The sequence below is a fragment of the Erigeron canadensis genome, chromosome 9, assembly GCF_010389155.1.
Source record: "Erigeron canadensis isolate Cc75 chromosome 9, C_canadensis_v1, whole genome shotgun sequence".
NCBI lineage: Eukaryota > Viridiplantae > Streptophyta > Magnoliopsida > Asterales > Asteraceae > Erigeron > Erigeron canadensis.
Genome location: NC_057769.1, coordinates 31,267,107 through 31,339,195, shown reverse-complemented (window position 1 = coordinate 31,339,195; position 72,089 = coordinate 31,267,107). Strand labels below are relative to the sequence as shown.

The following is a 72,089-nucleotide window of genomic DNA, read 5'->3' as shown; positions in this document are numbered from 1 at the left end:
TGTGTGTGTATAGATTAAGAAAAAATATGTAAAACGTTGTTTTTTTTGTTTGGATCTGATGCCAACGGTCAAAATTTTTTGGGACTCTCGTTGTTTTGGGCGATCAATATCTGCCGAGAGGGTTTTTTTAGCTTTGTTGCCCCTCGGAGCGGTGTGCCGGATGGAAGGAGGGCGGCGTCAGATCATTTATCCCCCACTCCGATCAGTCTAATAAAGAGAGAATTAATCCAACAACTTCTTTATAATTGGAATTTAATATTGGTTAAAATTCAAATGGATAACCGTTTATATGACGACAATAACGACGGAAGTTAGTTTGAGGGTAAAGTTTGTAACGGCAGTAGAGAACGTGAAAAGGACGTGTGGATGAATCATGTTAAAACACATCGGCCGTCGCATCTCTAAACCGTCTTTTTTGAGAGTGAACTAAATCAAAATATTTGATCAAGTTACTCATTACCAAATGCTCTGAAATCAAATAATCATAATTTTTTCCACAAGAGATTTCTAACTCTGACTTTTGTCTTACATAAATAGTTTGGATATTGCCAGAATTGACATTGAAATTGGCCGCACGCAAAAATGAACTTTGAATATGTCGTTACATCAGAATCATATAAAATTACTCGTCAATAACTTTAAAAAATATATAATTTCTTTTTATCCGTTTACATACAATAGTATTAGAAAAAGTATAGTCATAATTGTTAATAACCTATTAAACGTTATCATTTTCTAAACATGTGATTTCCGTAATACTAGATGTGGTAATTATTCTTCCATTTTGGACAAGGTTCTTCCCCATTTTTTCAATTTTTTTTTGGAACGATGCGTACTTATTTCAATTAACAAAAATTATTACATTTATACGTATAAAAAGCTAACATAATAATATTGAAAATAAATACTTAAAATCTATATAAACTGACACAATAATAAATACTCGTAAATTAAGAACAATCACAATTAATGGACTTTTTATCTGGAAAATACCTTAACTTGTCACTTTTTACTTTATTGGGGCATAAACAAAAATCCGTCCTATTGTGGGGAAAAAAAACCGGTTAAAACATTTTTGTTGGGTCTACAATCAAGTAGCCAGTTATTTTTTATTTTTATTTTCATTTTAATTTATTTTATAATTTATATTGATGACATAGATTTTCCATCTGTAAAAAAATAGCTTATCTGCATAAAATATCATCATCGATTATTATCTGTAGCATTTATTCTCTCTCTCTCTCTTTTTTTTAACAGTATCATTATAACAATATTCATCCATACCAATTTCATTATAACAAATTCTTCTCTAAACAACTAAACCTTTGATCTAAATTATTGATGGAATATACACATCATACATACAAATCAATCCTCCATATAGATATAGATCTCGATATAAATATAAATATCGATTTGGATATAAGAATGGCGGCGGCCGGTAGACCATCCTCCGCCGCTGGTCTCCGTCGTGTTTAAGATAATGAATATTGATCTGTAAGTAATCTTTTTCTTCTTCTTCTTCTTCGCATCTAATTCCATTAATTTAATTACACTATATTATTATTTAAAATAGTAATATATATATATATATATATAATATTGTATTTTATGTGCAGAATCTAGGGGTGAGGATGACTTACCGGCGATGTATACATTGCTTTCAAATTCACTTAGCGGCGACAAATCGTTGTGTAAACTTGCCGAATCCGCACTCGCTCAATCTGAAAACTTGCCGGTGAACTGTTGAGTTTTCCGACGAATGTCATAATCGATTTTTGTTGGCTAAGGGTTGTGCGGGTTGAGAAACTGAGAACTTTGATCCAATTTTTAAGTCATAACTCGAAGAAACAACAAAGTTATCGTAAGTTTAATTTTCCCGACGAGATTAAGAATTTTTCGACGAGTCTCAATCTGATTAATTTCTGGTCAGGGTTTGTTTGCGGTTTGATTCTGAGCGTTTTGGTGTTAATCTCGTTTTCTAATTCAAAATAACGAATAAGAAATATGGATTGTAAGTTTTCCGGCAATAATTTGTTAGGGAAATGATGATGATGATGATGATGTAAATGGATTGCATATAAGGTCGTGGTCTAATATTAGGCTGCAAGTTTCACGTATTGGTGATAATTATTTGTCTTCTCCTGATGCTGTTTCGGTCGAGCTGAAACCAATTCTAAATGAGACTCAATTTGATCAAGTCATTTTTGATGCTCAACTTCTTGATGAATCAGTTATCAGTTTATGGTAAATGTTTTTATATTGGATGGTTTATTTTGACGATGTGCTTATGTAGTTATGTTTTACTGATTGTTGTCATATGTAAGTGGGGTCCTATTGACACATGGCTGCCAGGTAGGTGTTTACCGGCTCCATGTTACTTTTTAGCCGGTTAAAACCCAACAAAGGTGTTTTAGCCGGTTTTGTTCCCCACTATAGAACGGATTTTTGTTTGTACCCCAATAAAGTAAAAAGTGACAAGTTGAGTTACTTTCCAGATAAAAAGCCCTAGTATAAATATAACTTTAAAGACTAAAGTTTGACACTGGTTTCTCATCCACCTGTCAAGTGTATATTAGTTTCGATGTAATATCACAAATGATTATATTTTTACATATTATGACATGTGTTTTTTTCCATTGAGTTTAAAGCTAAAAAGTTTGATCCAATGTAAGAAAGTAGTTAACTACGTATCGACGTATAGTCACAAAATTATAAAGATCCATGGTATCCACAAAATAGTTCACAAGCATGTAATCTCCATAGCGAAGTTATTGATTTTCGTAACGCCTCCTTCGTCAAAGAGATACTCAAATGGGACAATTTTGGGTTGTAGTTATACGCTTGCTTCCAAAGTAAGACGATTTTAACCTGGATGTTCCAAGATTCCTTGGATGCATCGATGTGAGCCACCTTATCAAACACAACTTGATCTGTCATGATATTATATATAGTGAATTGAGAGCAAAAATTTAATTTTTATTTTGCTAATGTATAGTTGATGTACAAAACTCATACATATTTCATATCATGATAATGACTGTATGCAAAGACGGAGCCATAAATTTTTGTATGAGTGGGCAATTTTAAAAGTTGTTTATCATACTTATAAGAGTTGTATCTGATAATGTAAAAAAATTTGGACGTAGCTCGATAATAGAAAATGGACCATCAAAAGAATATAGTAACACTCATATTTTAAAACTACCAATTTTTTAAAAATATAATATAAACCATACATGACGGACAATGTCTTATTAAATGAAAACATAAACCATAATGCATGAAACCCAAAAGATATATATTTTTATGAAATAACTTATATATTTTTTTTCTACATAACTGTTATGATTATTATAATTAATTTTTGTGATAAATATATAGAATAATTTGAAAGAAAATAATTTCTTCACAAACAGTTACAATATTAATGTATTACACATTTATATACCGAAACAAAGAAAGCTTTATTTATAAACCTTCTTTTTTTTTCTATTAAAAATTAAAACTACTCAAGTTTTTTATAATCTCAATAAAAAAGATGTATCTCAAAATTATTATTTCGATTACCAATGACTTCTAAAAAATATGCTTATGACAATGAAGACAATACTTGTATGTATGCGTATTTATTTTTCCTTACTTTTAGAAAAAAATTACAATATACCATTTAAATTTTAGAAATTTACATTGTACCAAAATTGAAGTGGGGGCAGTTGACCCCGCTGCCCTCATAGAAAATGCTTATCTAACTATATGTCAAAATATCTCCGTTGAGCTCATTCAAATGATTCACATTAAACTATGATAATCATATTTTTCAACCTTGATCATATATCATCAAGTATATAGTTATAGTTTATAACATAAGATTAATTTAAACTATAATCCAATACAACATAATTTGTTATTAATTATTTGTAAGAAAAAATCAATTATGAAAAATAAACTATTGTGCAAGACGGATCATAATTTTACTTGACACAAATCAAGAAACTATACATATAATTGCTAATACTTGAAAGAAAATCAAGTATTAAAAACTTAAAGGAAGATATAATTTTTGAAACAATCACTATTTGATAACTATTCAGGAAAATATAACCTTTTTTTATAATATTAATCCATACAAAGATTTATAAGAAAATCAAATATGAAATCCAAATAAACCTAAAAAAAAGAAGAAGAAGAAGATAAATAATACATGTTATATGAGATTGATAACCAAAAAAGGTAACAAAAGAATTAGACATATTAATTTTAATATGGTTAGATAAGTAGAATATGAACATTAATTAATGTATGTATTGTTGGAGCATTTTATTTATAGTTAAAGGACTAAAAGAGTATTTGAGTGAAAGTTGAGTCAAGTATCTAAGGGTGGATAAAAAAAAAGAGGAAATCCAATAAAATGGTCTAGATTACTTCATTTTTGATTTAAAGTTTATCTTTTAATATATATTAGAGATTTTAAGCAATGCTTGATATATCGATACATTAATGTAAGTTATGTTTTACGAGATAAAGTACCCGTGCATTGCGGCGGTGAGATAGCGTGAGTGATAGGTCATAGAGTATGATAGCTCATACTATGTGATATGTCATAGATTGTGATAGCCAAATGCCTTACCCGTCCGGGCTCTGTCATCGGATTTAAAAATTCATTGAAAGTATATCGAATGACATCTCCAATGAAAGAGCATGTAATTTTAAGAATACTTATATCATTTTTATAGTTTATCGATGTATGATTTTTGAGATAAAAGATTTTGAATGAATATATAAGAGGAATAAAATGATTTATGGATGAGAGAGAAGAATAAGTGATTGAGATTTGAGAGGAGATAAATAAAAGAGTGGTTGAAATTTCTTTTAAGGGTATGATGAATAAGTGATAGTGGTATTTTGGGGTTTTCACGATAGAGATATTTGATTCACGATCCAAATTATTTTCCGATGTCTTAATTCTTATTAAACCATGTCGATCAAGTTTAGAAACATTAATTTTTATTTGATTTCTCAAGTAAACGTAGTCATTCTAACTACCCGTAATGTACGTGTGGTAGCAACAACATCTACTTTAACTTAAAAGCCATTCATCAAATCAGGTTTAGGCATGGCAATGCCCATTTCCTCTCCAACATGCCACTATGATAGTGTGAAGCCATGTGTGATATTTTTTCCCCCTCAAACTGTAAAATTTGTGTGACGATTAAAATTTTTTTTTCCAAAAAAAATTAAAATTAGTGTAGTTTTTGATAGAGAAAATAACCTTGACCAAAAATCATTACCCAAGTTTTTTAGAGTTTACAAAAGATCTGCAAAGAAAGTTGCGGATCGCAAGCACTATTTGAGGATCACAAGAACTGCTTAAAAATTCCAATCACTCCTTCAAATCCTTAGGACTGCTTGTGAACCTCAATGAGTGCTTGCAATCCGAACTCATCATTGTGGTCTTGCGATTTTATGTGTATTTTTTGTAAACTCTAGAAATTTTGGATATTTTAGTATGTTTGAAATAGTTTTTAGTTATTTAGGTTATTTTCTCGTTTTGGTAAGATGAAAGACACTATTTTTTATAAATAATATGATGAATACTTTTTAAGCAGCATTGTTACCTTAAATTTCCTAACTAACTTTTTGGTAATTCTGTTGGCATATGATCATATTATTATAAGTCGCATGTCCGGGAATAATTTAAGCCTACGGGGTCACACGAAATGACAAGGTAACTCGATAATAACAATTGATATATTAAAGTAATATATTAATTGGTTTGATCACGAAATAATTAATTAAACATAGTTAAAGGATTAATTATATTTAATTAATTAAAAAGGAGGATTAAAATATGAAAATTGGAAAGTGGGCTTGGACCTTGGTCCATGTATGGGGGACGATTTCATCAAGGCTTTCCATAGCCTTGATGTTGCTTAGTTTCCAAGTTTTGTTTAACCTAAAATTACCCTATAAATACAAGGGCTAATTCCTAGGTTTTTCATCCATTCATTCGCATAGAAAATTCCTCTCTTTTCTTCTTTGTCTCTCGGTCGAAATCAAATACATTGGCTGAAGTTTGTTTCATTCGTGGAACACTCAAACAATTAATATAATAATTCATAGCATTAATTGTGATTATTACTTGTTTGACGGCAACAAGAAGTTTGGTTTTATTCCAACTAGTTGTTCGACAGAAGTGATACAAAGGTTTATACAAAGGGGTTTGTTGTTCGTGATCAAGGTACTAGCATACGGTATAGGGGTGTCTAGTGTGTGATCGTGGAGGGGTTTTGCTTTAAACCCTAACTAATAATAATAATCTTATTATTATTTCAATTGGATCTTTGCATATAAGGTACACGTCTCGATTCTCTCTTTGTTAATTAATGTGATTGCATATATGTTTCGATTTCTTCTGTTGCGCTTATTCGTGATCTTGTATGTTTATATGTTCATATATTCTAACAAATTCAAATTCTAAAATTTAGACAACTTACCAATTTACATAAAATAAGTAAATCTCCGTGACCATGTATAGCAAATGGTGCAGGTAGTGGTGTTGTTCCATTTTTAGCTAATAGTACACCACAACCAAAACACATACTGACCCCCAAAGGCAAATGTGCATGCAGCAGCCTGTGAATTTCCTGGAATTTTACCACGAAAACGACCATTTTATATGTTCATGCGTTCCCACCTGTAACGTGACATGTACGATTGTATCCTGTTTGGATGTTTCTTTCTTTCTTTCTTTCTTTCTTTGTTTTTATTCGCATATTTTTAAACAAACAATAATATGACAGTTGTTACTGTAATATGGTTGTACATAGTCAGATACGTGTATATGTTAGAGATACGAGCTTTGAAACATACGAGTATATATTAACGTACATCAAATGTTTCGATTAATAATGTATGAAGGAATTTTTTATTTGAATCGGGCGAATGTTATATATGTGTATATAGGTAAATATCGTGATTTAATCGGTGATATACTATTTTAATAAACAAACATGTTTGAAATGATGAAATATATGGTGTCTTGATGAAGTATATCAAACTTCATGTGTAAAAGGAATTCTTCTTAATAATGTATTCTGTTTATTCATCGCTCATATGGTCATATGTATGTTTACTTCGTTGTTAATTGTTCAAGGTCTACATGACTACATGTATCATTATCATAATTAATTTGTCAAACAAAAAGACTGAATAAAACAATTTACTATTATGTGAATTCTCTTTATAAAAAAAATAAATAGGTAGAAACTCTCTGGTCCGAGATACTATTTTGGTACCCATAACACATAACGCATAGAACTTATGCTCGGTAAGTCACCATCCTCACACATGAATCAAAAAAATTTAATTTCTCCACTTGTATTTGTCAAGTTTATTTGAACTTGAAATCTCTAGTCTTCATCTATGGGTACATGTGATTACATGATGACGTATTATTCAGGTTTCACCCCATTGGTTAATTACATTAATTTTTTTTTATCTTTACTGGTTTTTAAAAATTCTAGCTCCCTTCTTTTCAAAAATCGTGATATGAAGGTTAGTTTGAAAATGACATGATTACCCTTATTTAACATTCTCTATGGAAAGAGACACGAGTATTAGAAAGTACTCAATTTGCTTTGAATGAAATACTTTATACCATAAACCCGTATTTTAATAATTTAAACTTTAAATCCTTATCTTTTAAAATATACACTATCATCTTTACATCAGGTATGCATACACCACTCGATACTGTCACAATCATCAATAGTCGCCGACATCATCACCCATCCCCGACACCACCAGACAATTATCGCGACCACCATCACCACATTGCACGGTACCATGATAGTATATTTGTACGTATACAAAATTTTAAAAAATGATTGACGTGAACAAGTGATAGAGGCATAATAGAGCATGTCCTTTATTTTATTTTCTTTAATTTGTTATGTTACATGTTACATATCATACTTTTCGTACCGACTATGTATTCGACAACCTTTAGGAGTTTAGGGGCGAAATGACATGCTTCATATTTCATCGGATGCGTACAAACAAATCGTATATTAGTATCTGTTTTATAAATTAGCTAGAAAATTAAGTGTACACATATTATTTAACCTTTTATATTTTGTTATTTATTGTATCAAAACTTTTAATTGTCATAACATGTAACTCGATGTCTCAATTACGTAATTAAGCAGATATAGATTGCAAAGTATTTTAACAAAGGTATTTTAATCGTCTCTTGTTGGTGTATTTGAAAAGCCCGAAATAATAAAAGGTTTGCAAACGGGACCATTTGCGTGGAGAAGATTTTTCAAGATATACGTTCATATAGTTATTTATGGTATTGTAATAGATCAAAGCATAGTTCTTTAACATGGGATAGTTGGTGTAAATTTCAGTTTGTATAAGTTGGTTGTATAGTAGTGCCGACCACTTTTGGTGGTTTTGGCCGTTGTGAATAAAATTTAACTTTCAAAAAAAAAAAGAGAAAATGTCACAAATGGTCCATGTGGTTTGTCATATTAGCGTTTTGTCCCCTGTGTTTTTTTTCGTTGCAACTGGTCCTTGACTTTTTCATTTTCGTTGCAACTGGTCCCTGTCACTAACTTCTGTTAGTTATGGCCGTTTAAACCCATCATGTGCGAATCACGTGAGGGTATAATCGTCCAATAGAATTAACCACAGGGACTATATGTGATAAAAAAAACTTTTTTAATTAATACATATATGTATCTATATGTATCAGTGTATCCTCTTCAACAACCTTATTCTTCATACACATTCCTCCATTCCTAAACAAATTTTCTTAGATCTTCTTCAAGAATCTCATTTGATTTTTCAAGTCATTTGATATCCTCAATTTTAAATATAAAAAAAAGAAGAAAATACATAAATTGAAAAGAAAAAGCAACAACTTCCTGTTGAAACATCTCTTTTCGAATTCGATTCCGTTTTGCACCATATCAGATTGAAAATCAAAGAGGTTTTGTTCATGGTAAAATTCCGATCAGTTTCATGTATTCAGTTTTGCGATTTGATGAGATTTGGTGACAGTTAACATTCCGGTGAAGTGGTTGATTTTTCAGGCAAATCTCAATCGAATTAATTATTGACTAGGATTTGTTCGCGATTCATTGGTGAGAAGTTTGGTGCCAGTTTCGAGTTCTAACTCGAAGAAACGTGCGAGATATCGGAGTTTACATTTTTCCGGCGAGATTTCATATTTTCCGTCAACTTCGATAGTAATCGTTTTGGGCAAGGGTTTGTATCGGATCAGTTTCTGGGTGTTTTGATACTGGTTTTGAGTTTTAATTCAAAGAACTGAAGGTGTAATCGAATCTTTTAAGTTTTTCGGCGAACTACCATTTTTTCCGGCAAGCTTTTAGTCTGAAATCAATGTTTATGGTGATAGGCTACTTTGCCATTTTGGAGTTAAGATTATTTCTATATGGTAAAGAGGTGTTTGGGAGTGCTTTCCTTTTTAGCTTATTACTTATTTTTTTAAGCAGATTAGAAGCTGCTTATATTTGTAGAAATATACACTTTTTTTGTAAGCAAAGCAAAAAAGCAAATAAGCAATCCCAAACTCCCCGTTAGGCGAAAGCTTTCATAGTTTTAGGAATGCATGTTTTTCATAGTTATGGAAATCTTCGACAAGCATAACCAATGGGCAAATGGGAGATATTAATATATATGAACTTGGTCGTTTTAAAATTTGTGAAGTTACGAAGTTGTCAAAGATGATGCTTGTTCTCTATTAGCTGCATAGTTTGGTATTTGATAGTGTTTTATTATTTGCTTTATTATTAATTGATAAGATATGGTTAGAGATGATGATAATATGATGAGAAAGATGAGTTTAGATCTGAAAAAAAAAAGGTAAAGAAAGAATGAGTGTTTTAGAGATTAAATGACCAAAATGCCCTCATGTGCATTGCACATATTGGATTTAACGGTGAAATTTAACAAAAGTTAATGTCAGGGGCTTCTGACAACGAAAACGAAAAAGGCAGAGGCCAGTTGCAACGAAAGAAAAGCACAGGGGGAAAACGCTAATGTGACAAACCCCAGAGACCATTTGTGACATTTTCTAAAAAAAAAAAATTGCAAAGTTTTGAGCAACGGTGTTTAATGGTAGTGGACATCCAACAGAAATGTAAAAATTAATTAGAGGTTCAAATCCCATCATATATCTCGATAATCAAAATTTTATGCGGTTTAACTCTTTTTTTTTTAAAAAATTTTATTTTTATGTTGACCGTAAAATGATCGTGATAACTAGACGTACAGATTACAAAGAAAATAAACAATGAAGTTAATCATTACTTTTCTGAGTTTCTAGCTCCTTTATTTGGATCTTAAAATGTGGCTAGGATTTCCAACACGTATCCCTACAATTTCTAATATATTATGTGTCCTTTAAAACTAAAGATTAAAAACACAAATGTGTCATTAAAATCCCCAAACCAAATGGATTGTTGGTTGCTAAGGTGGATTTTCCACCGTAATTTACGTAGTCGAGTAAATGATGATTATAAACTAGCGAGCATGGGATAACGGGTTGTTGATGATTAAGCTCGTAAACTATCTCAACATAAGAATCTTACTTGACTTTTTAAGGATTCTTGCCGATATTGATGATAGTGTTCAACGAACCAGGTTGTCTCGTATATAATACGAGTAGTGTTTCTAGTCACACTCCTGGGTTTGGGTTAAAAACACGCTCATCTCGTTGAGATTGGGCATGAGATGTTTTAAAATAAACGTTTTCTAACTCATAATGACACCGTGGTTATTCTAAAACTCAGGACAATCTTTAAAGACATGTCAATACAACTCGTATTTGAGATTCTTCTAATTATTTGTTGCTTGAAATTGCCTTTGTGGCATTGTAAGCGCCTTTGTTGTCGAAAACATTTTGCCGCCTTCCGTTGTCAGTATATTTTTGTAGATTTTCCTGAATAATCAAACGTCTTTTCGTATTTTGTTCTATTTTCTCATTAGTTGATTTTTGATACACTTTTTATCCATTAACGAGTTGTATGCAAACAAATGTTATTCCAAAAACATCCCCGATTGTGAATTTCCTTAGGATTGGGATTTTAAAACTACCCACATGTCACACCAAAAATATTTTTGAACTATAGTTATGACATGACATCTTATGTCATATCTTTCATCATCAAAAATATCATAAAAAATCTTATTTTTCTATACATAAACATGATAACTTTTCCTTGTTCGTTTCAAAAATTTTAAACCCGTATCTAAAACCATCTAGTCACAAACGAACTCAAATAATGCGAATCTTTATCTTTTATTGAGAAACGGGGTTAAAATATGTCAAAAAACTTTCAACGGGCGGTGTTAACCTGTAAGATTTGACGCTTGCGTGTCCTTCGTAATTGTTTACTTTCCAATTTTACCCCTCATACCTTCCTTCATCCAATCATCCTTCCTCTCTCACTCTCTATATAAATATATATACACATTCTATACACCCACCCTCCCACACACACTTCCTCACTCCCCCACTCTCTCTCTAAACAATTATATATTTATTTTTCTATTTATATAAAAAAACCCGTCACACCTTAACCGTTTGTTTTCCGATGTCCGGCAGAGGACGTGGAGGAACGGCACCTGGTCGTGGGCGTGGACGTGGACGTGGACGCGCCGGTGAACTTCCGGTTTCGTCGTTCCAGAACCTCTCTATAGGTTCGTCGGCGCCGTCTCCGGCCGGTCCACCTGTAATGCAGCAACAGCGTCCGGTTCAACAAGCGGTGGCGGCTGCTCCGTCGCCGTCTCCGTCCGTACCGTCGGCACCTATGTCGTCGAAGAAGCTAGCCGCTCCGCCGAGGGCTGGTTTTGGTACTGTTGGTAGAAAGTGTGTGATTAAGGCGAATCACTTCCTCGTCGATCTAGGCGAGAAAGATCCGTACCAATATGATGTAAGGATCTTCATTACATATATATATATATATATTCAACTTTTTTTTGTTTTTGTTTTTAATTAATATTTTACTTTTTATGTATATATGATGTAAATATTGTGTATCTATAGTTGTATAGAATCCATGTATTTTTGTACACATGTCATCCTCATTGATGGATGTGTATGTTTATATTCATGGAGAAATAGTTGTATATATACATTTGTTATATCTCTATGTATATTTGAAATATATATTTATTGTTATTGTAGATATACACTTGTTCTTCATTTGTTCAATTTTTCATCTATTAATGTTTTTATTTTTTCCCAATTTTTTTGAAAATATTGTTTGTTTATTTTGCATAAGTTGTACATAATCGGAAAATCCGGATACATGTTTTTGTTGTACGGACATCAATTTCTACAGATTTCAATTTAGTTATTATTATTTTTTTTTTATTTTTATGAAAAGCAAAAGTCTGAAATACTTTTCATTATTATATACTACTTTTGCAAGGGTTATTATTATGTGAATTTTGTCAAGGGTTTTCGGCACAATTCTCTGTTTCTATAAGTCTATAACCATGGACTCTGAAAAGGGTTTTCTATTTTTTAATTATATATTTTTTAAAATGAAAATTATATAATAATAGAATAAAATTATTATTATTATTAGAAATAATCTTATATCATCTTTAGCAAGGGTTTGTGTTTGATAGTGTTTGATTTTTATTTGTTCAGAATGCTTTCTGTAATACTGAGTTCTTTGAAAAAGGGTTTCAAGCTGCCCTGTGTCATACCCTTTTTTAATTATCTAGTATTTTGTAAAAAAATAATTTTATATAATGTAAAGGAAATTGTGTTTTTGATTTTGTTTTCGAGATATATAAATGGACCCTCACACTATGTTTATGTGACTTTGGGCCCATTAAAAAGGGGTTTCAAGCTACCTTGTTTCATACTTTATCCTTTTGTCCTATTTATTATTCTTTATTTACAAAAATACCTTTGAAAACAAGTTTTGTTTGTGGTTTATTCATATCCTGGTTACTATAGTAAGGGTTTAAGCTGTGTAATCATTCGGTTTCTGTGACATGTTTTCAAAAGGGAAAGCACATAATGCTATTTGTTATGTTTAATGATCATGTTATACCTAATATATGACATTCTAATAAGAATGACAAGTGTGTGTATATGTAATTGATGTTGTACCTTGTAGGTGAGTCATATTTTTTAAGTAATGTGGCCAACTAACTAGAATTGGGGACCAGTAATTATATCATCAAAAAAAGGACTTCAAAAATAATGGTGCAATATAATGATAAGAAGATGCTAATTTGATTTTAAGTGAAATTTAAAATAAAAAGCTCTAGGTTTAGCAGAATATACAACTGATTTGGTGAAATGAAATTTTTTTTAAACGTTTTTTGTATCCTAACCATGATCAATTAATGCCTTTGAAATGACTTGGTCCATTTTTTACTGTGTTTTCGTTTATTGTTGGACACAAACGAATGCTTTTTGAGTTAACGTGCTGGTATATTTGTAGTGTTTATTCAATTTACTGCTATTAGTTGTGATGTTGATTATGGATTTTGTATCATTGTATGTGTTGTGTTTTATGTTTCAGGTGACAATTACCCCTGAGGTAACTTCAAAGACAAAATGTAGAGATATCATGAATATTCTTAGCAAGTTTTACAAGGCTTCACACATGGGAAACATGTTGCTTGCTTATGATGGGAAGAAAAGTGCATTTGCCGCTGGAGCTCTGCCGTTCGAGTCAAAAGAGTTCGTTGTAAAACTCGAAGAGCAGCAGTATGTTTAATTTCCAATATCTGTTGCTTAGTCCTTGCCATTTCAAAAACATTGTCTGATGTAACTGTTGTCAATTATAGGCGTGAAAAAGAGTTCAAGGTGACTATTAAGTTTGCTGCTCGAAAGGATCTTCATCACTTGAGACAGTACTTGGCTGGAAGACAAAGTGATATACCACAAGAGACTATTCAAGCTCTTGATGTGGTTCTGAGGGAGTCTGCTTCTAAAAAGTAAGTCATATATGTTACCTACATTCTCTTTTATGTATCATGATTATTAACAATGTCCCATTTCTTGTGCAGCCGTGAAATAATTGGCCGGTCACTGTTCACTCCTGATGGCAAAGGTGTTCTAGGTGATGGTGTTGAGTTTTGGAAAGGGTTTTACCAGAGTATGCGACCAACGCAAATGGGCATGTCACTCAACATTGGTGGGTCTCTGTACTATTTGCTTGTATATCTTTTTTCACTGACCAGCCATGTTTACTTTGTTATGATTATTATAGAAGCTTAATCATCTGCTTTTGCTTTTCTAAATATCCTGTTTTGCAGATATGGCTGCAAGGGCTTTTTATGAACCGAGGTTGGTCTCAGATTTTGTTGGAGAATTTCTTGGCAAAGATATATCAAGGCCACTTTCAGACCAAGAACGTCTTAAGGTATCTACTAGATTTTACTAGCATGACCGCGTAAATGTGTATTTATAAATTTCTGTTCTGTAGCTGATATGTTACTGGAGGAATCCATGCAAATTGTGATTAGCTGATGTTGTTTACTGATGTTTTTGAACATTTTGTATAGGATGGTTACCTTTTCAGTTTTCATTTTTTTAATTTTCTTTTTCGGAATCGAGTTTTTGGAGTGAAATCAATTATGAAGTAGAATCCTTTGTGCTTACCTTTCTTTGCAAGGTCATAGTTTCTTATCTTGCAATTACTTCAGGTCAAGAGAGCTCTTAGAGGTGTTAGGGTTGAAGTTCGCCGGAAGGATTACATGAGGCGCTATAAGGTTAACGGATTGACTGCTCAACCGCTTAACCAGCTAACGTGAGTTTTGAATAGTTTAATTATATGGATTGGGTATTTTGAGATCCATTTAGCAAAGTTTAATTATAATAAGGTCAATATTGAAGTAAGGCAGTTTAGATATCATAATGGTCGTTAATTCTCAGAGTAAATTTAATGCTGTAATTAGCAAAACAAAAACAAATGCAACTTCAACTTTAATTGAAGCTATGGATGGTGATTATGTTGTTAGGACTCAATTTTGTGGATCATCGTTGTTTGACTTAAGCCTAGTGCATTACATCTTGTTCTATGTGTTCCTTTTTAGAAAAACAATTGTTTTAATCTTATTTTTTTGTTAGCTTTGTTGATGAAACGGGAGCAACTACAACTGTTGTTCAATACTTCCGTACCAAGTACAATATCCAGATTCGTTTTCCCTTTCTTCCTGCTATTCAAGCTGGGACAGAAGCGAAGCCTACGTATCTGCCTATGGAGGTAGTTTTCATTGTCTATTTTTAACTTTCAATAATCAGAACCTCTTCTGACTTTAAATTGTGTAACTGTAGACTTGCTGGCTTGCTGGGGGACAAAGGTATGCTTTGAAGCTAAATGAGAAGCAAGTGACTAACTTCTTAAGGGCTACTTGCCAACGCCCAAAAGATAGAGAAGAAAGCATTATGAGGGTGTGCATTTTTTCCAGTTTGATTTAAGTTTTATTGTTTTTTTTGATGAAACTATTCTTGTATAAATACTTACCTTTTTATTGTTGTTTGGTGCATTGTAGACAATGCAGAGTAACAAGTACAATGATGATGATCTAGTGAACAAAGATTTTGGCATGCGGGTGAAGGAACAGCTTACAACAATTGATGCACGAGTTCTTCCACCACCTCCTGTAACATTTAACCTTTTAAATCTTACTTACGATTTCAATAATGCACATCTCTTTATAGTTGGTGCTGAATATGCTTTTCATTACTTCTATTTTCAGCTCAAGTATCATGGTTCTTCAGAGATTAATCCATTGGTTGGTCAATGGAATATGATTGATCTGGTTAAGTTCTTTACCTTCATATTTTCCAGTTTAAAATTGAGAGTAGTGCTTTTTGTTCTGACTTTGTTTATGCTGTTTTTGGTAGAAAATGATAAATGGAGGCACTGTCAATTATTGGGCTATCGCCAACTTTTCAAGGCAAAGAGAAGATGCTGTTGGACGCTTTTGCCATGAACTTGTCCAGATGTGTATGAACAAAGGAATGGTGTGTATACTTTTGTGTTTCTGTCGCCATATCAAGTCAATATCTAGAAATCTAACTTAACTTTAATTTTGAAGGTATTTAATCCCCAGCCACTGATCCGAATGTTTTCTGCTCCGCCTCACAACATTGAGAAGGCCCTGGCTGATATTCTCTCTCAGTGTAACACACAACTAACGAGTGTTGCACCTGGAAGCCAGCTTCAAATGCTGTTTGTGATTCTTCCAGAGGCAAAAGGAACTTATCGTAGGTTTTCTTATCTTTGTGTTTGTGTATGTGTGTTTTAACTATTTGTTATCTTTTTAATCTGTTTTCCTCTCACCTTTATTTCTGTCAGCAAGAATCAAGCGAGTCTGCGAGACAGAGTTGGGGATTGTTTCTCAGTGCTGTAAACCGCAACATGTGATGAAGCTCAGCAAGCAATACCTTGAGAATGTGGCTTTGAAGATTAATGTTAAGGTATGCTGTTTGCATATCACAGCATTCTTATTCTACTTATCCACAATGCATAATGATTTCTTTATCCATATTAGGTGGGGGGCAGGAACCTGGTTTTGTCTGCAGCTCTCAATAATAAGCTTCCATATGTAACTGATCGGCCAACTATAATCTTCGGGGCCGATGTCACTCATCCTTCACCAGGAGAAGATTCAAGCCCTTCAATTGCTGCTGTATGCTACTTATTATGTTTCTTTATTACTCCCTCCGTCCCATATTAAGTGTCCACGTTTGACTTTTTGAGTCTTTTTCTTTCAACTTTGACCGTAAATATTTTTGTTAGTGTTATATAAAATTTGATGTAAGATATATGAATTGATTGAGTTTTAAATGTATTTTTCATTGATATAACTTTCATTAACTAATATATAACACAACCAAAGATATTTGCGGTCAAAGTCGGAAGGAAAAGACTTCACCAGTCAAAATAAGACAATTAAAATGGGACGGAGGGAGTATTACTTTTTGGACGGCAGCTTTTTAGTGACTTGGTAAACCAAACACAAGGCATCTGGATTGATAGTGTCACCACTCACCAGTCGATCAAAGTTTTATAAGTGTTTAATTTTTTTTATTTCAGATCAGTTAAATTAAGATTAGGATTTTAGTACATTGGTTATTATCGATTTTTTTTATTTCAGAGCAGTTAAAATTTTCTTTTGACCAGTTTTTTTTTATCATTTATTAAACTATTTAGAGGGCAGCAGTTGAATCCTTGTTTGTAACTTCGTAAACTGAACACTGAGTCATCTGGATCGATTGTGTCACCAGTCAACAAAAGTTTCATAAGTGTCTAAAATGTTCTTTGGTTCTCCTAAAATATAAGATTATGGTTTTAGTACATTGTTTATTATTGTCAGAAAGGTATTCCAATTGTTTTAATTTTATTTTGGCCAGTCACTTTCCTGCCCCACAAACACATTGTCTCCTGCTCGTATATTTCATCCATAACTATTGTGACTGCGCTTAGAAGGTGGTTCTGTATTATTTGTTTTGACAGGTGGTAGCGTCTATGGATTGGCCCCAAGTCACCAAGTATAAAGCCCTAGTCTCTGCACAGTCACACAGACAGGAAATTATTCAGGATTTGTACACAACTTCCACTGATTCAAAAAGGGGTATAGTTCATGGAGGGTTAATAAGGTAAGAGTTAGTTTGCTACTTTGCTTTGGGTTTCCATTGAGTTTATGAATAAAGAACTTTTGTTGTTTGTTTCCCTCTATTCTAACCTTGTACACCTTCTACAGGGAGCTCTTGATATCTTTTAAGAAATCTACTGGACATAAACCTCATCGAATTATATTCTACAGGTGTGACACTTCTTTTCCCATACTTCGTAACGTTACTTAGTTGGCGTATGGGTAGTAACACTTTTATCAACACTTTATCATTTCATTATATTTTAGGCTTTTAGCATAGCTATTATGAACTTTCTCAGTGTTATGGTGTAAATCAAACAACTTTATAACCTAATTTAAACTGGTTTAATAAGTTTTTTCTATTACAAAGCATCTTATTAATTTGAACAAGCTGAAAAGCAATTCGAGTACTGCATCTTTTGTGTTATTTGATGCAATCATGCAAACATAAACTGATGAGATATATTATCTTAGGCATTTGCTGGCTAAATCAACTTGCATAATTTTTTCATCATGCAATTTCTAAATGTTTCCTTGGTGCTACAGGGATGGTGTCAGTGAAGGACAGTTTAATGAGGTTCTTTTGAGCGAGATGGACAAAATCCGCAGGGTAATAATCTGTGTTTTTGACTGTTTTGTTCTTTGCTATAGATTTTTGAAACTGGTTTTAGTTAAACGTGAGGTTGTTGATGCTTCAGGCTTGTATCTCTTTGGAGGAGAACTATATGCCTCCTGTAACATTTGTGGTTGTTCAAAAGAGGCATCATACTCGTTTCTTTCCCTCTAGGCATGGTGATAGGGGTACCACTGATAGGAGTGGAAATATTCTTCCTGGTATGCGACATCTTGTTTGTTTGATGTATTTAATTTAATCTATCGTGCCTTGTTTATCTTAATTGTGATAAATGTGTTAGGTACTGTGGTTGATACCAAAATCTGTCACCCTACTGAATTCGACTTCTACTTATGTAGCCATGCTGGTATTCAGGTGAACTCTTTTGTACCTGAATTTATATTCCCGCCTCTATAATTGAAGTAATATATATGTTTTTTCCTGGTAACATTGAAATCGTACTCTAAATAATTTTCTGGTGTCCCTCTTTAGGGAACGAGTCGTCCAACGCACTACCATGTGCTATATGATGAGAACAAATTTACCGCTGATGGGTTACAAATGCTCACAAACAGTTTGTGTTACACGTAAGTGCCATACCTTCATTTATTTCATAAATATTTATGAAGTTTTGTCTTAGGGCTAATTTGATTTCCTTTTTACTTTCAGATATGCTAGGTGTACCCGATCTGTTTCTATAGGTGAAAACCTTTATTATATAAAACCTTTATATTCTATAAATTGCTTGGCACTGAATGTTTGATACTAATATAGAAATATGTTATTGCAGTCCCTCCTGCATACTATGCTCACTTGGCCGCGTTCCGTGCTCGTAACTACATTGAAGGAGGAGATCTATCTGATAGTGATTCACGTGGTGCACGAACAACAAGGGAGAAAGCTGCTGCAGTCAAACCACTACCAGTAATTCATGATAATGTGAAAAGTGTGATGTTCTACTGTTAGGTGTTCTAGGGTGAAATTTTAGATTTGATATGATGGTGGAATCAGCTAATGGGTTTTTCCATGGGGTTTTTGTTGGCTAAGTTATCCCCATGTAGATGGATTGTAAATAATAAGTAGTACAATTGCAAAGCAAAGCATCGTGTGCTTTTGCTGGTGCCAAACTTGCTAGATTTGACTGGCTCCTAACCTTTTACATGATGCTTTTGATGAACATGATCTGATTTTGAATGAATAGGAAGGTTAACTTTTGGTATTACCCCCTTGCTGTATACTTATTATTAACTGGGCATACTTTGTGATCATAGTTGTGTTGTTGAATATGCATTGTTTTGTTTAACTTTTTGACCCTAGTTTCTTTCTACAGGGTAGTTTGTGGGGTGTTTTTGGTGTGTATATGTTACAACTTACAAAGGGTTGGCCGGTTGGTTGTTGATTCTTTATTACACCGTTTTCAGTCTTTTCACTGAATACAGCATAAGTTTCACTTTTAGAAATAAGTAGATTTTTATCTCGTGAAAACGCGGGTAAGTTTAAAATTGTTAATTAAATAGCTTATATCACTTTTAGACTGATACAGTTAGTTGATATGATCTCAAAGATACAAATAGAAAACAAAAGATAACTCTAGAAGCCTATGTCTTCGAAGAAAACCACTGAAAAATAGTTCCACGTGTAGTGCGTTAAGGGGTTGCTGCAAATCAGCTGCAACAATAGAAATAGTTCCAAGTATAGGATTAAGGATCCCAAACACGATTTTAAAATAGAATTGTATAAGATGTTGAAACTATGATATTAGTTGCATACGATCAACCCTTGGTCTCATAAGCTCCTAACTTATAACTTAAACACTACCCCTACCAATAAGAGTAAGAAGAAAAGGACATAGTTTAAGAATTAACCCGATAGAGATACATATGATAGATACACTGGACATATATACAGGTTGAATACCTTCCCATACACTTGCATCAGACCATATTGTCAAGAAAAATTGAAGGATTTAGTCACATTATATTTAATAAAATGAGTATATTATCAAATGACTCGATGTTTCAAAGTTTATAGGATCTATATCCTTTAATAGATTAGAACTGTTTCGCGCACACGCAAACTTACCTAACTCATTTTAAAAAATTGGTCATATATGTTTCAACATATCCAACCCTGCCTTCCCCAACCCGCCAATCCCATCATGACCTGGACCTATATTCGCCCATTACATGACCCATCCATTTCTCCATCTTTACTAAAGCAAAAAATACCTTCATTCTTCTGTATCAAGCCGTAAACTGATCAAAGTTAGTTTACTTGCAATGGCATATACAACCTGGTTAAACAAACACACGAACTCAATTAATTACTAGGCTTGACATTAATAAATGTAACCATTATTTTGTAATCTTTCAAAACCATGAATCATTATTCTGTAACCATTTCAAACTCCCAACTGTGACCCCAAACTTACTTTAAATACCTCATCAAGTGAGACATCATTCCAGGCTAAGTTCACGACTTGAAAATATAATGTAACAAATAATTTCAGTACCAGCCTTCTTTGTCCAGTAGCTATTGTTTCTAGAGAAAAATGATGACTATAAATACAGATTTCTTCATGAAAGACCAGTTTAAGTAATCATTTTAATCATAAACACGGGTATAAAAGAAAACCATGTATTAAAATATCACACACACACATCCGTAGAAAACCCTTTTTAACAAAAACATTCTTTTTCTTGATTTAAAAACATCAAAGGTCCAATATGACTTGACTTGAGTCAAACCTGCACTATAAAACCCATTTCCATCAAAAATATCATTACGCCCATTTCTTGAAGAATATAGTTTTTTACCAACCTCAAATGACAGCTTTCTTTCAGGGGCACATCAAGATTTTCGGTGCTTATGAATGCAACTTCTCAAAACCCCATACAAATTTAGTATACAATAATGAAATTGATAAGTAGTCACTTACTTGCAAATTGAGAGCTTCACCACCATTGAAAAGATTATAGTCTTTCTTGGGTGTTTTCATGTGACACCTTAATTAAACGACTAATGAGAATCTACACCAAGAACCAGACCTAACTGCATTGCCAATTTTATAACATCACTTTGAACACATATGCCTTCTTGGAATGAGTTGGGTATTATATACATAGTTCAACCAGACATTATAGAAATGCCACAACAGGTACCTGGAATGAGAGGTTATTGAGCTATCGTATAAGTTAAAAGTTGTGTTAAAAGGATGAGCAAAAGAAGGTTGGGCAGTTTACATAATTTGTCACTTATGGGTCAACATGGCTTGTTTTCATCAGTTGAACCTAGCATCTCCGTCACCAGAAGTTGACACTCCTCTGGACTACCATAGCCCATAAGTCAATCATTTCACGATAATATTGGAAGGGAACTTCTGAAGACTCATCTTCACTATTTGTCCTGCAAGCAAGCAGATAACAGCTAATCGCTCGTGTGGTTTACCATGTTGCAAGACATGCCAATCAAACAAAAAACTATAAGCATTGAGCAAAGTCTGAAGTTGGTTTTAGTATTTACCTGAATGACATAGTTACCATATTGGTTTTGTGCAAGAGTAAAACTGAGTTCATGATTTCATCCTTTACAATTGTGTATTTGAATCATTATGGTACTCCAAAAACCCTCTGTCAATATCAATTACGGTTTATGCATATCCAATATAAGCAGAAGAGTATATAAATTATCAAGTTTTTATTTTACCTGTATGACCCAGCAGCCATAAGGATGTGATGAAAGGAACAACTTCTCCAAAAAAGGAGGAAACCATAAGTTGGATCCGATCTTGAGGCGCATATTTAATACACTTCTGGATAACGTGATTGCCATTCAAATCACGAACACATGTCATGACTGGACCATCAAGCTCACTTATTATTGCAACTGAAGGTTGCAACTCGAATATGAGGCAGCTCAACGTTTACCAATACTATACCACAATCGACTTCTACATTTTCATCTTGCGGCTAAATCTATCACACAACTTCCATATGATACAAAAACACACGAAACCGTATCATAAGGTTCTGTTACTGCTGCTACCGTAAGACGTTTTGAGTATAGTACATAGTGGTCCAGCTCAATCGTATACCCATTTATATACAAATCACTGCCTGCAAATTCCAGACTCTAAATCATGAACATAATAAAAAAAGTTGTGTTCTTATTAATGAATCATCTTTTATGAATAACATGAAATCCTAGTCCCACCCATCCACCACCAGTCATTCAAGTTATAAACAAATATATCAGTCCAAACACATAAGCTCATTATCATCATCCATATTTTTTCTCCAATTCGGTCATCTCAATCTCCTGGCAATCATCATCATCAAAAATATATAATGAAGAAAAAAAAGGTGATTTCGAATCAAATACCTTAATAAACCTTATTTCCAATTTTAAGCCTAAAAAATTTATACATTCAACACAACCATCTTCTATGTTTAAATATAATTGAGTGTACACACTGACACACTGAAAATAAACCCCATATCAAAATATCAAAAAATTTCTACGAAATTTTTTTCAAAAATACCCATATCAACATATCATGGAAACCTAGATCAGATTTAAAGAAACATAAAAAGTTATCATGTTGATACTCTCCTCTTCTCTTCTTCCTTCGGATTTTCACCTACATAAAGATTTATGGATAATGTAACAAAAAACCATTTATTCTATGCTAAAAAATTTCTAATTAAAAGCTTGAACACGTGTTATCCACTAAAATACATATAGTAATCACATTCACACAGATTGAATGATAATGTAAAGGACATACCCAAAATGCTGGCAATGCATATAACCTCCTCCCCATACTTATACTTTCCACTGCATCACAACTACAAAAACCAAGATTCGTATAAATAGTGTATATAAAGATTCATATATATATATATATATAGTTTTCAGTAACAGATCTTGAATATATATATATGATGGTGACCCAACTCAATCAAAGTATGTAAAAACATAATAATGTATTATCAAACAAACACACACACTAATCACAAATCATTATCATCAACCAAGAAATCAATCAATAAAATTCAAGATAAAACTAAGAAAAGGCTATATGAAACTTACATTAAACACAAAAAATGTAACTTTCCAAAGATTTCTAAACTCAAAATATCACAAACACCAACAGACACTTTATTCCATTATACAACTGTCCATCGTCATCTTATGCTTCTTCTTCCTAATCTAAGACAAAAATAAACAAATCAGATTATAGATGTAATTCGTATAGATAAGAAAAGGAGATGAAAAAAAAAGTAGAGTGTGTGTTTAGATTTGAGATCTAAATTATATTTACTTTTTCTCTCTCCAGTCTTACTCTCACTCTCTTCTCTGATAAATATATGTATACTCTCTCTCTCTCCAGTCTTACTCTCTTCCTTCCCATTTTCAAAACTCAAAAGACCCGCCCAATTTCAAAACTCAAAAGACCCTCCCCACACACACCAAATACATCATAAAATACACACCACTTGACATCATAGTTCCAATGTGACAAGCCTATATGCTTGACAACACAACTTTATGATGTCACTTTGGTGGTCTCCTTTAGTATGAAAAGGGAGATTTCGTTTGCAGAGTCATTTCAATGTATAGAATTCTGTTTCAGGGTCATTTCATTATACACAAGTTATGCTGAACCTGCTGTTGGTACAATTTGATACTCTTCATTTCCAACTTCTGGATATTCTGCAATTTTAAGTACACAATCTTAAATTTGTCTTGCTTTCATTCTCCAGTCATGTATAACACCTAACATGTACACGGCTTAATCGATGAATTTAAACAAGAAATGCGGTGGCATTGACCGTAGCCTCATTGCCTTTGTATTGCTGCTCATGGCATTGCTGGCCTCGTCATTTGTTTATTGTATATCTGCTGGAGAGTTTGTTATGGTTCATTTGGTCTAAAAATCTCAGCCAAACAGGTAATCTTGGTTAAATATTTATCCAATGCAAACCAATTGAATTCTGTAACAGACTAGTTATCATAATGGATTATGAAAGCTGGTTTTACATCATTAAATTTGTTATTGCCATTCCATGTGTGGCGTATAAACCACCTCTTGTACCGAAACCACTTTGAAATAATATTTACTGGAACGACAGTTTCTCCTTGTGAATTGTGATGCCAATGGGATATAGATATTGCATGATTTAGAATTTAACTTCATTCAGAGATGAGCCATAGATCATCTTTTCTGCATGCGGCTTTAGAATTTATCATGTGAAGTTGAAAAGTTGAAACTAGACTGAGAAAATTTAAAGAAGAAACTGCAGGGTATGTTTATAAACTGAAGTATGTGTAATTAGTGCCATAGCATACACTTGCTAACAACATAATAAAAAAGAAAGTAAAATCAAAACTAGAAATCGTGACAACAATCAGTTTCAAAGAAGTGTAATTGAAGCATTGCTGAATACGCAGTTCCTTTGTTGAACAACGAAGAAATATGTATACGTGTATAAATCTCAAATTCCAATTAGCCTATTTGGTGCGACATAAATAATATCACTGGACAATTCCCTTTTACAACTATACATACAAAAGAATACAACTCTAGAAAAATTCTAGCAATTAGCGATATTAGCATTTACTAGGAAAAACCAACAATTACGATTAAGTGTAGCATGAAAGCTACAACAACAATTATGATAGGCTTGTAGTCAGTATGTTGTAATGAACTGCTGCCACTGATCTGACCAGCATTCACGTATTCACTTCTGCCACCCGTTGAGCTAGTTGACACATTTACAGATGATGTACCTAACATTAAGAAACAACAATGTGTATAACACGAAGAAAATTCTTTCTCCTGGAAATGGTTATGTTAGATACTTAACCCACCAATTTGTCATCTTACTATAAAGATTATCTTGAAGTGAATACATATCAACGGTGATATTTTATAAATGCTGATACGTTTGTTTTTCTGGAAAGTTTATCTTGAAAATTACTTGCTATTGTTTAATTACTACAAGTAGTATTATCATTAGTTGGGAGCAACGATGCTGAGAACATCTTTCCAATGAATATCTTAAGAAGTTGGATTATAGAAAATTAGAAATCTATCAAATTTAACTGTGCTTCAACCAGATTACTTCCTTATCTAGTGTAAATTTAACTTATTTTTGGTATGTTCACAAATAATCAAAGGTGGATTTTGGACAAAGGGAATATCTTTTAACAACTAGAAACACATAATAAATAAGTTAAATTACACTTGGATGGAGAAACAAACATATACTTACAGTCATAACTTGCCCAACCAATCCGCTGACCACCCAGATCATAAACAACAATACGGTCTTTTAAAACAAGATCTGCATTAAATCATATCAATAATTAATAACGGGGCACGTTTAAAAAACTGTATCTAGATTTATGAAGATGCAAAAGATGAGAGATATCTTACCTCCTAGGATAGTAATTCCCTGACCTCGAATTTTCTGAAAGCCTATGCACCAAACTGAAGCTCCACCCTGAAAAGGTGAAAAGAGCATGGAAAATTTGGAAATTCTATAATTGATGATTGCAAATGTTGTTTTACTAGTAACAAATATATAACACTATGTATCAAGTCAAAGATTGCATTTATGAGTAAATAACGGATAAACATCTGTGTATAACTTACCACCGAGTTCTGTTGTAGTAGATAGTCTTGAGGTCTTAAAATCATTGAAGCACCACCAGCAAAGTTCAAACTTACAGTAGGAAATATATCCGGTGTACTGAAATTTCGTTAAAACTTTCATGTCATCTTCGTGACAAAATAATGACTACTAATGGAATTTCAGGAAATGAAGTTAACCTCGAGGTAACCAGATAACACTGATTCCCCTTTGACATAAGAGGCTGCACAGACTGAGAAACAAACTTTGTAATCTGCATCACAAGTGTTAACCTAAGCTCTCTTAACAGGGTTACACAAATTAAAAAGTGACATGAACTTGACAAAATTCTTCTTTTGAACTTACGGCATCAACAAAAGGATCATAAGCCTCTTCTGCAAGGTATGCAAGAGTAGTTCCTGAATCAATTATGGTTCCTCCTCGGCTACTTGATGTTGCAAACATTGATGGATCAATGGACAAAGTTTGTCCATTGACAGAAATACTAAGCAGATTTAAGTTGTAATGTGGCCTGGAACATCAAGTTGACTTGTCTGTGAGGGATGTAATGGCTAACAGTAGCATACCCGTGATATATTCACAAAAAAGGTCAAAGATCATAGCTTTAGACATGGGTTCATTTCGGTTTATGAACCAGCACGTGTAAATAAAAGTGCTTCTCAGTGGAAAAAGGCCAAGAAGTTTGTTACATGTACTTGGTTACTTAACAACATAAATGTTTTAACAGGTATGCGTTTATGAGGGGCGTAATGGTCACTTTAATTCTGACAGAATGAGAACTTACTGTGACGGGATAAGCGGAGTATACACCATGTTTGGCTCAATTATTTGACCAAGAACCAAAATACCACCTCCCGCGCCATTTCCAACAAGACAATGTGAAAATGCATCTGGGGATACTCCTTGTGATGAAAGCTGCGCAATAACAGATAGCCCCTGCTGACCAAACCCAAAGATCCCATCAACGGCTCTGTCAGATTTGGTCAAGTCCCCGGTTTGAGTCGTGCTACAACTGTTTCATAAGTTAACATGTCAAAAAGGCTATTACAAGAAATCTTAAAAGAATTAATGACGATCTAAAGATAACTCACCCAAATACAATAGATGCTGAAGCATTTGATGACGTTGAATCCCCAACAATTGTATCTAAATGGATTTCATCAGCTACATAATAACCTGAAGTTCCACTACCATCTCCATACTGAAACGTGTAACTGCATTGATTACTTGAACCGGAACAACTGGAATCAGAAGATTGTGTTCCTAAAGTACATCGTTGATCTGAACACGAGACCAAAGAAGCAGTCGATGAGCTTGATGGATCATAGAACTGAATTGGAATCTGTTACACAAAGAAACCTAGCGTCCATCACCAATCAAGTGCTATATTCACGAACAATAGTATTAACAAGAAATAGCTAGATTAGTACTTGGAGTCCACTCGATTTAGGGCAACCGTTACATTGGTTGCAACTGACCCACAACACATCACTGCCGGTATCAATTTGTACATAGTATTCCTTTGGTGGTGAACCCAATTGAACTCTTGTAAAATAAAGCCTACAAAATCAATTAAAACATATTATTCAAAACAAGAAAGATCAATCATTCATTTTACAAAAAGCTCAAACACTAATGAAAGCAAAAGCAAGAATCTTTATTTCTTTTAGTTTTCATATGGGGCAACTCATTACTATAAGAAAAAGAGCACAAAAGCTTCGATACAAAGCAACTTCAAAATAATCAACATTTTCAAGAACTTCAACCAAAATCCTATGTAAATTCTAATGATTTCATAACATACACATACACATTTTAACATCTAGGTTGGAAAACCAAGAGGGTTCCATCTTCAAGCTACCTAAGGAAAGTCGAGCCTTTGGTTCTAATGTACGCGGCCTAACTAAAATTCTAAACTTTTATACCCAGTGAGCAAATGAAAGATATACATATCAATAAACTCTACCACCTCGGGGGATGGTATATATATACATATATGAAAAAACTCGAAAAAAAAAATCAAGAAAAATATACCCAACGCGATAAGGATCATAAGTCCCTTGAACAGGAAAATCAACAACACTTGCAACAGAAGGTTGCTGCTGCTGCTGCTGCTGCAAGATTCTTGAATGCCTTAAACTATCTCTAAATTTAAGTTGATTTAATTCAACAACATCATTCACAGCAAAAGCTCTTTCCAATGTTAAAGTGGCTGGAAACCCACCAAGAACAAACACAGTTTGCAGCAATACACCAATCCAAACGCCAGTTAAGATCATAAAAACCGGATTTCCGGCAAGAAAACAGGCCGGCATTACTAAAATTTTAAGTTTTTCCACTCTCTGAGGACTTTTATCAAACAGTTAGAGTGCATTCATGAATTGGGTCAAGTTTGGATTTTTATACATGGGTTTTTGTGAAAGTTTGAAGAAATGAAGAAAGATTTATGTGAGGATTTGTAAAGAAGGAAATGGAGAGGATTGCATTGGAATGTTGTGGGAATACTTTAAACCAATCCAATGGCTATCACCATTTGGGTGGGTTTGTGACTTTGTACTTTGTAGAATGCAATGGAAGTTTTACAATAATAATCCTTTGATATTAAAAATTTACAATTTCAGTCCTCTTCATTCCTAAACATAACAACTACTAATTATTGTGTACGAAGTAGGATGGCAAAAATACACGTATTTGATTTGATGGAGAACCCGATACTCGTACCCGATTTGACCGTAGAATCCCCGCGTTAACCGAGGATGGGGACGGGTATGAGATGTAAATCTAATCCCTGATGGGGATGGGGATGGGAAACCGAAAATCCTCGATCCTCGATCCCCGTACCCGAACCCGAAAATACTATATATATTTATTAGAATCACTTTAACTTCTTATCTATATTCTAGAATCAATTTTAAGTTTAAAGCTTTTGTTTAATACTTTTTATGTGTTATACTTTATTAATCATTTAATTAACATAAATATTAGTTTATACATAGATAGAAAATGTCGAAATATATATTCTCCTGCATATCTTCTATTAAGATAAATTTATATTCATTCAAAAAAGATATCTCCGATACCCGATGGGAACGGGTATGGGGATGTAATTTAATTACCCGACGGAGATGTGGATTACAAGTGAAAATCGGGTACGGGATGGGGATTGAGATCCCCAACAATCCACGCCCCATTATCATCCCTAGTACGAAGGTAGTCAACTAGTCATGCTATATGTAAATCGTAATCATCATGCTACATTTCAGCGTTAGCATTATATATTTGGAAAATGATTAATCAACTTACCTCATATGCATAAAAATCAAATTAAAACCTTAAAAATCTGACATGTGGACTCCACTAATTCTCTTTCCAAATCTTGCCCCTGATTTTTTCACATGTCATCATTTTATTATTAGGCCTATCTTTAAGCACACAAATTAGGTTGATTTATCATTATCCATATTTATAGTGTAACAACATTGATATTATATCAATAACAAAATTCCAACTAGCAAGATACTAGGGATCGCAAAATACAAGATACAGTTTTAGAAATATAAACTTTACATAATCTAAAACCTTTTATTAGAAATATAAAATTTTATTTTTATCTTCGAACAACGACTCACGGAGAAAGTGCACTAGTTGATTTAACTTTGTTAAATTCATGTTGAGTACGTAGAATTAGTACTACATTTCTTTTGATAGCAACCAGTTAACCCGGAATTCTAATTACTCCTTTCTTCAAGGTTGTTGAGCTTGCTACATCTACACGACATGTCATGTACTCATGTGCAATTCTAACCTCATACATTAAATATTAAAACGTGAGAAAAAAAATTCCATTCAAGTTGATTGTCAATCCTATTTAATTTGTGTGCGCTTATTTTTGGAAATCTATGAAGTGTATTTGTAAATTGACTCTAGTATGTTAAACTATTTCATTTTTTTCAAAGGTTGTTGACATTTTGTCGAGTCAGACAAAATTTACGAACTTAGACTTATGAAAATTAATATCTCAAACTTAATAATCTCCCACAAAAACTTGAGGGGTAAACGTAATTGATATTTTTGAGACTTTAATCAGAGTAAGATTTTGATTCTAAAGTAGTGCACGATTGTTTATATTGTTACAACTTGCAAAGGTATACATACTGCTTCGCTAACTTTCGTGTAAACCATGATCAGAAGCAAAGAGAGGAATTGTATAATCATCTCATTAATGACAATGTCTATGAACAGTAACATGCCACGTGGCGTTGTTCTGTTAGTCCACCTGTACCTCGCGTTTTTTCCTAGATTTTGTCATATCGGATTCCGTTAAGGTTATTTTTCGTTCCGTTTTTTTTGGTTTCCTACATAGTTTTTTTTGCTTTTGTGTTTTCTTTCTATTGGTTTACCTATACCCCGCGTTTTTTCAGATTTTGCCATATCGGATCCCGTTAAGGTTATTTTTCTTTCGGTTTTTGTTGGTTTATTATATAGTTTTTTTGCTTTTGTATTTTCTTTCTATTGGTTCATCGTATACCCCACATCACTATTTAGATTTTGCCATTTTGGATCCCGTTTGGGGTTTCTTCTTGGTGTTCATCATAGTTTCTTGGCTTTTGTGTTATAAATTAATATATTGGAAACTTTTACTCAATATCTTTTTTCCCTTTGTTATTTCTATTTTCGTTAAAGTTATTTATCTTTCGGTTTTTCTTGGTTTCTTGATATCTTTTTTTTTCCTTATATGATCTCTTTTATTGGTTCATCATATACCCCGCATCACTATTTAGATTCTGATATTACGGATCCCATTTGGAGTTTTTTTCTTTCGGTTTTTTTTGCATGGTTATCAATAGTAATCATGCTTCTTAAAACTTGACATGTGTCATCAGTTATAAAGTAACACATCATACGTTTCTTATAGTTTGGATTTTGCTACATTGCATCCTGTTCGGATTTGTCACGTCTTTTTTTTATATATATTTTTTTAGTTTTGTTTTTTCTTTTCAGATTTTTTTATTACGGGTTACTTCTTTTGTTTTTTTCACACTTTTTATTTGTCATTCAACCTTATTGTGATACACCCCGTACCATTACTTGCATTTTGCTATATCGCATCCGTTTAAATTCTGAATTAATATATTGATATTTTTGTCATATCACATCCCGTTCAGGTTTCTACTACGGGTTACGTTTTGGTTTCTTGCATACTTTTAAACAAACATATTAATGACAAAATTAAGCAGTCAAAAATTCACAGCATATATACTAAAATAATGAACTGTTTCAACAAGGGGTTGCGGGGTCCAAAATTTTCAAGTTATAAGTATTCTATATAATATATACATCTCCGTTTATAAATAAAAGGGATGGGCGGAAGAGCAATTTTTGATGATTATTAAACGCGACTGGGCCGAGTATTCATTTTTGCTTGTTTTCAGAATTGGTATCGAAAAAATATTGGTACCGTATAGTCCTATGTGTTGGTACCGGGATGAGACTTGGATCGATATCATATTTGGGTGATATCCGAGAACAATATTGTCGGCACCGGAGCCAGGGTATAGGACGCTACCACCAGTCTTACGTCGATCCCTACAGAATAGTGTTGTTCTAATCATTCGATCTATCATCTGGGTCCACTTATACAAGTTTGATAAAATGTAGGGAATTCAATTCTAATTCCTTAAGATATATAACCATAGGTTACTCATTGTTCAAGTGTTATCATCACTTCATATTGATAACTAGATTTGTTATTCCATTATTGGCGTTTATATTTTCGCAATGGCATTTGGTAGTACGAGTGTGATTTGCACATGAAAGATGTATATAATTGTTAATATTGATGCATATATTTTTGTCGGCACTTACATACACTTGCATTGGCATGTGTCAAAAGCAATTGTTTGTTTTCTTAAATAGCAAAGATATAGTACTACTCTTAAGTGTTGTTTAAACACAAATATACATACGAAGTAATACATTTGGACTTAGAACAGTTTGCATGGATTCATTCGAAGTTATTTTCCTAACTTGAGTCAAGTTGGAAAAATTTTGACCCTTAAATAAAAATCAAGAATCAAGATTTAAATATCACTTTTAAATTTTGTTAGATTTTCATCTAAGGGTTTAGCCTAAAATGACAGTTATGCTATGGTAAAATCTTTTCCCTAACAGTTTCCCACGTATTACAAATGGATGTATATCATTTTTTTTATTATTAATTGAGAATTGGATTTATAGTCTTTCATATACAATTTGTTTGATTATGAATAAAAATATCATATGTGTAGATATAACATCTCTTTGTTTAGTCTTTCATATACAATTTGTTTGATTATGAATAAAAAATATCTTATGTGTAGATATAACATGTCTTTGTATAGTTTATAAAGAAAACTTTACATGTTATATCGACAATTGAGTATCATCATACCAAGTTTTATAGAATCAATATTATGTTTATTGATCGAAAACTTTGAAATTATAAAAAGCAGAACATCAATCATCATGCTATATAAACAACAGGTGCATAATTTAAACTCATCATCTGTGATGAAGATCGAAGTTATGTTTACCAAAAAAAAAACCCAACTACTTCGGAACCTCAATCATAACACTATAGATAAGCATAATTCAAACTCATCATTTTGTCATAAAAGCAACTTCTTCTTTTATTCCCTTTTCTAAACGGCTTGATCTCCTCCTACACTACCCCGGATATTATCCGTCAGTATTCAGGTTTAAACCCGAGTCACCAAAGACATGATGTCTAACTTAAGTACTTCACCCTAACCAAATGGGCTAGGGGTCATCTATAAAAGCAACTAAACTATATGATTTTGGTTAAGACTATGAATGTTGAGTGTCTCAACATGTTTCATGTAAATAAATGATTGGCTACTTTATAAGCTTAAAAAGTTAAAATCTTTAAAAAATAATTTCTGTCATGAATTTAATTAAGTCGATCCCTCAAGGTTATCAAAATGGACCATATTGTTGTGACGTGAGGTGTTATGGATCCTTTAAATTGTTTTCAACTTTACTAATAAAGTTGAAAACATTTTAACCATTGATTAAAATCAACGGACAATGGTCAAAATTCAAAAATCATCTTTTAAATATATTTTAATTCAATGGTTAAGATTCTCAACTTTATTAGTAAGTTAATAATAACTTTAAAGGATCTCAATCCAAAGTTTATCATGTTCGTTTTTTTTCAATTTGTTTTAAAGTTAGTTGGTTTTATACCAACACACTGGTTCAAGTTTTTTTCAAAGGTATTTGGTAGAACAACACTTTCAAGCTTTTTGGGTGTTTCATTGAGTCACGAGAAATGTGATCTTATATCATCTGCTAAAACACAACCATATATGATGAATGACTTTATAGTATGGCTGTGTCACTCGTTGCAAATATTTGCTTAGTGAGGTGGGTTGTCCCCATCGGTATGGGCCAATGTCCCAATGTGTTTTATTTAACTTTATGCATTGTATTACAAATAGTACCTCCCAATGTGTTTTATTTAACTTTCCATCATGTCTCAGATTCTAGCTAGCTTTTACTACTTATCATTAGTTTTTATCATTAGATTATGGAGGAAATAAAACATACGAGCTTCTTATGGATGACTGCGAGATCAAAATATAAAAACTTAGATTGGAATTCTTGGTGCTCTTTTGATTTTAGCTCCTGCTTGGCATAGGCTACTTTATATTTTGTGTCATGTATATGGTATCTTCGAGGCGTTGTTATGGCCTGTGTGCTACTGTATACTAGCATGGTGGTTGTCTCGTGTATTGGGGTCACCGAGGCTAATATGAGTTTGCATCAAAAACATCATGGAGTGAAAATCGGTGGCTCGACCTCCACGGGTGGGGTTTTTTCTTATGTTCGAGCCGCATGTAATTAGCATAAGTTTTTTTCATCCTTTTTGCAAGCTTAGCAGTCATAGTCTCGGGAGTTATCTAGATTGTGTAATTGGTTTCCGGTCTAGATATTGGTGTTTGTATTTAAGGTCCTCTGGCACCTTGCTAGTTTGATCATTTATATAATATTTCATCATTACCGTTAAGAAAAAAAAAAAGAAATAAAAAAAGTTTGTGTGTTTAACTACACTTACTGATCAGTACTATGGTAAAGAGTACGTAATACATGGATTTCATCATTATTATTTTTTATTTGTTTTGAGAAATATATATATATATATATATATATAGATTTTAGACTCGTGTCCGACACTGGACATGAGGTTTATGATATTATCAATATTAAATCTTAATATGTTTAATTGATAAAAGCTTATAATTTTGAAAAAATATGGTTCTAAGCGTTATACTTTGCAAGTTGTAGTACAATAACCATAGGTTCGTCACTGTCATTATTAGCTGAGATATATTGATGTAATTGTTTGTCGTAGTCATTCCACAAGACACGTGCTACAATAATTTCTCTATTTTATAATTTTTTGAAACCAGATGTACTCATAATGTGTTATTATTATCAAATAAATTAAGAATTACTCGTAAAATATAAACATACTTGTGATTTTATACTTGACATTTAAGTATATGTGTTTCATCATGATGTGGCCCATAACATTAATATGTTTATTTTCAATCAATGTCTTATGATAATTAGATAACAATTAAGATTGTTTTCATATTTTTTGATAACAATTAGAACTCTTGATTTGAGTGACAATTATAACTTTACAAACTTAAAGATAAATACTTTTTGTAATTTTAAAAAAAAAATATCCTCAAGTGTTGATGGCTAAAAATAAATATAAATTAAGTATTTAGGGCTAAAAAGTGTACATTATTGATGGAAAGAAAAAAAGTATAAATTAATGAGACTTTTTCTACAAATAAATATAAATACTAATATAATAATATATTTGGATAACAATTATTGAACTTTATGATTTATAGTTAATCTAAATGATGACACAAGCGAAAATTAATTTGATAAAATTGAGCGATTTGATTGGTTAATAAGTCATTAGTTCAACTGTCTTATAGTATATATTAGGATTAGGATAAGATTAAAATAAGATTAAGATTAAGATTCTTCTTTATGTATTTTTTTTTTATTAATACGTGATTTGATATGAAGCTAGATAGTTTTTTATTTTTATTTTATTGATTAATATATAATTAAAATTAGTTGCGCTTAAAATTTTATTGCCAAATCTTTTTTGATCTATCAAATTTTTTTATTGGATATATATTATAAGATAGATAAATATTATGTAAATAATATAGAGATGACACGTAGGAAAAATTCTACGTGGTGAAGTCTAAAAGTAATTTTGAGTTTAGATGGATGATTTTAAAAAGCTATGATAACTATTGTTTTATTTTGAGTTTAGGTGGATGATTTTAAAAAGCTATGATAACTATTGTTTTATTATAGATATAGATATTATATAGTTAAGAAATCAAGTTGTTAGACATTGCATCGACACTAAAATAACAAGACTGATCCAATTCACATTAGAACATACAACTTTGATCACACACTATTACTATTTGATGTAATAATAATAATGTTTTTTTTTTTGTTTTAACTTATGTGTTTTCTCAAGATAAACATTTAAAATGGAAGAAATAAATACTAATGTAAACTCTAACTCTAAACTAGATCTACACTGAAGTAATTGTTTTGTAACAAGAAATCATAAGTTCATTTTTTTTTCTTTTTAAACAGTTGAACATTAGTGCCAAGTTAGAACGAGACCTCTTATCAAAAACAAAATGCCATACCTCACCTGACCAGTTATCTAAAGGTGATTGGTATTTTATAAGTTCATTAGTTAAGCTCAAAGTACACTACTATTAGTATTAAATTGTTTGATGAGCTCATATACGAAAATTTCAGTATCATTCTATCATTAACTACTATAAAAGCTAGTTATTTAACTTTGGGGGTTATTAAAAGGACAACATAAAACATATACATAAAACTATTACGAGTACATTATATCAGGAAGTAGTACATTTAATAAATGAAACAAAAGGAAAACGTTGTTGATGCTAAATTGCTAACTACTCGATTTACATGCTACAATAATTTATTTTTATGTGTGTATATCTAATGGTCATTCTGATTTTGAATAGTAATTGTTGTAAAAAATTAAATAAATCCCAGACCAAGAGTATTAAAAGGCAAAGTAGTGATGGGTTTAGGTTGGCTTTATTAAAAATGAAAGGCATAAACAATGCTCACTTATTCACTCGCGTTGCTTTTCTTTTGCTTGAGGTTACCCTTGAAAAGGCAACAAATTCCAACTTTTACTTTTTTTTGATAAAACAAGAATAAAAATGATTTTATTGTTTTAGGTGGTTTCTATCCTCTTACTGAGAATTATTGTGGCAAACATTTTTTAGTTAGATGAACTATCTTTTGACTACTTGATCAAAAGGCTCTCTTTAAAGGAACTGATGAAAGAGATGTTATCTTGGAGACCCGAATCTTGATTCTCTATGGTTTTGAATATTTACCTCTTCAACGTCGTTTGAGTGTACGTATCATCACTCATGTTTTGCGGGAGTGTGCGGTTTTCAACTTCCAGCATATTGCCACCTTGAATCTCACTGCTAAAGTTCGAATCTCACTGCTAAAGTTCGAAGTTCAAATCATTAACATCTAAAACTTATCGTACAAAAGGCGCATAAGTTGATATACGAGATTTATTAGTGTTAGTTTTGGAACATTTTTCTTATTATTTATAATTCGCTTGAAACGGTCTTCCAATATAAAATCCATTAAAATAAGATTTTTATGTTTATTTAAACCGAATAAGGTCGTCATACTAGTTTAATCCTTAGATATATCAAAAATGTGAAGAAATAGTTTTACTATCGGGTTGTATGAAACTAACGCCACCATCAAGGTAGTCTAGTGATCATGAGTCATATCTTTTTATAGGGATAAAGGCACAATAGTGCAAGCAACTAAAAATATATGTATGTCTTTGCATAGATACATAGATTGACCAAAATAAAAAAACTCTTTGAACAAAATATATAGTTTTTTACATTGATTAAACAATTTCGTAGGTAATTATACAACTAAATATTCGGTCGTAGTTGATCACATTCTAATATCCTTGTCTTTTTATATAACTGGCCATAGATTCAAAAATTACTTTTGTAAACAATAAACATCTTTGAAGGTTATGATCGATATAATCTTTAGACACCAACATCTAAGTCAAAGTTGTCATCCTCACATTACATGAAAAAAAATATATATTCCGTGTATCCGTTTTGGTTTTCATTCGAGGCATGTGTGCTTCAAGTTTCGCATACTACCCAATTGAATATTATTGTGGCGTTTCGGATACTAACTAACAACTATTAACTCGTTAAAAAAAAAACGACACCATTTTACTTATTATATAAATAAGAAAAGTGTCAAACTGACATAATGAGATTAAATCATGTACACAACTACACAGATTATAACCTCAATGTTTGCAAGGTCCTTATTAATAGTTTGACTTTCTGTTAGATATTTAACTTATAGATTTCATCTATAGGCATTTGTGTTCGTTACATATATCATTTTCTATATTTTATGAAACATATTTATGTAAGCCACGCGAGAGTTTTGTAACTGTAAAGATAAGTCCATGCTTTATGGATCGCAGATGAAATAATTAAGTAGAGTGTATTGTATGATTGTTTCAAGGCATTATGGAGCAAAAAGGTCGAGTATTGTACTTACATTATTAACACATCCGTTATAGTTTTAACATTTTTATAGTGTAATTATATCATTTACATAAAGAAGTGACATTCAAAGTGGACAGATGGAATAATTAAGTGGATCGCACAGATGAAATAACTAAGTGGAGTGTATAAGTATATATATTGTACGTTTCGACCAAATAAACAAGCAATTAGGACGATAAATGGTGCATTACGCACAAGATTAAAACCAATATTAATACACATATACAATGAAAAAGGTTGTGCTAACTGCTAAGTATATTAACAGGAAAACATATTGGGACAGATGAAATAACTACTGTACTAAAATTAGTACTCCCGCAATATGCAACGGTATGATTTTTTTAATATTTAAAGTAGTTGTAAATTCTAGTTAAGACATTTCACCTGAGGTGATCAGACGACTTTCGACTTTGAATAGTCTAAAATACATATATATAAATTGTGTTTATTATTTTTTTGGTGAAAGAACTAAATATAAGCAGACTAAATACATAAATAATAGATATTTAAAAAATTCAAATTTGAACCAAACATGTTCAAATATAAAGTTAAATTTTTTGAAAATTAAGACACCATCATTTTTAAATTACAAAATAATACAAACATTTATGTTTTATAGTTCAATAATAATTAGTAAGTAATGCTAAATGACGTCTTTCCTATGTTTTAGGTTCCAATACCATAATGATGCAAAGGGGATGATAAGTAGATAGTTTTACCCTTACTTAAGATAAAGAGACTGTTTCCGGTCTTAACCAGAGATGAAAAAAATCTTCGGCTTTATAAGCCATAAGAATAAAACTCTTAATTTCTGTCCATAAAGACAAAGATATTGACAAGTTGATCTAAATTTGTTGTAGATAATAGTGTTAAAAGTCAAAACAATACACCAAAATTTTTTAGGCCCAGCATGAGGCCCAAACTTCTTAAGTTTTTTCATGAGTTTGGTTCCGAGTGAGAATGGAAATGGCCGATTAGGCTTAACTTTTAATAAAACTGACTGGCTTGATATCTTATTTATAATTTCAAAACAATAAACTAAACCTCATTTCTTGGGTTACTAGAACCCGGATAGGCTCATATAGCATCAGCCGGGATCTCAAAATAATGAGTCACAACTCACAAGCGTTAAAGTCACTCGATAGGATTTTTGGTCTCGAAAAGCTGATTTTCATCTCGACATTGGTTCCAGGTTAGATCATGTATCATGTCGTAAAGACGACGCCTAAGAAAATCACGAGAGGAAATGACATGCCATACAAGTGAAAATGGTAATGCATTGCAAAACTGATGTTAGTGTTACGTATAATCTCCACATACATCTTTTCTGTTTTTTGGATATGGCTAAGGTATAAGATATTCATCAATTAGGTAAATAATATTCTAGTTCATAAGATAAATGAAGTTTCTAGTAACATAGATCTAAGCATCAAATAGGTGCGCCTTTTAGTCTTTCACTTGCAAAGATGTAAATTAAAGAGGTGTTAGTTTCTTTCGACACGACATTTTAGGTAAAAGTTAAAAATAAAAATTAGTTGCGAATTCATCAAAGTATGCTTAATGAAGATGTGAAATGATTATTTTACCTTATAAAATTAATTTAAATCATCATTCTTTTACCTTTTAAAATATATCAATAACTTTCTTTAGATCAGTTATCTTACATCAGTTGTCCATATCATCCATCGTCGTCACCACCATCGCCAAATGCATCGTGCGCGTACTGTGTTAGTTTTAGTCTAACATCAAGAAGTTACATATAAGCCCAATTTTTTTTGTCATTTCTGGGTAACCCAAATAAATAAAAAAACATATCTCCCAAAACCAACGTTTGACGATCCATCACTTGTGCTTTCGACTATATTTTCGCTAAACTTTTCATTTCATTTGCCTCATTGGATGTGGTATCCCATACCTAGTCACCAACGGGATTTAGGTGTTGTCGTATGAGGTTGTTTTTCATTAGCATAGTTAGTGTTTACATATAAAAAGAGAGAGAAAGATAAATAAAAAAAATAGAACTTAATTTGATGGGAAAAAAAGAACATTTATTATTTTGTAAATATCTGTTTCAAACTTTCAATTTTTGTGTTCCGTTTAAGTTATAACTTTATGGGCCGGAATAGGCCCATAAGAAATGATCCCAGAAATGCTTGAAACTAAAATCACCCGACACGATTTATGGGCTTTACCTCTAAAGACTACATACTGAGGTATGAAACTATTTTACATTTATCATTTTAGTTAAAAATTTAATTTAACATTATATAGTATTATGGTATTACATTATTATACATTAAATTTTTACAAACAATTATTTTTTTATAACCTCCACCAATCATCTTACATTATATTTTATTATATGAAATTGATTAAAACTTTGAAATTTAAAAATACTAAAAATAACTAATGAGTAAACTTTCTAAATAATCTTTTTCACAAACTATTATTTTTATAATATCTTTTTATAACCTTCGTCAATCATCTTACATTATATTTTATTATATTTTTTATAGCTAATAAGTAAACTCCTTAAAAAACTTTTTTAGAATTTGATTTGTTACCGAAATAAGATGACTTTGTAGTTATATTTTAAACACTGAATCATAAAAGATAAACTTTGCATAAGATCTTGAGGGTTACCCATGCCAACCCATTTAGCCAATTTTAATAATAAATGGTTTCCAAAAAATTAAAACTTTGTAGCGGTATTTGAAAGTCGGAAGGTTATGGTAGTATTCTTGAATCCGATTACCAGATTATTCATTTCATTTTAACCAAAAGTCCAGATTATTCATTTCCTTTTTAACCAAAAGTGTAAGTGTTACTCGTATTTATATATTTGTAAATATGTAATTTTGATAACGTTTTTGAATATCATTACAAAATTATTCAGTTCAACCGTTAAATTTACAAATTAAAAAAAAAAATTATTCAGTTCATTCTGACCAAAAGTTTCAATTGTTTTTTTTTTTTTTCCAAAACACATAAAAAAAATTGACAATCATTACATGCGTATAAGTTGTAAGAAAACCAATTACTGCTATTGTTATTTTTATAAAAGTTGAATAACAACACTATAGCGGGTAAAGTAATGTTAAATTAGTTTTAAACTTAATGAAAAAATTGTTAACTTAAGTTCCAACCTAAAATGGTAAATATTTTAAAACTATACTGATTTGGGAAAAAACTCTTTTTTTTCCTGAGAAAACATTGAACGCATTAATGTCATATTAGGTAAATTTTTGTTGCGTTTCTTTGATCATTGGAAAAAGAAAGGTCACCTCCATTAAGAATAGTAACATATAGACACACCTTATGAATGGCAATCCCATTAAGAAAAGTCAATCCGACACAATCACACTTGACATTCTCAAGGGTAGATACTGATCACAAACATGTTATACCAGTCGCACTATATTATTCTTTGGGGTGGATTAGTGGATATAGTAAACATGGTATTCACCTAATAATATATACATATTAATAACCTTGTTTTAAATTTAGAAATATCACATAAGAATGGTTGGGAAAATGCAAATGAAATCAGCATGGCTGGCGGATGCACTTGGGTTATGAATTCTACCTTTAGGGATGACGTGTTTGTGGGAATTATCCTTGAAGATGCGTGTCATTCTCTACTATCACATCCAGTTAAGACAATGTATGACAATTATGAGTATATGGTGAGATGAAGTTCAATTTGAAACGTGCCTTTAAACGAAAAGATAGTTAGGGTATGCAAATCGTTAAAAGAACAAGCAATTTAGTTTCATTTAAATTCATATTATTTTTATTTGTGACTCGAAACAATTCGGTCTTTGCAGGTTGATTGTTATAAATATCTATATCTATACTACTTATATAAACAAATTACTCCCTCCTCTATTTAACTCTCTACCTTTAAATTACCTAATATACCCTTTGCATTTAAACTACTTTCACACACCTTATCTCTGAAATCTCGAAATTACCCTTAATAAAGAAAACCCCCACAATTACCTAAAACTCCTATTGTTATAAAATCCCCATTAACTCTAAAACTATTGCTGAAGGTATTGATACGGATAAGAAAAAACATCTTAATTGTCATAAATTATATTACAAAATGTTTTAAACAATAATTACCTTTTTATAATCACGAAATTACGATCCAATTATGTCCTTTGTATATTCATATTAAATTTTAATCTTTGACTATTTATTTTTTTAATTGTCTTGGTCTTCTCCCCTACAATTGTAAGTGGTTATTTTTCATGGTTAGTGTTTGCACTTCATTATAATTTGCACTTAATACGCGACTTATTTTTAGAATGATATATATGGTTAGATCATGCATTGACGTATCTCATGAAAGTAAACTGAACGCTATAAACCATTACGGTGTCTAAAGCGTTATAGACCGTCACCGTTGAAACGCACGGGCACCGCTCTAGTAGAAATTAAATGCTTGCATGTGTGATCTCCTCATGCTTATAAGTACAATCTATTGGATTAGTTTAGTATTAAAATATCATAAAAGTGTAACCAAAAAGTGCAATGTATGCTGTCACAATTCTTAAACTTAACTATAAATACATGTGCATGATTATTGCATATGTATTTTGGGAAAGAAGCATGCTATTGGAAAAATGAGACCACCACTAAAAGGCCTCAATTGTTCACAATTGCTTTAACCACAAGCACAACCCATTATCAAACAGATCATCTACCATAGTCCACTACATATAGAATAGATAAATGTGTTTTATTTTCGAACACACATTTGAAATACTACTATTAATCTAGTGTTGTACACAAGTTTATTCTTTAGGATGCTTGTTAAAAACTTGTTACGGCACCAAAACTCAAGTGACCCATAACATTATTACTACTATTATTTGTAGGACACATAACATGCACCAACAAAAACTAAAGTCTAAAACTATCTGAAAGAGTTTTTTCTTTACGAGTGCACCGCTGTATGACAATATTTTTATTTATTTTTTATTAAAGGGAGGTGATATATAGTTGGGCAAAGATTATACCTAGTGATAAATTAATTAAAAATATTGATAAATTTTATTATCTCCTTTTCTTTTAAGGAAGTTCCACCTTTGACATGTTATGAAAATAAATTAGTTCAAACAAGACTAGTTAATATTTTTGTTTTTCATTATATATTTACTTCCCTCGTCATAGATATAAACAAAAAGTGCTTCATATATAAAGCTAATTCATGATTCATATATATATATATGAAAAAAATGGAACTTTCTTAATCTAAACTTTAAGTTAAACAAAATGTCGAATTATTTGTTTTGATAGCTACTAAAATGTAAAAAAAGAAAAAGAGAACATGTTATGAATTATGATCTATCATCATTGCTTTAGTAAAGGGAGACTTTTGTAATATTTACTGAGCCATCGTTTGATAATCTTCACTTCCTCATTTCGCTGCTCAACCAACCACTCGGGATCACTTTCTCTCGAGTTTAACAAATCCAAACAATGTGAACCTGCATCCGAAACCATATATATATATATATATATATATAATTAAAACGTGATTATTATAGAACTAGATTCGATATTTGGTTAATTAGCGTTAAGCACAAGCTAGCATTTATATCTAGTTTAAGTATCTTTTGTTTTTTTTTTTCTCAAATCGTGTTGATAGTGTATAACAAACCGATAGATATAGAAATGTTCAATTATCGTTTAACACGTACCATTTGTGGCTTTAACAGCGAGGATCGTGTCCGATATATCTTCGAGTACTCTGAAACGTAGAAGAGAAGATACGATTACATTTACAATTACAATGATATATATATACACACTCGAGAGCCTGCATAATATTTGCCTTTTTTGGCATGCCATGCCTTGTGGCATATCATAGAACATTTTTATATATAGCATTATATATATACATAGTTGGTTAACTAGTAACTTAGTATTATACATTTATACTATTATATTATATTATATATATATTTATTTCAAATACATAAGTTCAATTAGCAGAATTACATACCCTCCACTGCTATATGGATCTCTTAAACCATTGGAGAAGATGATATTGCTACCAAATTTGTTAAGCGCGAGCCTTATGTCCTATAAGTACATATATGTGATCACACGAATAAAACATGGAAAACAAAAAAGAAACATTAATCGAGGAAACAAGAGAAACATTTTTTCTTCGATTAGTTCTAATGTTTGCCATATATATATATATATATATATGAGATTTGAACTTTTTTTTTTTTAACAGCAAACATTAGAACTAATCGACGAAACAAGAGAAACAATAATACTTACATATCCACCGTAATAAGTTGTAGCCCAATGAGGCCGCGGCCTAACGCCATATCTATTAACACAGTCGTCAATAACTAATTTTTCTTCATAAGGCTCACTTTGGAACATGCTGATGTTACTAGTTATTCCAATTGGCATCACCATCTCACTACAAGCCTATACATATGCATAGTTAATTAAACATTTTAATTAGGAACAAAATTAATCCAATTAAAAATAATAATAAAAAAGGTAGTTAGGAACAATTTTTGATATAGAAAATTAGTACTTACTTGCCATCTCCATCCGATGGATGTTTGGCTAACTCTTGATGTTAAATTATAACAAGGTCCGTCTCCTTGATAAGCAACAACCCCAGCAAATACGCGATCAAGAATATTAGTGGCGTTGTTTGCACCGTCGATAGCTTGACAAATTTGGGTCGTTGGATACGTTGGTGGAGCATTGTATTGAGCCGCACCCGCATATATCATTTCTAAGTAGTCCTTGAGCTCGAAAGAAGTTCTTATTGGCCTTAATTGATCGACAAATTATTAATTATACAAAAGAAAAAATTATACGAGTAATAAATACTAATTACCATAAGAAAGTTTTTAAGCAAATCAAAATTAAGTATATGTGAAGTAATTACTTACGAGCATGTTTTGAATTTTTGGGAAAGAATAGCAAGACCATTTGGTATAGAAGCAACTCTATCGATCTCGTCCCATGATTTCCTTATGGTGTGGTAACACTTTTCACTTGCTTCCTAATTATTAAGTATACATAAATAATATATCGTTCTTAGCTAGCTAGCTCGTACGAGAGCATTGATTGATCGGTTACAAATAGTATGTATATTATGTATACCTTGAAATCTTTGGTAACGATGGAATAATATCCATCTTGAGGAGTGATGGTATCAAAGTAGAGAATAGGAGCAGAGGAAGCAAGAGCTCCAAGCGCGATATGTGGATACTTGAGACGGAACCAAGATGCAAGCACTGTATTTATATATTGTTTTGATTTTACGAATATATATATATATATATATATAAGGTAACACAAATCATAAAATCAATTAAGGAGAAAATATATAACAGTATACAAAAAAATACACAAAATTTTTGAAGGTTAAAAGAATTGATCGAATGACTTACTTCCACCGTAAGATCCTCCCACAACAATGACAGGAGAATCATGAGCACATAATTCCTTTCTAATATGCGATAATAACTCTGCGTAATCTGCTAATGCTTGAGCTGAATTAAAATACCCACGAATAGTCTTGTTTCGCACCGATTCCTCCATTGCCTTGATTGAACTTGGATCTCCATTTGACCCGAACGGGTTTGATTCTCCATAAAACCGATGCTAGTGACATAAATTAATCAAATTAATTACATATAGTAGTCGTTGCATGATTATATATATAATGTACTCGTAACAAGTATTAATTTAAAAAGTCGTTACACACACCTCTAAATAGACTTATAGACCAAATTAAAGACCCAAGGTGTAACATATATATATATCTCTATATAAATCTTAATACAAAGATCAAAACCATGACATCTTTTAGATATGATTAATTGACCAAAAATCTTGAAAGTATGTGGTATAATTAATATCCATTCTTCTTTAAAAAAAAATATAAATACAAGATGTAACGTTTAGTACAAACATTGAAAAGCTTAACATGCACATATTATCTAAATCGACTAATTAAAGAGGCTTGATCTCCTAGCTATAGCGAGCTAGATTAATTACCCATCAACCGGTAGGCTATGTAAAATTGTAAATATGCACATATATATGTGGTGTAGCTTATATATAGATGACACGAAATCGACCAAAAGAGATTATAATTAATTAACATGAAGTGTAATTAACGAAACCATACCTCTAAATACACCACAAGAGCCTTAAAACGAGGGGCAATATCAGGGAGAAGTCCAAGAGCACCAATGTCTCCATCTATGGGTCCTTCGGCACCAAGATAAACAAAAATCGGTGCCTTCTTTTTAGCACCACCCCACCATTTAGAGTTAATGATATATCTTTGTCGAAAAGTGGCATAGCTTTCCGGCTTGTAGTTAAAGTGGTCGAGTGTTTGATTGTAGAAAAAGGTCTTCAAATGATCATTAGAAACGGTTGTCGTGACAGCGTTTGTCTGGTATCGTAGCCTCGGATCAACCGGACTAAGCCGTGGGATCTTATGTGATGAACTCACCGTGGTTATGGTGAAGAAGGTGACAACAAAGATGAGAAGCCATTGTGATGCAAACCCCATTGTGTTGGGGTTTATATGACTTCTTCTATTGAAATATATATAAAAGTTATTTATGCATAGGGATTGTGTGGTGTGTATATATATATGGGTATTATTTTGATAAATATGAAATAATACTTTTCATGATAAATATTGATGTTTACGTTATGTACTCAAATTTGTATGCTTGCTTTGGATTTAATGATTGATATAGCATATTATATTATGGTTTAAAAAAAATCTTATATTATTGTAATTATACTTTGTTTATGATTTGTCTACGTAGAAGCAAAATTAAAACCAAATTTTGAGATAAATAATAGAATGCTTGGACGTGATCTAAATTAGCATAATTTAATTTTAAAATTATAATAATTGAGACGAATAATATTCAAGAAAACCCTTCTATGGTCAAACATCAAAATCAAAATCTTGGATATTTGTAAAGCATGGCGTCTTAATCGGGCTTTATAACGACCAGATTAATAAATTCTATATATCTTGCCAAACTAGTTTGTTAAATAATTTTTTTTGTCATATGAAAATAACATGATAATTACTATATGAGTAGTGATTTATCCGTTAAGAAGGTTGCTCCCAACATTTATCTTATCTTATAATAAGATATAAGTTTTTATTATTATGTTTCATAACTTCAAGAATGTACAAGTTATTGTTTATACCTCAATTGCGCAGAATATAGTTATTTATTATTAATTTTTAATTTTTACTTTACAATCATTGAAAGTATTAAATATATACTACAAGAAAAACAATCTGTTATACTAGATGTTTGATATGAATCTTCATATTTGACTAATTTTTTGTGATATGAAATAAACAATATTCGTAGTGCAAAACACATTAAAATGAGACAAAAGTGTTTTGTTCCTCTTCAGCGCAGTTTCTTGGAAATCGATTTATGGTAGTTTAAAAGAAAAAGAAAACAAACGAATGAGACTTGTAGATTGTTAATGTTTGTAGATCGTAATCACGTTATCAAGATATACGTCGACGACTAAGCTAGTGGGTTGGGCCTGATCAATCATTATCATTATGATTGACTACATAAACGTACCCAATAAAGGTACGTTTAACTAATTATTACTCCAATTGGTACTAATTATCGTTTCTTTAGGACTATTCTTTAAGACAGTTTATTTAATATTAAAAAAAAATTATTTAAATTATTAGATAAGACTTTAAGCTAATATTAAAGAATACTACGATTGCTAGGAAACCAAACCAAAAAAATTGCTAATTTTACAAATAATTTATAAACAAATCTTTATAAAAATGTATGTCATGTTAGGGATTCCAATAAAAAAAAAGGGAAAATTTGGACATGATATAGTAGATTTGTATGTGTAACAGTTTTAGTTAACTTATCTACAACAGGTCTACAGCGCAGTTCTAATGGGCCTAATCAAATTAGACTTCGTAGCCCAATTCTGCACTTCTTGCCTTCTTGGTATACGTTTAACTAAAATGTTATCTAACTGATTATTGAACTTATCATAAGTTCAATAAATATGAACAAATATTTAACTAGACAGAAAACAAATATTGAACTTATCATACCTTTAATTATATTTTGAAAAATATTAAATACAGTAAATATGAACAAATATTTAACTAGACGCATAAGATAAAAAAAGAATTCTTTTTCTAATTAAGCAGATACGTACTCACACCCAATGGCGGTATCGGAAAACTAACTTTATAACCATATAATAGGTGTACACCAAGTCATTTCATTATGTTTGTTTTTCACATTAAGGGGGTATTGGAATTTCCTTTTAAATGGAATTTTCTGATTATTCTATTTGCAAACATAAAAAAATTAGAAAAAGTATCTGTCATTATCTGTATTTTTCTAAACAGACAACATTGTTTTGGAGAAAAGAAAAACATTTATACATTTTCTTTTTCTTTGTATATTATTATTCTCACAAAATGATTTGTGAATGTACATGTTAAAGTTTTTTTATGTTTCATATTTTAACTAGATTTTAATAAGTGTATTTATTAATGACAAGATACAATAACCATAATATAATGCATGGAGATGGAGATTGTAAGAGATAGATTGGTTATGATGTTAAATCATGAGTCTGAGTCACGAATCCCTACATTATATAAATCTTACTTCAAAATTTGTTAGTTATTATTTATGTGGCATGCTTAAAAATGCAAGAAAGCCTACAAATCATTACAATATTGCTCCTTGAAAGGTCTACAGATTAGTTACTTTTATAAGAAGTTCAAATTTTCAAAAACGGATTAGTTATGCTTTCAAGAAGTTCAAATTTTCGAAAATTTGAATATGTAACCGTTCGTGTATTGCTTGTGGCGGTTACTTCCTTGCATGTCTATGTCTATATAAGGCCACTTCCATTCAGTTTTAAGGCATTTCAAAACGTAAACACATAACAGATCAATTTTAGCATGGCTTCACTAAACCATATTTCAATTAGAAGTTTGCGTCCAAATAATAAGCCATGTACGATAACGGTTAGAATATGCGGCTATGGAAGCAACCTCTATATGGAGATGTTAATAACATAGGTAGTATTGAGATGATCCTGATGGGCGAACATGTAAGTATTCATTGTTTGTGAATTTTTCTTTTTTTGATTAGATTACTTTTTAACATAACTTTCTTTCGAATTTATAACTAGCTTTTTAACATTCTAATGTATAAACATTTTCATTTTGACAGTTTGATAAAGTGGTTGTTGTTGCAACAATCGGTTTTATTCCAACCGACCAGTTATGGTATTTAATGGAATGTGTGAACTGTTCTCAAGAAGTTAAGTTGACTAGTCTCTACATGGCTGCATTCGACATTATTGATGCTTTAAGGGACAACAAAATGTGGATTTGTTGTTCATGTAACAAGGAAGGAGTTCTCATCAATCCTAGGTATATATTTATATTTCATATTAAAACTCTATAATCATTAAGTTGTGTGGTAAAATTGTATCTCTGTTTTTTTTTTTTGGTAGGTTTAATGTGCAAGTTAGGATTGTAGATGCCACTGGTGCTATTGGAGTTAAAATGAATGATCAACAAATTTCAAATCTTATACAAAGAACAGCCTATCAAATTTGTGATGAAAATTATGAGGTATATTTGGTTTATTTTAGTGCTAAATAAGACTTTTCTATGCATTTTAAGTCATTAATTTTTTTTAAAATGGTCATTAGTTGTAATAGGAGTACATTTACTTCGCTACATGCATGCTTGAACTGGTGTTAAAGAAATTATTTAAGGTTATAACGCATCCACGTGGATTTATATATCAAAGTGGGGGAAAATTCATAATACCTATCACATCTAGGTAACCAACATAATCCTTCTTATATGTGCCTACTATGGGCAATCCATTATATAATTTCTCTCCGGTGTGCAATGTACGCGTTTTAAGCCTTCGTGTATCATTAATAAATCCCAAGGTATATCTAGCATTCTTCTTCTTTAAATTAATCAACTCATAAGAATATTTTTATTATGTCCAACTCAGTTATATTTATTCAATGATACAATCTTAAAATAAAGTTTAAGAAAAATTATTTAGGGTTGTCCGTGTATCACACGAGGTCTAAGCACTAGTATAATGTCATAATCACGTAACTACAATCATATAGATGGAGTGGATATTCATCCAATTAAAAAAAGCCCAAAAGCTAAAGGTTGGAGTAACTAATTTCCAAATAACTTTTTTTAATGTTTGTGTCACGGGACGGTTAGCCGTTATATTCATTCAGGCAGACAGTTACTAGCGACCGATCTACGAAGTCAGGGACCACAGGAGAGGGAAAACCCACCAATTTAACCGCTACAGAAGTGAGAAGACACGACGTTAAATTGGAGGTAAAAATAATTTATATGTGAAATAATAATGTCAATTTTATAGTCCCGTTTATCAGCCACTTACTGTGAACCTTTATATATATATATATATATATAATTTATATATGAGCCTAACATCATGTATTAACTCAATGACCTTAGATAATTTCACGTCCAATTTCGGGTTAAAAATGATCATAGTCTGTTAAGTGAATATTGGAGAAGACAACGTTGTTTGACTTGCTTCCAAACTTTTCAAGCATGGTTAATGCCTTTGTAACATTATAGAGTTAAACTTTTCAAGCATGGTATTTGGTATATATAGAGTTGTACATGAGTTTTTTTCTATAGCAATGAACTATAGAAGAAAGATGCAGATAATTAAAAAGGGTTTTAACTTAGATTATATCCTCCGAATTGTATTGGAGCCCAATAAGGTCTTGGCCTCTGGGGTAATGCCGAAGACTTGTTCGCATTCCTCCTCCTCGGTGTATTATTTGTCCAAATCAGAAGGATCGGCTTGATATATTGTGTCGTTTTCTCCACATCCCTTTGGCGTTACCCATTTCGGTAAGTGACTTTGTAAAAAAAGAGTAAAAAAAAAAAGAACTGAATAGACCATGCGATTGACCAATTCTAAGGTATTGTTAGCCTTTAGTGACACCTTTTGTACATATAACCAAAATATATATGTTTTTCGACCACATCAACAATCCTTTATAAGTGTACTACAACACTTTCTAGGGAAGATTGATTTGTATCACTATATTTTTTTTCCAAACATTCTAACGTTACGACATCTGGAAAACTTCATCGTATAATAATGACGCCTTGCACATACCCTAAACAGCAAGAAGATGACCATGGAACATTACAAATATTCAAAAGAAAAAAATCTAAAAACTTGAAGATCGAACTCAAGACCTTACTATAACTGAGAATGTCTCTAATATGTATAGCTATAAAATCTAAATGAGCATTAGATAGTGTACGTAGTCAACCCCATATGGATGGTTAGTCCAAGCCCAATTCGTATATAAAATTGCATTTTTTTTCAATTAATTGACTCGAATTCAGCCACAAATAGGGAGTGATTTAATAATATCAGGGACGGAGCTAAAAAAATTTTTTTTGAGGGGGCAAATTTAAAAGTTTTTTATTATATTTATTAGAGTCATCTTTGAGTGGAAAAATTTTTTAAACAAAAGTTAACGCTCACTGGAGAATTAGAAAAAATGAACCCTTAAAATAATTTTGTCTGGGTGCCAGTTATGAGAACATTTATCTTTAACTTGAACATTGGTCTTTGCGATTTTAGAGCATGTGATAACAGAGGAGTTACGTTATACTAAACAACATAATTAAATACATCGAAATCAATGATTTACAATTTGGCCTTTACATAAATTTTGACCTAACTATTATGATTACTATTATATAATAACTTGAAAATAAAATAACATTTTCACATATAACTATACCATTTATCAATGTATGATATAATTACCCAAACAAATAAAACACTTTCTTCAACTTCGTTAAAAATCAAAATGACTGGAAATTTTTACTTTAACAATAAAAGATTTTATGTCAAAATTAATGATTCTAACATAAGTAACATACTTTCAAAGAAGAGGCTTATGGCAACGATGATGACATTTGTATGTATAATGTATTTTCTGTTTATTATTATTATTTAGGAACAAAACTACAAATATATCTCTAAAAAATTAGATTGTACCAAAATTGGAATGAGGACAGTTGCCCACACTGCTCCATTGTAAAGCCGTCCAATATATAGAGAGAGAAAATGAAGTTTTGCATTGTTGTATTTGTGTCTATTTCGATTAAAAATAGATGTTTCACTTGTTTGTAAGTTGTAACTGTTGGTTGATTTTACTAACTTGTCAATAGAAATATTTGTTGAGTTCCAATAGATATGGAGACACAGTTTACCAACAAAAAAAGCTATGTTAAATTCTCAAAGAAGGCAAGATAAGTTTTGGAAGGTATTTACAATTTACAAATATGTGGATTAGATAGTTGACAGCATAACTTTAGCAAAGTACAAAAATTGTAGATAGTTGACAACACAACTTTTGCAAAGTATTTAAGTTATAGGTTGGTGAATTCATAAATCTTATAATTAAATACATGTTAAATGATCAATGATGGCAAACTAAAAATAAGATCATGCTATTTTAAAATTGAATAGAAAAAGTATCAAATTTAAAGGTTATTAAACGATCATGAACCCAGAATTTTTATAAAAATACTTTAAAGTATCAAATTCGAGAAGTAATTTGCACACCATCAATTTTTGAGAAGGGGTAAAAAAAGAACCTCACAGGCCCCCATCAAATAGTTTAACGAAGATCGAGCCCTTGCCTTTTGAGTAAAAGGATTACTTGAGTGAAAGAATAACAATAACAAATGCATTATTTAATTAATGTATTTTTATTTGGAATGGACAGAATCGTACCTAATCCTACGAAGTAAGAACATCAAAACCATATGACTCATTGTTAATAACATGCGCTTTCACTAAACATGGAACGCATTTGGTTTAAACCAGCAAAAACTCACTAACGTGATTCATTAGATGTTAAAAAACCAAAGTATCATATGAGTTTGATAACTTACTGTATCATCTCCAAGTAAGATATTAAAGACCAATCCAAATGCCTACAGAACTAAAGCAACGGCATTCATATTAATATGTACCTTTTGTGGTTAAAGTTGTATATTGTTCTGCACTTTGTCATCGACAATACACTAGCATATATCTTCAAGACGTTAGTCGTTAATAGTTCATCAAAGAAGCGAAACCTTACGAGACCTTCATTTCATCACCAAACAAGGCCTTAAAAAAGCATCGGCTTCAAGAATTATAAACAATATTGATGATCTAACTCTGAAGGTACAACAAATATTAATTTAGTATCAGCAAGAAACAATAAATATCTAAGGGTATCTATTGAATTTACCTGATCAGAAAAGGACCACTCATCTTTCTTATTCCAACTTTTAATTCGTCTGCTCTAGAAAATTATTCTTAAATGCATCGTAAAAGCACACGTTTTCACCTCAGCTTAGGGGTGTCTGACACTTTCCTTTAGCTTTGACCAATTTATTTTCTCAGCACACTTTGAGCATATATACATGTGCGCAGACCTGAGGAAGAACACAATAATGATAAGTCAACGGTTTGATGAATGAACGTTAATTGTATATACTGATCAACAATGGTGTTACCTATTGGGACAATCATCACAACATAAGAAGCAGACTCCTTCCATTCCAGACCTTGCTTCAGATTGGTCATTCCTTATACCATCTTCACATGCCCCTATTTAATTGGTATATATAAATGAAACAGTAAATTTGATTTAATGCTGATCAATAACTAAAACTGCAATGAAGCTAAACAGACCTCCGGTATTTGAAAACCGATGAAGAGCTGAATAAACCTCTTGATGCACTGATCGTTGCAACTCATGTTGCATATTCATGCACGCTTCCAGCATTTTCTGCATTCCATCCATCCTTTGCTGAAGGGTATTCATATCGAGCCTTAAGCCATTAATGATCTCCCATTCCTGCTACATATGAACATTCATATATATATGAATATGGTTTGATGAAAAGAAAAGTTTAAAAAAAAACCTTACATTTCCAACATGCTCATGGGAATCAGAAATTTGCCTATCAGCCACAGCTTCAGTTGTATCAACAGCCTCTATGTCACTTCCACTCTGATCTAGACTCTGTTGATCCTGATCTTGGATCCATCCATTTTCCGACTCAAATGCCTGATCTTGTCTTTCAATATATGATTGCATCAGTTGGTCCAGTCTTGCACCGAAATCACTTTCAAGAAGATTGGAGACTCTTCTCCTACATCACAAAATAATTTTAAAATTGTCTTGGGGATTTAGATAAAGAAAGTGATTTGATTGTAATGATTGGATAATTTACCTGCTTGAAAGTTCTGTGAGTTCAACCCTTCTGCCATTATCATCATCAGACGTATAGTATGCATTACTCCTATCAGCTAAAGCAGCCTCTAGATAGGAAGCTCCACCAAACCAAATTTCCGTGGAATCCTCCAGAGCATTGTCATTTTCGTACCACTCTTGTGATTCTTGAAAATCACTCCTTGGTGTTTCCTGATACCATCCATCTTCATGCTCATCTAAGTGGACATCTACACCCTCGTCAGACTCAATACGATTTAAATGATGCCATGCATAAATATCATCATCATCATCTTCAATAACTGATGATTCATGTGTTTCCTGCTCCTCCACAATAGATCCATAAACTTCTTCCAGGGGGCCACTTGTGCATTCAGTGCCCAAAGTTCCTTGTGACAGATCAAAATTGCCTATACTTTGATTTCTTTCCAGTGATTCATCATGATCACACCTTTCGTCTATTGTAGAAGTAAATATTTGTGGGTTGCTGGCGTCCCAGCGAATTGTCAAATTATTTGTTTCTAATTCTTCACAGATTTCATCTGGTATCTTATCAACAATTTCTTTAGCTTCTTTAATGTGTTCATACTTTGTCCTATTGTCAGATGAGGTAGCAGAGCTAGACTGGGCATGATTAACAGCGAGTGGTAGTGTTTGTCTCTCTTCGTGATGCAGAGTTTCCAGAGAAGCATATTCTAGTGAACTGTGGGATTCAGAGTTGCTTGTTAAGGTAGATGTCATGACATTTTTAACTGTTTTGTCAGCTTGTTTGATGCGGTCATAATTCATTTCATTGTCAGATGACGTGTCAGAGTCGGATTGGGCACACTCTGCAGCCTGGTGATAGTTATTCAATTTGGAGAGAAACCCTTTCCTGCTAGTAAAAATTGCCGTCGTTAACATTCCATCAAGAAAAAAAGCTATAGATATATGAAATTAAAAGGCTATACATAAACAATCTATAAAGTTCAAAGTTGCCCAGGCCCCCAGGCTTATGATTCAATTGCCATGTAATTCTCTATTGAGCCTCGAAGTTTAAGTTTTTATGTGATCACAGGTACGATATGAAAGTTTGATATGTGGTTTCAAACTTATGTAAAGAAAAGCAAAGAGCTATGAGTTTCGAACTTATGTAAAGAAAAGCAAAGAGCTATGACTGGAAATGAATATTCTCCCCTTTTAACAGCAATTTTCTTCTAACTTTGGAGCTTCTGGTACAGTAAAGCATACTTATCAAACGTCTTTATTACACCATTAAACAATTAGTCAGGAACAAATTGTATATCTGTCTAAAAGACATTTGGCAGAATGCCAGAAATTTAAACACCAGATGGTTCACCTAAACAGAAACTTTAATACCATGTGATGTTGCCACCTGACAAATGCCTATTTAAGAGGATAATGGGAATACCTGATATAACATTAATAGTAGTGTAAAGCTCAAAATATACTTATTTAGAGGTGTATTAAACATTTAAACATACCGTATTAAAAAAATGTAAAAGTGTAAATCCCACTATATGGTCACATAATTATATGGCAGAAATAACTTACTTAGTCATTGTGGTTTAACTTTTAACAATTATAAGTTGAAACTTTATAAACAATACAGCTGAATCAGTTAGAGTCCAACGTATTATCGACACAAAGTATTGACAGGTCCGCAATGTGGCATACCATTTTCAGTCGTGGATCAATAATCTAAACGTTTGATTTGTGGTCTATTTTTAGCAATATAACATATATTTGGTTAAATCAAAATGTATCATCACTCTGATTAGCTATTATGTCGTGAAAAGTAATATTAAAGTGAACAAAATCCATTAGATAGGGCGCTAAGTGATCTATAAAATTTCTGCAAAGGACAAAATAAGGGAAATTGAGCTTTTTTAAAATTAGATCAGATATCCGACTGGAAATAATTCACCAAGAGATGTATGTTCATAAAACACTCAAGTTGAAAACCCATAAGGCCATAATCAGTCGTATTTTCTCGCAAAACAGTCCAATTCCTAGCAATTTTAACTGTTATAATAGAAGATTGATTGTATGACTAATGAATTTGCGTTCTACTTGTTGGGTTAAGAAAAATAAGAATGTCATTTACAATTGAGATAGGCTACAAACAGAAACTTCGAAACGAAAGGGATGAAAATGCACCTTATTTCAGATACAGCTTGTGTTTGCCTCAATAACCCCAACTCACTGGCCGGAACAGAAGTCTGTTTTTTATCTTCCACAAATCTTTGGTTCCTCAAGAATCTACCTTTAAGTAATGACTATAACAATCACAGCATTAGTGCAACAAAACATACATAGTATTCATTAATCAAGAAGAATAAGGCATACGCCACAAAGGATAATAACATTTACTGTGTCCAATGCTTATCTATAAACTAGCTGAAATATATATAGTTACAATTCTACTGTAAAGATGCATCATAATCATCACAATTAATGTCCACAAATGGGGTTGCCTTGCACCTCAATCTTTGTTTGCATCGTAATATCCTTCAAAAAATTCTCTAAATATAGATTACCCATTAGAGTGAGTTTTATGTCCTCTGTTCCATATTTAGATATAGAAGATGGTATAGAGTATCCCATAGGTGATGACCTTACACTGTTCTCCAGTCTTACTTTGTCACATACAGTTTATAGTTTTATACAACAATATAAGCTTAATTTTGGGCAAACTACTGGCTTGATGTTAGTGCTCTCATCTTCTTACTACGTGAGATCTTAGATTGGCAGTGAAAGATTCAAATTACAAGAACATGTATCATAACAGTAATTACTACAATAACCAAAATAATGATATGATTGCAGTATTAATATTCATTAGAGTTAACCTGAATTCGATGCCGGTGTCCAAAATTTGAAACATATCGATTATCCAACAAATTATCAACTTCTCTCTTCCTTTCTCTCACAAATTTCGCTAATAAGTCAAGAAGAGCCTGCCTTCCATATATTCTGCGGATCGAGCTTCGTGCGCAATTTCCAAAGTCTACTATGCCATCCCGAACTTGTCCCATTGGAGATCCATTTTCTGCGACTGACTCTTCCAAACCAGTTCTGCAAGTGTCTACCAGCTGAGTGCTTGATTCTATCCACTCCCGCACTATCCTCACCCTCTTGCATTCATTTTGTGCAGGCCATTGTGATCTTGAACAACTGCTCATTCTTGGACTATAAAGTGTATGACCCTCAAAGCTTTTGCTGCCCCATTCATGAAATAGCTTCCTCACACGCTCTTTTTCTGGAACACCAAGCGAAGGAGTGTGCTGCAAACACAAATCCTCGTTATCCTCTTTTGTGTTTTGAAAATCCATCTGGTTTTGACTTCGGTTTTGGGTTTGGGGGCATTCGTTTTCAATTTCACTGGCATCTCTTGATCTATCTTCACTTGCAATACTTTCACCTTCCAAAGAAGATAAGCATGGGCCATCATGACCAGTAAGTAAACCACTCATCTGCTGCTTTCCATCTTCTCTAGCTCTGCCTTCACTTTCAAGATCCCTCCACATTTTCCGAATATAGGATGTCCGGGTAGTTGACCTTTCATTATTACTACCACATCTCCTTGCTACAGGACACATATTTTCACCAACACATGAATCAAGTACTGAAGCCTTACATAATCCAACAACCGCCATTTCTTCAGACTAAATTAGTACAATGATAAAAACCTATTTATTCAGACGCTTTCATTGTTGACAACCACCGAGATCACTACATTTCACCAGCACGATATCTGTGTGCCAGTAACAAAAGCCATAAAATAAAATCTTCAGATTCCTCTTTTGGCACCAAATATACAGTATAACTTAACTTCGTTACACGAATAACATAAATCAGACTATAAGATACCAACATTACAATATTTAAATATACTATACTAATACATTATGTTACCCGAGTTATACAAAAGTTTTCAAATATCAGTAGTAAGTAAACTAACATTTATATATATATAAAAAAACATTTAGGATCTTAGAGCTGTAAATCAGATTATAAAAATTCAAACATTATCTATCATCTTATATATATATAACAATTAAAAGTATCTAACATATCACATACACTAAGATAGATGCCAAAATATTTCACATGTTCTGTCTATGTTGATTCAATATATAAAAATAAATTAAAAAATAAAGTTAAATATAAAGTGATAAATAAATAAATTCATAAAATTAAATAAATAAATAAAAAGACATCTAATCTGTAAAAATCCTTAATCATATACTTCCTTACACCTCCAAATCCTTCATTAATATCAACATAATCAGAAAGTCAATAAAATGATCAAAATAATACATACATTCATATATAATTCTAAAAAAAAACTCAAAAAATATCCAGATTAAAACTTTAAACTACGTAAAAATAAAAAATCAAATCTACTAACCTCAAATTCCTCATTAGTAGTATAGCTGAAATGAAATGGATATATTAAAAATCAGAAGAATATGAAACAAATGAGATACATAATTTATGTTTAAATTAAAAAAGAAGTAATTAAAAATGCTCTGTTAATTTACCAGTTAAAATTTATCATAGAATAGTATGCATATGTGTATGGAAAATTGAACTACTCTTTCGATGTTAGGTATAAGTCACACACAAAGTGTGTTTAAAGAGAGAGATAGATAGATATAAAATGTGTATGTATATATATGTGTGTGTGTGTGTGTGTAATGTTAGAGAGAGAGAGAGAGAGAGAGAGAGAGAGAGAGAGAGAGAGAGAATGGGGAGATGAGAGGGGAGCACGTTTTGTATTCAAGTCTCAGCATAAATTTTGGGTGCCTTAACTGCAACGTCTATTTTCCAAGATTGGACTTTGGAGGAAGAACGGGGTAATCTTCTAGGTTAAAAGACTAATTTGACCCTTTACTTCTTTTTCTTTTTATAGGGAAAAAGATTTTAACATCAAATTTGTCCCTTTTTTGCTTGCTTCTCTGCAAGGAAAGGAAATAGGAGAACGTGTAAGATCTTAAATTGAACGGTAAGTTTTAGAGGATGACGCTCTCCCGGGTCCCTAGCTTTATTTATTTATTCTTGTAAGCTTTTCTTGTAATGTATATATATATATATATATATATTAGTGCTTAGACCCCGTGCGATGCACGGACAACCTAAATAATTTTTGTTTAAACTTTATTTTAAGATTGTATCAATGAATAAATATAATTGAGTTGGACATAATAAAAATATTCTTATGAGTTGATTAATTTAAAGAAGAAGAATGCTAGATATACCTTGGGATTTATTAATGATACACGAGGGCTTAAAACGCGTACATTGCACACCGGAGAGAAATTATAAAATTGATTGCGCATAGTAGACGCATATAAGAAGGATTATGTTGGTTACCTGGATGTGATAGGTATTATGAATTTTCCCCCACTTTGATATATAGACCCACGTGGATGCGCTATAACCTTAAAAAATTTCTTTAACACCGGTTCAAGCATGCATGTAGCGAAGTAAATGTACTCCTATTACAACTAATGACCATTTTAAAACAAAACTAATGACCTAAAATGCATAAAAAAAAGTCTTATTTAGCACTAAAATAAACCAAATATACCTCATAATTTTCATCACAAATTTGACAGACTCTTCTTTGTATAAGATTTGAAATTTGTTGATCATTCATTTTAACTCCAATAGCACCAATTGCATCTACAATCCTAACTTGCACATTAAACCTACAAAAAAAAAACAGATATACAATTTTACCACACAACTTAATGATTATAGAGTTTTAATATGAAATATAAATATATACCTAGGATTGATGAGAACTCCTTCCTTGTTACATGAACAACAAATCCACATTTTGTTGTCCCTTAAAGCATCAATAATGTCGAATGCAGCCATGTAGAGACTAGTCAACTTAACTTCTTGAGAACAGTTCACACATTCCATTGAATACCATAACTGGTCGGTTGGAATAAAACCGATTGTTGCAACAACAACCACTTTATCAAACTGTCAAAAATGAAAATGTTTATACATTAGAATGTTAAAAAGCTAGTTATAAATTCGAAAGAAAGTTATGTTAAAAAGTAATCTAATCAAAAAAAAGAAAAATTCACAAACAATGAATACTTACATGTTCGTCCATCAGGATCATCTCAATACTACCTATGTTATTAACATCTCCATATAGATGTTGCTTCCATAGCCGCATATTCTAACCGTTATCGTACATGGCTTATTATTTGGACGCAAACTTCTAATTGAAATATGGTTTAGTGAAGCCATGCTAAAATTGATCTGTTATGTGTTTACGTTTTGAAATGCCTTAAAACTGAATGGAAGTGGCCTTATATAGACATAGACATGCAAGGAAGTAACCGCCACAAGCAATACACGAACGGTTACATATTCAAATTTTCGAAAATTTGAACTTCTTGAAAGCATAACTAATCCGTTTTCAAAAATTTGAACTTCTTATAAAAATAATTAATCCGTAGACCTTCCAAGGAGCGATATTGTAATGATTTTTGGGCTTTCTTGTATTTTTAAGTATGCCACATAGGCAATAACTAACAAATTTTGAAGTGAGATTTATATAATGTAAGGATATATTTTTTATTTTATTTTTTTTTCAAAGTGAGTTTCGATTCAGACGTGTTGATGGCAATTTAACCAGATATTTTCTGGACCTTCAACTTCTACTCATAGAAAATACCTTTGAGATGAAAACCCCAAGACTCGAGCTTGAGATCTTGGGTAAACTCACCCCAGGACCCACATAGTGGAAGAAAATACCCCTGGTCACATGGGTTTAAGCCAGTGGTTTATATATTTTTATACGAGATGGGTACCCATGCAATGCAACGGCGGTGGTGTTAACGGGTGGTGATGGTAGCGGCGGTAGTAACGATGTGGTTATCAATCTAAAAATAATTAATGTAGATAGTAGTGTAGTTATTTTATGGTTAAGGGATGTATAATCTGTAAATAATTTTATTAAGAGTATTATAGAGATATTAGGTGAAAATATTTAAATTAATGAATGAAGGAGATCAATAGTTTGGATATATATGATTATAAAATATTTTATGGATATATTGGGTAAATTTAGTGTGTGATTTATGAATGTGTTGAAAATTAAAGGTATTTTAAGTATTTTAAAGGTAGAAAGTTGAAAAGAAGAGGGAATGTTTTATTATAATAGATGGGTGTCCACGCAATGCGGCGGTGACAACAATGTGGTGGTGGTGCCGGTATCAAGTAGTGTAGATGATTGATGTAAATATAACTTATGTAAAGGGTGATAGTATAAGTATATTAAAAGATAAATGATATATGTTATAAATATGTAATAGTGGTAATATGGAAAGTCTGAATTTTTAAGACATTCCGAAAATAGAAATCCAAAATACTTTATAAGGAAAAGGCATGCTGTGGCGGACTTAAATAAACCTTTATAGGTAGTTATAGATAAAGAATAGATATATACTAATATACATATCATAACTTAGTAAGTTTTATTATTGTGTTTATGTAAGTTAAAAAGTTTATTATTGCAATTTGCATGTATAAAAGTTTTATTTATTTATTGTATGTATATTATTAATTTTAATTTTTGAGTCAAGTGATTTGTTATTATATTTGTAAATATGAAAAAACATGAGTTATTAGTAATAATTACACTTTTTCAAATTATGTAATTCTTGTAACCGATAGAGAGTAACGAGTTTATAATTTGAAAACGGAATTGTTTGTTTGATTCCACCATTTGTGGTTATGTGATCAAGATGAGAAAACAACACAACATCTGTTTAGTTCATGTGTTATATACATGGAGGTGTAACATCATATTAGTCAATGGTGCAAGATAACGCCGGTCTTTTTCTTTGAGTGTTAAGTACCTGCGGAAAGCATATTTTGGCAAAAGGAAGCATTTTCCGCTGGCTTAAACCGGGGTTGGATCGAATTCCTGTTTAAGGTACAATATCAAACCCGCTTCGGAAAGGAAAAGAGATCGGTGTTCAAAGGTATATCCTTCGTGACTTGTTGGTGTATTTGGCGTGCTCGTAATGAGAAGATTTTCAACGGGAGTGTCATAAACACAATGAAGATTTTTGAAGAAGTAAGGACTTTGAGTATTTTATGGTATAGAGTTAGGAAAAAGAGATTCTCCCTTACTTGGGAAAATTGATGTAACTTTTTAAGTAACTAGTGTATATATGTATGTACATGTGTGTCACACTCCCGATTGGTAGTGTTTTGACTTGGTAAATAAATGTTAAATTTAAAAAAAAAAAAAAAAAAAAAAAACTAGGAAAGTTCGATATACTTTTGACCATCACTGAAATTTAAGATTAATTTATATGTTTGTAATCCAACATTTTAAGGATTTGACTCAGAGTACCCATTTTCTTTTTACCTGAAATTCCTCGCTCCTGATTTACCCAAAAACAAAATATGAGTAGTTTATAGTTAAAAGGTCCCTACATGGCTACATAAGTCATTCCATAGATCAGCCATACCCTCCCCCCCTATCTGGTATCAGAAACTAACGTTGCTCCTGGTATCCCTTTCTAAGATTGGTATAGTATGCTCTGCGTCTGCAGCTTTAGTTGCTGATCTCTTGCATCAGAAAAATATTCTTACAAGGGTTTTATCAGACTGGTCCAATACGCCGGATTCTTATTGAGTCGGTAGAAAGCTTGTTGTGTGCGCAGTGAGGCAGGTGGCCGTAGTAAGTCGCGATTTGGTATGAGCATGGAAATCTCAATAAGTCGCGATCTGGCCGTAGTAAACCCAGTTATGAACCCAGATAATCGTCTATCTCGCTCATCTTCTTTTTCTAGTTTCCGCCGCTCCTTTTCTCACAGAAATAATCAGCCGTATGATGTCTCATATATAGCTGATGATTCAAGAATTCCAATCACAAAAGTCCCAGTTGTTAATCCTTACGCCGTTTTCTCTAAACCACATACTAACTTTACAACAAGAGTTAGAAACATCATTAGCCCATTAGTAAACTCAGGTGCCAGAGAGATAATTCAAACATCTAACTTCTGTTCACATCAACTCCCTGCAACAACCTCTGAACACCTTGTAACCATAGAACTACCCCCAGATCTACCAAGGATTAGTCTTAACCATGGTTACATCTACATCCACTTCGGTGCTGTAAAGCTTGCGCTTACCTTTCACGGTAGAAAAGGTCTACTAGCGTTCTCCCGCATAGCTTTGGTTGATACTAGATTCAAAGAATACCAACACGCATGTATTGGTACAATCCAGACAACCTTGAATGCTGGAATAGTCTTCGTGACCTTTTACCCCAACTTCAATATGCCACTTAATGACCCATCATTGATGACAGCCTTAAAAGCTCAAATTCAAGTTGGTGGAACCCCACAGGTTAATACCTTTCAAGCCACTTTTCATTATCAGATTACATACAGAGTCCAAAACCACTGTTTGGATATCATGGTACCTGGCCAAGACAACTCTGGTGATGCATTGCTCATAGATGTGGATTCCAACGCCACACCAACATGCACGTACGTTCCTAAGAAGTTATCCAGGGAAGAGCTCCTAAAGCTACTCCCAGAAAAATGGATCACTAATTATGAACAGATCCATCAAGCGGCACCGATCCAAACTACAACAACTCCAGATTTTGTCCGACATAATGATGGTCTTGTTGAAGTCAAGTTTGCAACTCAAGATCGACGGGATGTATTTCCCTCGATAAATATGATCCAACCGGTCGAAGTGCCCAGTACTGATACACACTTCCCTTATGATGTGTGTAACTGCAAGGTATGCTTAGATGAGGCAGATCAAGTAAAATACGATGAAGACATTCCCAAGAGAAAGAAAAAAGGATCACAAATGTCTCTAAAAAAGAGGTATGAAGCTGGAGACCCTACTGTTGGTCTTCTTGGTGAACCGTCTGGAAAGTTTGACTTTTTTGTATCATATGAAGACTTACCACCTAAACCTTCACCACCCACAAAACCCCAGATCCAACCAGATTATAATTGGAAAGAATGCTTCGTCATTACCCCATCCCCAACGTCCTCAGAATACCAAACAGAATTCCCCCCGCTATCCTCTTTTGAAAATCCCCAACAGAAAACCAAACACAGCTGGAAAGTTCAAACACCAAATATTGTTGGTCCCAATGGTGTCACAAACAACATCTCTCCTGCTGAAGCCACACTAAACTGGCAAAGTGAAAATGTTGTTGCTCAGAACAAGGCCCTTCAAACGATAATTACCCAACAACAAACGGCCTCAGAAGAACAACAAGCAATACTGACAAGAGTACAAGGCTTAGAAGGGATCATTTATGATCTTAAGTCCAAGATTCTTGAAGTCCATGGTGAACTCTTTAAAATGGTAAAAGATATTCCATTCTCCCATAGACCTAAGCATCTTGTCAAAAAAGAAGAAGAGATGAAGTTCCTTAAAGCACAACTAATTGATCTGGAAAGACAACACAAACAGCAAAGAATTGAGACTCTTGCTGATGATCCATGGAGGATGTCTAATACCCCATTTGTTAGACCAGTTTTTGATCCGCAACCGTTGTCAACATCACTGTTTGCAACGCCGTCTCCATCAATGAAACTATGGTCAAAAGAACAAACCCAGATCAAACAGAGAGTCAGAAAGGCCTCCGTGACACAGAACCCTCCCAGCTATGTCAACCAGCCATCATCATCAAGCAACATAAAAGAGCAAGTGATTGATGACAGCATGCTGATAGCCTTTTCCAAGGCCCCAGTTTCCTTGCCTAAAGGAAAAGAGAACCCCATCTCATCTTTCCTTTATAACTTATGGCGGGAAGATCAAAAACCACTGAAAACGATAGCTCCTGTTATTTCGCCAGAAACTGATGATGAAACAAACTCTTGCTCTGATAATGGCTCTTATGAAGACCTACCACCAACAACTGCTTTCGAACATCTGTTCATGGCAGAACCAGAAGAAGCCACATAAAAGAACGCTTTTTACTCTGAAGTAGATGACGCTATGTCTGAAACAGCCCAAAAGGAAAATATGGCTGACGATATGCACAGGCATCCGAGCAACGATTCAAAAATACAGTTCACTTTTGATGACATTCCACCATCAAAATGGAAATAAAGAAGTATTGAAATGTTGACTTGGTGTACAGCTGAACTCCAGTATTACAACATAGACATAGTCATCAAAAGGTTCTTAACCAGATGCCAAGGCAGGCTCAGAGACTGGTATATGAGTCTTGGTGATTACAGAGCCCATCAGCTGCTTTCTGCACAATCTGCAGAAGTTTTTATGAACTTTATTATATTAGAGTTCATTGGAGACCCGACACAACACACTGTCCGAGCCAGAGAAGAATTTCTAAAAATGAAGTGTTGTTCGTTCCAACTAAAAGACTTGGAGAGACACTACAATAGAATGTCAGAAAGGTTCTACTGTTTAAACGGCATAGATGATGTGAACCTAAAACAAGTTTTTCTAAACTCCTTCCCAGAATCTCTTGCAAATGAAGCGTATAGAGCATTGGAAAACAAAAACAAGACAGTCGCCAATGTCACCCTGGGTGAACTCTTCCAACTCATAAAGAATGCTTTATCTAAGCTATGTAACCAAAAGAAATTTTTGGTTGAATTTGAGAGAACTGGAAAGAGTCTTGGATCTGCTTGTGATGAAAGGCATTTGAAAATCAAATGCAAAGATGAATCATCATGTAGCTGCTCCCGTCTTTCAAAAAGGTCCCCTATCATAAAGAAGTTTAGTAATTACTACTCAAGTGAGAAAAAGAAAGACAAAAAGGATTGGAAATTCCTTAGCAAGAAAGAATACAGAGGAAGAAACACTGATCGATGTTATGTCTGCAATAAAAAGGGGCATTTTGCTAGAGATTGCAAAGAAAAAAGGAAGACCCAAGCATTGATTGAAGCAATCAACAAGATTGAGCCAGTTGATGTTTCAGATCTAGAGTCCTTGTATTCCTTAGATGATAACCCCGGAGAAAAGACAATCTGCTCAATCCGATACAACAAAGACGAGTCAGACACGGACGAGTCAGATACAAACGAGTCAACCAACTCAGAAATAGGTCCTAGACCTATCTACATGGCACAATTGGCGCTCATTGAACAAGAAGAACGCCCACCCCTATCTTTTCCCCAAGAGGCATCACTGTTCCTTGACAACAAAATCGCAAACAGACAAAAAAGGGACCCCCCAAACAAGTGGAAAGAATCTGTCAGAAGACAACTCACAAATGAGGTCCTACGGGTTATTGATAATGGACCTAAAGGCATGACTGCACCTGCAAAGATTCCCAAAGGCGATAACAGACAAAACGCCCATACTCTCAACAGTCCCCTGATTGGACAAAAGATGCCGCCCTTCTCGAAGAGCCAATGGACATTTACTGTTCAGCACAGGTACATGAATAATCCTGATAATGATAGTTATAAAAAGAAGTACAAAGGCATGAAGCGCCATCCACAAACTACAATGAGTACATCCAAACCAACAAAGCCGCTTCATCAGCAACTGAAAGAAGAGGGCGTCCCAGAAGAGATTACAGAAGTGGTCAAGAAAAACAACATAAATGACCCATCCCTCTTATCCTGGAAAAAATTTCTCACCATCACCATAAAAACATGTGGCAGACCCTTATATGGCCTTCATTTCCACCCAGACCACCCATACTTGAGCACTCTACGTATCAAAAAACCGGATACCCTGCCAGATGAAGCTTTAAGTTTCCTTTGGTACCTCACTGAAGAGTTCTGCACAGCTTTCGCCTTTAACTCTCAAAAACTTGTAACCTACCTGGTGAGTTGCGAATTGGGTGAAATGAACAAAAATGAACTCAACACCTACCGTCTTCTACAGTGGTTTCTCCCGATGGATGAATGGATTTATGCATTACGAAGAGCCCCTAGGAAACACTGTATCCTTACTCTTTACAAGCCTAAATACCATAAAAGAACCCAACGATGCAGCCCAGATGAGTTCATTCAAGGATGGATGGATATGACTCCAGCAGATTCATTTTACAGACAAAATCACTATGAATCATGGATAAGAACCCGCAGGGTGTTGGCAGAAGCAAACAAGTCTGACGTTGCAGAAAAAGACCCAGAAATTCTGAATGGGACAAAAGATATTCATAAACATCCGCAAGTGCGTGAATGGGATCAAGCTTATACAGATTATCTCAATAAGCTTCCAGTATTCACCAAAGTGCACTATTTCCAAGTCCCAGCCACAACAAGTGATGAAGTTTAAGGGTCAACAATGGCAGTCCGACGTCAAGATACTTAATCTGCAGAAAGAAGTTTAATAATGCGTGTCGTTTATTTAATATTGTCTAAATAAGGTTCTAAGTGTGTTTTAAGTATTAAGTGTGTCTTAGGTGTGTTTAATAATTAAATAAGGTCTTAATCACTCTTAAAGTGATTAAAGAATATCCTAGGAATATTCCATCTAGATATTTATATCTAGATTTTTATATTATTGTTATGTTGTCATGGAGTCCTTTCTTTTACCTATAAAAGGAAGTCTCCCCCATCATTTGTAAATGATCCAAGAAAAGAAATAAACACTTCTTTGGCATATGTAACTGGGTCTAGGGGATATAAGCCATGTGCTAAAAGGACTCAGATTATCATGTTTATTGATGTGGTTTTACAATCAAGAGAAGGTTTATGGTAACGAAATTTTGTTTAAACATTCGATTATTCGCTCACAAGTTATAATCTCACCATTTAACGGTAACATAATTTATTTCTATTAGAAAATCACATGTAAAAATAAAGGAAATTTACCTTAAGAGCATATGGTCTTGCTTTGGACAAGTTGTAACAAAAAGACCAATTTGGTCAAAAAAGTCATGGCATACAATATACTATTATTATTATTATTATTATTATTATTTAATTGTCAGTGGTCTGAGAAAAAAAATTATCGCATATATACACTTGAATATATATTAGTAATCAGAAAAACAACAAAAACACATACCTTGTTAAGCATATTGTCGTATCCACTATCCAACCATTAAAGTCTCCTAAAAAACCCTAAAATTGCCATTAAACGTCTTTCATTATATCTATGTTTAGGGTTTTGTTAGTAATAGCCCTTAGGTTTGTCAGTAAAAACTAATTGGGTGCATTAAAATTTGTACCTTGCTGTTAAAAAAATCAAGGGGCGGTTTTTAATATATAATGTACAAGTTTTTAAGCATGTAATATGTTGTTAGTGACAGCCCTTAGGGTTGTCATTATCATTTTCCCTATGTTTATTATAGATATAAAGATTATTATTATGGATGAAGGGTTAAGCTTTTTAAGGTTTTGTGATTCTGTGAAAAAAGTTAGAACACGAGCAGCATTATCTTCGTTTTTTGATAATTCTTCTTACAAAATCATCTTTGTGAAATAGGATTCTGATTGATGATGATCATAAATAGTTAGGGTTTGTGTGATTTTTTAATTTTTTTTTTTTTTGTTAAGGAAAACGTATGGGAGAGAAAAGGGACTGGTTAGGGGGGAAGAAAGGGATGAGGGATAATGAATGGGGCATGTGTCTACACTCTATTAGTTCATCTGAACCCGTGTGGTTTTTTACTTTGCATCACGGGATTTTTGACCAAATTGGTCTTTTTGTTACAACTTGTGCAATACAAGACCATATGCTCTTAAATTGACCAAAGAGGTAAATCTTCCTAAAAATAATCATTGTACTAATTATGACCATTCAATAATAAATATTGCAAAAATTAGTTAGCATTGACAAATATTTTTTAATGTTTTATATCCACTTTGTGTCATAAAGTTATTGAAAGGACCAATCAAGAAACAATAAACAATTAATTTCACTTTTTTTGGCAAAGATATATGCTAACACTTTAAAGAGTTATTTAAACCATAATCACGTAATCCCTTTTAACAATAGAAGTTGTCTTGATAAGTTTTCTCATTCTAATAAGCATGTGGTCATATGGGCTCATTATTTAAACATTATGCTTGTGTCATTATTTACTAAATTAAATTCAATTAATTGAAAATACCAATCTTCTACTTATTATTAAGCATCAGTTATTATACACTGATACACCGACTGTTGTGTAAAAAGTTTATTTGCAAGTTCTTTTTACCAATATATCAGTAATGATGCAATAAAAAGAAAAACATTATTATATATTTTTTATATAAGAAAAACTAGATAATTAAGGAGCATGACATTATATTATATTATATTGTATTATATTATATTATTACAATGGTATTCGTATGTGAATAGTAAAACATAGATGCATAGTGTAAAATTAAAAGAAATTTAGAATAAGTTACTAGAAATAAACACTCGTGCGTTGCCGCGAAGGTTTTATAGTAACGTCGTAGAAAAGTATTCATTAAGCTTAAACGTAGTTGTGTATTCCACACGTTGCCGCAAATTATATTACACACCTTGCGGTGGAACTCAAGTAGATTATCTTTTTAGATGACAATGTTTTGGTATAAATTTGATAAAGTCATCAACAAACATTAATTTGACATTGTAACAATATAGCATGTTATTGATGGGCTAAAATGTAAAGGTAAAAACTTTAGGGGGTTAAATTGTAAAGAGTTAAAAGTTAGGTGAAGTTGATGGGCTAAAATGTAGAATCTACAAACTTTAGGGGGTTAGAAAGTAAAGAAGTGAAAGTTAGAGGTATTGATACTTGTACTTTATGCATAGCAATTTGTAAAAAGTAACTTGGTTTTTAGTATGTATATATAAATTTTCTCCTTCCTTCTGAATTCTGATCCTTCGTCTTTCCATCCCCCCCCCCCCCCCCCCCCCAAAGTTAATATGTTTATTTATATAATAGGATATATCGATTACACAATGTCAAATAAAGATTAAAGTACATACAGCCACGAAGAAGGTGAACAATAAACATTTCTCTCAACACTACAACCCACCCTAAAACACACATACAAAACAACCCACCATACCTATACGACATACTTATACAAAAAGTCTTCCACCGCCTCTTACCACATTCATCAGTTGTCGTCTTCTCCATTGCCAAGGTGTAAGGATCTGGATATCCAACCATCTTCCTCCATCATCAGATCATCTTTTCATTCAATATCCTGTATTCCTGTAACTGCCAGAAAAGAAAACATTCCAACAGATTACATATGTATTTTTCTTTTTAGCAGATTTGTATGTGTGTATGTGTATCTGAAGTTGGCTTGTAGGGTTGTACCTAAAGCCTATAGTTGTGTACCATCACCTTCAATATTTCCTAGACATAACATGACAAAAAAAAGTTACTTTAATAGCTGCAGAAGGTGTATATGGGAATGGTAACTTATGCATATATATTTGTATGTTGTACGTTGTGCATACCAACTTGTAAAAAACAGATTGGTTTTTAGTATATAGGGTAAATATAGTTAGTTTACGAAATTGAAACATAAAAGAAGTTTTGGAATGTGAAGTGATATCCCCACAACACATATTAGTCATCTACAACAATCAATGTTTTATACAGTTGTATACTGTGCAATATAATATATACGTATATTGTGGATGATTAATTTGTGTTGTAGGGATATCATTTCCCTTTTGGAATGAGTGGTTTCACATGATGTCTTTTAATTAAGAGAAGATAGGGGTTCAAACTCAAACTCTTTGTTTTTTTCTTAAATGTGTGTTTCTTTTTTAGATTCTAAGCCTCCTCTTTTATGTGAACTTTTTGTTTTTTAACATCTTTTATTTTTTTATGTAACAAAATTTTCATCATCATTATATATACGGCATTTGAACCGGAACATTTTGTTTATTCTAGGTTTTAATCTTTTTACAAAATGAATATTTGTATTTTAGGATACAGATCAAATGAGAAGGTACCTTAAGGAGAGAAGGGTGAGAAAGTTCGTTTTCTTTTAAACTTGTTTTTTTGAACTTTTTTTTCTTGTTTTCACCTTTTTCATTCTCTTTTTAATTAACTTATTCCATATAAAAAGTTTTAAAATTTTTTTTTTCAAAGGGCATAGCCCGTAAGCTATAGGCGAAGCCTCTCAGCTTATGGTAGAGCAATAATAGCTAAGGACGAAGCCCGTTAGGTAGATCACCCCATCACCGATAACCCCCTATGAACTATCACCCTCTATGACATATCACTCCTACCAGCTATCCCTTATTAATATCCTTAAGAGCGAAGCCCGTACTGTACCATTACATGTATAACTCACTAACTCGTGTCATTTTTTTTTTAATTTTATTTATTTTTTATAATTTTTTATGAATTGAATTAATCAAAAAAAAAATGAAAAAAGTGAAAAGAAGAAAAAAAGTTCAAAAAAACAAACTTAAAAAAAATTAAAAAAACGAACATTTTCTCCCTTCTCTCCTTAAAAACCTTTTTTCTGTATCTCTACCCTTGTATTTTTTATAACATACTCTTTTCAAAATGAATATGTGTATTTTATATGACATACTATTTAGCATGAATATAAAATTGTCATTAGGTGCACATACATTTTATATGATATATTATTTATCTGATGGCTTAAATATTGTTTTTATTTTATAAGTTGAAGACTTTTAAAAAGTTTTAACTTGTCCCGCAACGTGGGACTTAGATCAACCTAGTACTATATTAAAGTAATTGGATGTGAATTGTAAAAATACTAAAAACATTTTCAATTGCATAAATATCTACTACACCAAATAACTAAACAAGCATTTATATAGATAGGTTGGTTGAAATGTTTTTTTTTATTTGAGAGGTACATGGTTCTAGACTTCTAGTCATGACACTCTCACCCTTTTTGTTTTTATTTATTTTTGTTTATCAAGTTATTTTTGGTCCTAATATTTGTTGATGTTTTAGGGCTTTGTGTTTGTAAAGGTACTGAAGTTATCCATTTTTGCTTTAGGAGGTAAAAATCTTTAATTTCGTGGGTTATAGAGTGACAAACACCTCCTATTGAAGGGTTTAAAAATACCATATAGTTGTTTTAGGCCACCTAAGGT

General features: G+C 32.4%; 4 protein-coding genes across 5 annotated transcripts; 1 reads left to right on the top strand and 3 right to left on the bottom strand.

The window, feature by feature from the left end:
* The first annotated feature begins 11,545 nt into the window (after positions 1 to 11,545).
* Positions 11,546 to 19,502, top strand: LOC122581050 (protein argonaute MEL1-like). The gene is made up of 22 exons (XM_043753188.1): positions 11,546 to 11,966; positions 13,581 to 13,768; positions 13,849 to 13,998; positions 14,071 to 14,198; positions 14,320 to 14,426; positions 14,710 to 14,813; positions 15,134 to 15,269; positions 15,341 to 15,457; positions 15,559 to 15,669; positions 15,766 to 15,828; positions 15,914 to 16,033; positions 16,108 to 16,276; positions 16,368 to 16,489; positions 16,564 to 16,701; positions 17,529 to 17,671; positions 17,776 to 17,838; positions 18,214 to 18,277; positions 18,366 to 18,501; positions 18,582 to 18,655; positions 18,773 to 18,867; positions 18,950 to 18,981; positions 19,071 to 19,502. Exons 1-22 carry the CDS (start codon positions 11,628 to 11,630, stop codon positions 19,244 to 19,246), a joined length of 2,775 nt encoding a protein of 924 aa, XP_043609123.1. The 5' UTR covers positions 11,546 to 11,627; the 3' UTR covers positions 19,247 to 19,502.
* A 5,235-nt stretch (positions 19,503 to 24,737) lies between these two features.
* LOC122581298 (aspartic proteinase 36-like) lies at positions 24,738 to 28,440 on the bottom strand. The gene is made up of 10 exons (XM_043753500.1): positions 27,973 to 28,440; positions 27,369 to 27,498; positions 27,030 to 27,280; positions 26,723 to 26,950; positions 26,284 to 26,449; positions 26,118 to 26,191; positions 25,941 to 26,037; positions 25,722 to 25,788; positions 25,558 to 25,629; positions 24,738 to 25,072 (listed from the first exon to the last, which is right to left on the bottom strand). Exons 1-10 carry the CDS (start codon positions 28,251 to 28,253, stop codon positions 24,903 to 24,905), a joined length of 1,536 nt encoding a protein of 511 aa, XP_043609435.1. The 5' UTR covers positions 28,254 to 28,440; the 3' UTR covers positions 24,738 to 24,902.
* A 14,439-nt stretch (positions 28,441 to 42,879) lies between these two features.
* On the bottom strand, positions 42,880 to 46,280 carry LOC122582170 (lysosomal Pro-X carboxypeptidase). Its single transcript, XM_043754527.1, has 9 exons — positions 45,859 to 46,280; positions 45,116 to 45,329; positions 44,826 to 44,959; positions 44,612 to 44,724; positions 44,249 to 44,489; positions 43,977 to 44,132; positions 43,690 to 43,769; positions 43,385 to 43,434; positions 42,880 to 43,171 (listed from the first exon to the last, which is right to left on the bottom strand). The coding sequence occupies exons 1-9, from the start codon at positions 46,246 to 46,248 to the stop codon at positions 43,035 to 43,037; spliced, it is 1,515 nt and encodes a 504-aa protein (XP_043610462.1). The 5' UTR covers positions 46,249 to 46,280; the 3' UTR covers positions 42,880 to 43,034.
* A 6,383-nt stretch (positions 46,281 to 52,663) lies between these two features.
* Positions 52,664 to 57,799, bottom strand: LOC122582472. 2 transcript variants are annotated; one of them, XR_006321187.1, is made up of 8 exons: positions 56,912 to 57,799; positions 56,220 to 56,338; positions 54,061 to 54,933; positions 53,754 to 53,979; positions 53,516 to 53,681; positions 53,338 to 53,431; positions 53,070 to 53,256; positions 52,664 to 52,996 (listed from the first exon to the last, which is right to left on the bottom strand). XR_006321187.1 is itself a non-coding variant. In XM_043754867.1 (7 exons), exons 1-7 carry the CDS (start codon positions 57,716 to 57,718, stop codon positions 53,175 to 53,177), a joined length of 2,370 nt encoding a protein of 789 aa, XP_043610802.1. In that variant the 5' UTR covers positions 57,719 to 57,799; the 3' UTR covers positions 53,008 to 53,174. The 2 variants fall into 2 exon arrangements, 1 of the variants encoding a protein (XP_043610802.1); XM_043754867.1 differs by lacking the exon at positions 52,664 to 52,996 and having other exon boundaries at positions 53,008 to 53,256; positions 53,516 to 53,684.
* Between the last annotated feature and the right edge of the window lie 14,290 nt (positions 57,800 to 72,089).

Coding starts and splice junctions, on each gene's coding strand:
- LOC122581050 (XM_043753188.1), top strand. CDS start 11,628: ATGTCCGGCAGAGGACGTGGAGGAACGGCACCTGGTCGTGGGCGTGGA. Junction 17,672..17,775: donor GTTCATGGAGGGTTAATAAG/GTAAGAGTTAGT, acceptor CACCTTCTACAG/GGAGCTCTTGATATCTTTTA. Junction 18,982..19,070: donor TACCCGATCTGTTTCTATAG/GTGAAAACCTTT, acceptor ATGTTATTGCAG/TCCCTCCTGCATACTATGCT.
- LOC122581298 (XM_043753500.1), bottom strand. CDS start 28,253: ATGCCGGCCTGTTTTCTTGCCGGAAATCCGGTTTTTATGATCTTAACT. Junction 26,450..26,722: donor ACTCCGCTTATCCCGTCACA/GTAAGTTCTCAT, acceptor TTGATGTTCCAG/GCCACATTACAACTTAAATC. Junction 26,192..26,283: donor ATGATCCTTTTGTTGATGCC/GTAAGTTCAAAA, acceptor CTTGTGATGCAG/ATTACAAAGTTTGTTTCTCA.
- LOC122582170 (XM_043754527.1), bottom strand. CDS start 46,248: ATGGGGTTTGCATCACAATGGCTTCTCATCTTTGTTGTCACCTTCTTC. Junction 44,490..44,611: donor CAAAAATTCAAAACATGCTC/GTAAGTAATTAC, acceptor CGATCAATTAAG/GCCAATAAGAACTTCTTTCG. Junction 43,172..43,384: donor CGCTGTTAAAGCCACAAATG/GTACGTGTTAAA, acceptor TTTCGGATGCAG/GTTCACATTGTTTGGATTTG.
- LOC122582472 (XM_043754867.1), bottom strand. CDS start 57,718: ATGGCGGTTGTTGGATTATGTAAGGCTTCAGTACTTGATTCATGTGTT. Junction 56,339..56,911: donor GACACCGGCATCGAATTCAG/GTTAACTCTAAT, acceptor TGATTGTTATAG/TCATTACTTAAAGGTAGATT. Junction 53,685..53,753: donor CCCATGAGCATGTTGGAAAT/GTAAGGTTTTTT, acceptor GTTCATATGTAG/CAGGAATGGGAGATCATTAA.